The sequence below is a fragment of the Cyanistes caeruleus genome, chromosome 4 (genome assembly GCF_971803275.1).
Source record: "Cyanistes caeruleus chromosome 4, bCyaCae1.hap1.1, whole genome shotgun sequence".
NCBI lineage: Eukaryota > Metazoa > Chordata > Aves > Passeriformes > Paridae > Cyanistes > Cyanistes caeruleus.
In genome coordinates, this window is record NC_141704.1 from 73,691,979 (window position 1) to 73,763,740 (window position 71,762).

Below are 71,762 nucleotides of genomic sequence, written 5' to 3' on the forward strand. Positions count from 1 at the left end.
CGGACATGAAATGATTCATACAGACACAGCTTAAAGTGTGATGAAAAAAGAAGAAGGTTTATTCTATCCTTTCAATATTTATAGATTTTTGACAATGACCAGGGATTGGATAGTCAGGTTACCACCTTCCCAACCACACTGGTTGTAAGAAATGTCCATCAAAAGGCATAACTTTAATGCAAATGTATATACACCTATGTTTATAATTACTTTCCTGGGAAAGTGGCTAGAAATTATGAAAACAGTATCAAAATAATTCTCAGGGCAACATCTCACCTTTTTGTCTTTTAAAAAAGAAAAAAAGAAAAGAAAAATGAACAGTGAAAATGAACAATATCTTAAACAATCAAAAGGAAAATAACAGAGAAAACAAACAATGTTCCAAACAATATCAGAAGGCTTTTAGATTCAGGGTGATATCTCACCCCTTCTCCATTAAAAAAATAAAAATGAAAACGTGTTCAGCATCAGTGTTTGCTCGTGGATGGGCCATTGGGGTGATCACTTACGTCATCGGCATCTGAGTCATCATCTGATGGCCCATCCATTGGATGACTTTGAATTTGGTCACGGTCTCCAACCTGCTCATCAGCCGGATGTTGCCTTTATGGTCGCAGGTCAGGATGAATGCACTTTTCAGGTACACAGCATACCCCAGTATCTGTGGATACACATGCATACTCATGACCCAAAGAGACAAGGTCAAAAGGACCTTCCCACTGCTTGGTGACCAAATTCCTCACTCCAACTTGAGGCTGATGCGTCTCATCTGAAGCCCACAATGAAAGGTGATGGTTCAACATGACAGGGTTATTTGAGTTCTGCAGCACTGTGAGGTGATAAAGCTTTTCCCAACTGACTGTGCGGGGTTTCACCCGGCCTCACCCATTTCTGCTTTTGTAGAACTTTTTTTAGTGTACCATGAGCACGTTCTACAATAGCCTGACCTCTCGGAGAATGAGGGATACCAAACTTGTGTGACACACCCCACAACTGCAGGAACTGCCGCATGTTCTGCAAGGTGTTAGCAGGACCATTATCAGTCTTCACAGCAGAAGGTATGCCTAAAATGGCAAAGGCCTGCCTCCAGTGGGCAATGACATTGTGGGTCTTTTCTCCTGAAAAAAAGCATCCGAAACATCAATCCACTTCCAATCGAATACAGCCCGCCAAAACCCCACAACCAAGGCTTCTGTCGGGGAAAACATGAAGGTAGCCATGGTCCAGGACTGAACAATGACACTGCTACTGTCACCTGCAATACCCATTGAAGGTCACCTGATGTCACTGTTGGACATGTAATGATTCACACAGACACAGCTTGAAGTGTGATGAAAGAAGGTTTATTCTGTTCTTTCAGTATTTACAGATTCCCGACAATGACCAGGGATTGGATAGTCACCACCTTCCCAACCACACTGGCCGTGAGAGACATCCATCAAAAGGCACATCTTTAATGCAGTGTATAAACATCTATGTTTATAGTTACTTTCCTGGGAAAATGGCTAGAAATTATGAAAACAATATCAAAAGGCCTAATTTTCAAGGCAACATCCTGCCACCTTCAGAGGCTGCATGGATTGGGTGTTCCCAGTGCCCCTCCCCTGTGCTAGCACTGTCCCCCCGTTATATGGGGATGTCCCCAGGAGACTGTCCCAGTGTTCCCATGCCAAAGGGTGTTCCCAAGATGTTCCCAGAGTGGTGCTTCCCCCCTGCCTCCCATCTGGGGTCTGAACAGGGTGTCCCCATCAAGGTGTTCCCACATCCCCACTCCCCAGCGTATCCCCAGGTGTTCCTGTCCCCAGTGTTCCCATCCCTGGGGTGTCCCCAAAGTGTCTCCTGGGTGAGCACAAGGGTGTCCCCAGGTCCCTGGGATGTCCCCAGGGCAGTGTCTCCATGTCTCCAGGGTATTTCCAGGGTGGTGGCCCCAGCCTGGGGTGATGCCCCCATACTCCCTGACTGTTGTCTTGATGTTCCCCCCACTCCCTGTGACCCCAATGCCCCCATGTGTCCCTCTTTCCCTTCCGCAGGTACAGGACCTCTGCCTACTCTCCACCCGTGGGGTCGATGACTGCTGGCAGAGCATGGCCCTGCTGGCGCTGCAGGAGGTAGGGGTCTGGGGACCCAGGCATGATGAAGAGAGGTCACAGAGGGACTGGAGGGGCCCTATGAGTGCAGTGCGAGTGTCCAGGGGGCTTAGGGGGGTGGGGAGGGGGACTGAGAGGGATAGCATGGTGGCTGAGAAGGTTTCCATAGGGGTTGGGGGAGGGGGTTCTGCATGGGGGCCTGTGGATGCTGGGGGTGTCTCTGGGGGACTGGGGAGTTCCAGGAAGGTCTCTGGGTGCTTGGATGGGGCTAAGAGGTTTGTTGGGAGTTTCTGATGGGAGCGGTGGGGGAGCCTAGGAGGGTTACCATGGGCTGTGGGAGGTCTGTGGGTCCTGGGACAGGGTTCCATGGATGTTCAGAGGGTCTCTGGGAGACCTCTGGGTGCGGGGGGTCCTGTATTCCTGGGGTTTGTCAGGGAATAGGGATGGGTCATGGTGTTGGTCCTTCCTCACACATTTACAGGCACAGGGTGTTTCAGTCCCCCCAGTCGCCTGTGGGTGGGTTTGGAGGGACCCTGCCCCCTGGGGGTGTGTTTTGGGGGGTTGCTGCCCCCGGGGGGAGCAGTGGGGGTTGGGGCATGCTGGGGGGTTTTGGGGATCCCCCCCCCTCAGCTTTTGGGACACAGGCAGCAGAGGCCTTTGCTGTGCGGTTGCTGGAAGACACGTACCTGTGCTTACTGCATGTCCATCGAGTCACCCTGTTCCCCAAAGATCTGCAGCTGGCCCGGTGCCTGTGGGGAATCAAGGGGGGTGGCATCTGAATGGGGACCCCCCAGAGCCCCTGCACAGAGGCTCAACCCCCCAGACCCCTGTACCAGCACGCCCACCTTGGGACTCTCTCCTGACAATCTCACACTTCAAACTTTACTGGGATCTGCTTTGGGACCATTATTCTGGGGCCCACCCTCATGGGGTCCCTCAAACTGAGGCCCTGTCCTGACATGCCTAATCAGGTTTGGGATCCACTTTTCCAAGAACCACCACGTGGACCCACCCCACAGACTCCTTTCTATTGGACCCCCACCTCAGGATCCCAAACAACCCCTTCAGGGACCCATCCCAGGGTGGAGGCCCCCTTCCTTAGTCCAGCATCCCTCAGATTATTGATGATCCCTACCCATGTTCCCCTGGGACCTCTTCACCAGAATGCGAGTCCCAGGGGAACCTACCCAGGACCTCCACCATACTGGAGACCCAGTCCTACTGCATCCCAATAAAAGAATAAATGTTTGTGACCCCTAGATGCTGTTGCCAGGAAGGATAGAGGGGATTTGGGGGTGAGGCACTCCAGGGGGGAAGCTCTGGAGGGGAGGAGAATCCACAGGGAGGGGGGCTCTGGGAGTATTTTGGGTGAGGGCACCTGGGATGGGGGCCAGGAAGGTCTTGAGGCTTCAGGGGTTCCATTTATAGTGGTGGTGGCAGGGGGTCAACTATAGGGTGGTGCTTAGGTGGTTTGCTTTCTGAGCAGGGTCAGGGCTTTAGGGGCTGTGCTTAGAGGTGGGTAGGGCTGCCTGTGGAGGGCAGGTCTTAGAAGCCCTCCGTTCAATATGGAGTGACCTGTGAAGGTGGGGCTCTGGAGGTCCCCCACCCATGGGTGGAGTTCTGGGGGTGGGGCTTCAGCAGGGTCTCCTCCATGGGGTGAGGATTGGGGCCGTACTTAGGAGGCGGGGCTCACGACGGTTCTTGCCACTGCCGCTTGGGTCGCTGCTGAGCGGGGAGGGGTGGGGGTGCTGCCCCAGCAGGGGGTGCTCTGCTCAGCTGGTGCTATGCCTGCTCCTGAGGGCCTGGGAGCGACCCCAGAGCAGACCCCATCCAACCCCAACCCTGCACTGGGGACCCCAAATCCCCCGTTTCCTCATGCCTTGGAAATGCCTCCCGAACCTCAGAACCCAAAACCTACCCTGGGACCCCAAATCCCCTCAAACCTGGTCATCCCGGCCATCCCTGGGGTACCCTCTGAGCCCTGCAAACCTCAGGGACCCCAAATATCCCCCCTTAAAATCCTAGCTCAGCTCCCACCCACTGGTTTGGGATACCCCCAGTTTTGGGGTCCCCTCAGCCCTCTTTTTTCCCCAGACATGCTGGTGATGAGCTTGATGGGGAATATTTTTGTTACTGAACCCTCAAAGAAAGTTAAATTGTGGACAGGACAGAAAATTCCTTTGACAAAAGCCCAATGTCTAACGACCCTAAAAGCAGCAGTACATCTGATGAGGAGGAGATCACATTACAATCCCTGTTAAATTAAAGATGAAATAATTAAAGATTAAACCCTCAATGGCAGGGTCTAGAAACTGTTACTAAAACAGTGCATTACACAGCAGCCAAGATAGCAAAGTTCCAGGAAAAGTATGGCAGACCTACATGGGAATTGGAAACTGCATATGTTTGGATAGTACCTCTGGCAGGGGGTGATTGAATCATTTGTCTCAGGCAGAGGCCCAAGGCTTCTGGGGGTCAGAAGTATTTTTAATGGTGGGTGACCAGAGAAAACTGTGGTCTTTAACTCAGAGTGCTGCCTATAGGGCAGGAGGTTGGATCCGTTAGAGAGGAATGAATGATTTTCTTAGGATTGAGACCCCAACCGTAGTTCATGGGACAGAGAGTGTACAGAAGGAACCATGTTTGCAACTGAGGAATGACAGATGTTCCAGGACAGCCACCACCTACATCACTGGTTATCCAAGTATGCAGCTCACATGTTTTGCTGGACATGATAAAACAGTGTGACAGAATTACAGTATCACTTGAGGCAAGTGTTAACTCCATAGAGAGGAAGACAACCCTTAACATGGGCAAAGAGATCTTAGGGGCTAATTAGCTATGGCAGAAAGATGGGTTTCATTGAAACATTAGTAAGCAGCACTACAATCAGGAGATTGGAATTGCAGCAAGGAAGTGGACTGCCCAAAAGGGAGCAGCAGGGTCCCAGTGGCCAATGGAATGCAGTGTGAGTGAAAGGCTTGCAGAAAGGAATTTCTTGAGAAGCAATAAATTATCCACTGCTATTCTGGAGAGTATAGTGCCTGGAATGGAGTGCCTGGAGAAAAGGAAAGTTGCACTCTCTTGCCACAGGCAGAAAAAGGATGTGGATGTGGGAGTTGGAACTCCTGAGAGACATGACCTATTGTTATTATGGTCCCACAGGCTAATTAGTTGGAGTCTTAGAAACAGCTTTCACCATCTTCAAGTGAAAATGAAGCTGGGGGCTGGCAGCTGCAAACATTTAAGAAGGCTCACCAAAATTAAGACTGACACAGAAAATGAGGTATCAAAGTCACCACTGGCTTCTGAGATGGAGACAGCAGGAAAACTGAGAATCCAAGTTGATAAATTTATAACTGAGAAATATCATCTTAGGACCCTAAGTAAGTAAGGACTAAGCAGAGTATAAGAAAATACAATTATTTGATAATTTTAATAGGGAAAAGATCTGAGAGAGGAAATAGGAAGAAAGCAGCTGAATTATCTCTGTTGCTGAGAATTGAACAGTTGCAGAAATAGTTCCAGGAAGAATAAGAGAAAAGATGAAAACTGAAAGAAAAGGCAAAGGTGATGCTTAAAGCAAGCTCCCAATTCACCACATTGTACAGAGTCCATTCAGGTGGATGATTTGCAAAAGAATTCCATACAAGCCAAGTGAGACTTAAATCCAACAGGTGGAACCCTTTCAATACATACGCACTTAATGACCATACATCCAGATTCCAGTTGGTTGTTGTCAACAATTAATTACACTGCTAATAGATATAGGAGCACAACACTCAGTACTAATGAAGCAGGATTCCAAGAAGCTGAGTGTATGATCCAGACACCGAGAATTAAAATCACTGAAGTAAATGGAGCAAATGTTACCTGACAATCTGATAAGGTTAATTTATGTTTCCTGGATGAGAAGTGGATATCGGCTACTTGCTTTGCCATCAATGATGACAATGACAATATTTGGGGTTTTGATGTTCTGAATGATCAAATTTGTTGCTGGCCTGATGGCAGTGAGTCAGTGTCAATGTTTGAACATTAGCCTGAACCCTAAAAAGAATCCAGTGACTGTGCTGACACCACATGGCACTTGCACTCCCTGATCCAAGGACTGCTAGTGTATTCCAGTGCTGGATTTTTGCTGCAGGGAGAAGTGGAATTTCTGAAGTTATGGCCAGTCTGGCCCAGCTAACAGTTGAAGTACCCAATACTGCAAACCTAGCAGCCACGTTATAAGCACTGGTGTGCTTGGGCATTAATGAGGTGGTGACAGAATTAGAGAAAAAAGTACTATCACTCAGTCACATGCCTATTTCTCCTGTCTGAGATAGTGGCCAGTGATCATTTTAACACACTCCAGTCTCATAGAGGTTGCCAGTGTTTAGGCAATGTTTGCTGTTGGCATTGCCATTATGTCACAGATCACAGAATATTCTGATTTGAAAGGGACCCACAAGGATCATCAAGTCCAACTGCTAAGTGAATGGGCCATACAGAGATCAAACCAACAACTGTGGTGTTATGCTCACCATGCTCAGAGCAACTGAGCCAATCTCAGGATCTGGCTCACGAAAGAGCCGAACAGACAGTTGTGGCTTACTTATACTGTGTACACCTTAGGGTCAGTCCTCCGATTCATAAAGAAACCTTCCACCATATAGTACAATATAGAGAAGAATTCACAGCAAAAAGGTGGTGCTGTGTGCTAAGCTACATCAAAGTGCACTCCTCAGCTCATACACATCCCAAAAGCCTCTCCAAAGGACTGTTCCTCATTTGTGGGGATCGCGCATGGGCAGGAATTCCATCCCGTCTTCTCGGAGGGCTGTGTACCAGAGGGTGTCTATCACTGTTAGCACCCAATCAAACATTAATTGGCGAATGGACCCATAAAAACAATTTGACTAGAAAAATTCAAAAAATAAGTGTTACAAATTTAGATGAAAATTGTGATTCAGAGATTTTCTATTGGTCCAAATCAAAAAGAATTGCTGCATCCACTTTCCTTCCTTGGGTGGCTGCAGCCAAATCCCTAGGTGAGTTGGGACACCTAGAATGCTGGGTGGTAAAACAAACGAATTTAACATCTAACGCTATTGAGAGACCGCCAGTTTATTCACCAGCCTTCACAGAAGTAAACGTGAACACCATTTATTTTTATCTTTAGCATACCTTTTATAGGGTTTTACAGGGTCCGCGGGCAGAGCAAGCTACTATTGGCTAACACACACAGGTTTACATTTCTTCTCCTACACACAAGGATATTGTTTTGCTTTACTCTCTTCTGCAGGAAGGTTTCAAGGACTTTAGCCTTTAATATCACGACTTATTTCAAAGGCTGGTTTGTGCATACAGGCCTTTACTAATATATAAAATATATCAACATAACGCCAAAAGTGCCCTCCTAGAAGATGAGTAAGTTACCAGGCAGGCGACACTCCAAAATCATGCAGAAATAGACTTTCTCCTATTGCTCCATGGGCACGCATGCCAGGAGTTCAAGGGTCTCTGCTGCATGAATCTGACATCGAAAGCTCTTAACACCCATGCCCCACTCCGAGTGATGAAAAGCATGATTGGACAAGTCAAGCAAGAAGCAGATGACTGGTTCAATGGACTGTTTAAAAACTCAGGACTCTCGGGGTGGTGGGCTTCAGTAGTGAAAACTATTCTGTCGCTGCTAGTCATTATTTTGCTAACGATGTTAGTGTTTGGAGTATTAATCAGAATACTGTACAGAAGCATAATTAAGCTAATCTCAGCTACCTCAGATGTCAACCATATAGAGTTGGTAGACCGGAGTAACCCTCACCGGCCCGCAAATGGGAATTGGTGGGCCACTTCTGGTTGGTAAATCATATAAGCTCATTACCATTAATTTAATTATATATAAAAAATAGGTGGAGATGTGGTAGTGCACATTTCTGGGAGTTATTTGGTTTCTGTGTAAACCCTCCCTGCAGCTGTGACCTGTTTTTCCCCTCCCCTGTCTCTGAAATGTTATCCCCTTGGTTGGTGTTATATATCTCCCCACCCCACTCCCGAGGTTTGAAAGAGCCGGGGAAATGTATCCTCTCTCTCTTTTCCCTCCTGGATCCCAGCCAGAATAAATATCCTCCTTTATCCCAGAGGGAGAAGCAGCCCTTTGGTCTTTTATCTTTGCCGTGAAGAGCCTTCCTGACCCCCCCGCCTCGACAGAGCTAGCCAGGATTACTTTGGGGGACAAAGGGAAGTTACTTCAGCTTACAGTTTATTACAAGCAGTTGAATGCCAATACCACATCTACAATCACTGCTGTACTCAACTTTGCAGAACTGTAAGTCAAATTAGGAGAGCACCCTACTCACAGAGGACAACTCAAATTGCAGGAGACCCCCCTGAAAACACGGGAAGCAGCAATAGCAGCGTTGAAGTTGAGATTTCTCCTGAGGAATGTCAAGGCCATCATTAAAAACCAATGAAACATTCACTATTCAACTCAACCACATTTAAGGAGATGGAACAGAGAGATTCTAAGTAGGAAAAAGGACTTTCATCATTAGTCTGAGTGATTAAACAACTTGACCCACTAAGGCCTAATCTCAGTTTATGCTGCCGAGACTCATATTGTTTTTTCTTTCCACGAATGATATCAGTACTGCTTCCAGCACACCCCCAGTGAAGATCAAGTTAACCATTGAAGGACAGCTCATCCTTCTTGCAGGAGCAATCACTGCCAGCAAGAACCAAATTTGGTTGACAAGTTCAACTGACAGGGTGGAGTCACTTCTTTTATTTAAGCTATTAAGTATGGTAACTTAGTACATGCATTCTACATCACACATGCTTTTCAGTTTTTAGTGCAATTAATTGAATATATCCAGGGATTTTACTTATTACTTAAATTAGATTACACTTCCAATATTATGTCCAAGGATTGCTCCCACCACAAAGGTGCCATGATAGAGAGGTCTTGGCTGGCCTTTACTTCCCCTGTGCTGCCTCTCATCAGCATCACAAACACTGGGGCTACGTGCTTTCCTTCCTATGGAAAATAATTCTCATTCTTATCCAGGAGCCCATCATTCAAATGTGGATACCACCTCCAATATTATATATGCCCAAGGATTATTCTCATACAAAAACTGCCAGGTCAGAAAGCTTTCGCTGATATTTATCCCCCTAGGGCAGCCTGTAATCTGCATCTAAACCACTGGGGCTACATGGTTTCCTTTCCACAGTAAAGCACTCATTTTCTTTCTTTTTTTGTCAATTACAAAAGGTCGGACACTAGCAATCTTACCATCCGGACCTTCGATCTGGACAATATTTCTAGCAATTTTTGCCAGTTTCATCCCTCCAACACCCTGTATTTTTCCTGCCACTGGTTGTAGTTCCCAGTGTGAGGGCCACACCTTTTCCGGTATGATGGTCACATCTGCCCCAGTGTCAATTAACCCTTCTACATGGAGATGTTCTGATTTATGTGTTAAATTGCATCCTATAATTGGCTTGTTTTCACCCACTACTTCTGCCCAGTAAACTCCCGGTGCTTTGTCATCTACTGGGACTTCTGTTGGAACAGGGATTACCTGGGCTATTACCTGCCCTTTGTCTATATAGAAAGGTGGTTGGGGGCACCTAGCTAAGAGAGTGAGGTGTGTTAGGTCTCCCGTGATTGTCATGGGAGCCACCTCAATCTCTATTGGTGTGTGTGCTGTGTCTCCAATAACAAAATACCTACTATCCAGTCCAGCTAGGTCTTGTGAATTATCCTGCAAATCTACTCCAACAACAGTCTATCGATCAGATCTGAAACAAAAAGCTTTAGAAGTTACAAGTCTGAATCGCTTTTGTGGTTGCCAGACCTTATTAGGCTAACGTTTTTCACAATTATATTTTTGCAGTTTTTCACCCCCCTTCCCCCTTTTTATTAAAGGACAGAGATTCGTTTCCACTTCATTTATGTCTGCATGCTGAGTGGATAAGTGCTGTGATATAAGTTCTTTGGCAAGCTGGTATCCGTGTGTTTCTGTTGTTTTAAAGGACAGTTTTTAGCAAAGTGTCCGGGTTTTCTGCAATAAAAACAAATTCGCTGTTGCTGGTCAGGCGTCATCTGTTCATTCCTTGTCTCAGATGAAACTGCAGCAACAGGTCTTGGGGTGGTCCAGGGAGGTCTCTTTTCCTGCGAAAACATCTCTGCTTTCCTTGCACAGGCTGCTGACATCTGTGCAAGGGTTGGAGGGGGATCCACAGGCAAACCTAAAATAATTCTACGGCAAGATTCATTAGCATTTCTCTGAGCAAGTTCCTTGACTAACTCTGTCTGTACCACGGGGTCTTCTACCTGACGGGAAACTTGTTCTCTTAATCAGTCTAAGAATTGCAGGAATCCTTCTGAGGGCATTTGTTTTACATTAATATAACTGCCCTTAGTGTCAGCTGTAGGTAGCTGTGTGAAAGCCTTTTCTGCAGCTGTAGTGATTTTATCTATCACAGCTTTTGGCAATGCCCTAGTTTGGTCCTCAGGTTTTTCCCATACTCCTTCACCACATAAATGCTCTAAAGTAACAGGATTATTTAATAAATCTACATATTGGGGATTAGTTTGTTGCCGCCTGTTCATTTTGTTCTGGTTATTAATTTAAATGGTTTGTTCTTAATGTTGTTCCCCCCATGAGTTGTGATGGTTTTACCCACTTGTCAGTTTTGTAAACCCCTCCCCTTTTTCCTGAACCTTCCTTGTCCATCACCCTGTTCCTGCCTCTGAACCCCATCAATCTATGTAAACCCCACCTATTGTTCTAGCTCCTTCCCTGTCATTTATCCCTCACTCGAAGCCCCATTGGCATTGTGACTGCCGCCCCTCCCACGTGTTATTCCTATTGGTCCCCAACATTGTAAACCCTCCCCCCAACTCCTCCCCTGAGATGCCTTGATTGGTTCTTGTGTTTGTACCCTCCCCACCTTAAATTGGAGCGCACGGAGGTGCTCCTCGCTCAGACCGTCCTACCCTTGACCTTTCCAGTCCTTCCCCCATCCACTGCTCCCGACCCTGGAATAAAACCTGGTTTCTGGAGAGAACTTGGGACTCTGAGCCTCCTCCTTGCCTTCATCGGGCACCCACGACGCACCTGAGACCGCAGAGCTTGGCGGCTTACAAGCTCTGAAGGTTCGGTCTGGGACAACGAGCTCCCAGACCGTTCCCCACTCCCGGCGCTGCCAGCGGCTAGGGAGCAAGAGCTAGCCAGGGCGAGGAGAGCCGCGGCAGGGGCAGCGTCAGTTGGCGCCCAACGTGGGGCCTCTACAGCCCGTGGAGACCCCCGGAGGAGTCTGTGTGGACTTATAAAGACTCTTTGGGCGGCGGCTACCCTGGTTGCAGCAGGCCGGTTTCTGTCCGGCAGCGCTCCCAGGGGAAGAAGCGACAATCTCCCGGTGCGCAGGAGACCGCTTCTGGGGTGCTCGGACGTCTCCCACAGCCCAAGTCAAGACCCGGTAAGTATTCCCCGGTGGGGGAAAAGGGGGTGTGTGTGTGGCCCCTGTGAGTAGTGTGTGAGTACTGTGTGTGAGCTGGGTCTTGACCCTTATTCTTTTGTTTGTTAAGTTCGCATTTGCTGTTGGGAGGCGGTGGAACTGCGGAGCCGGGGGATAGAAGATGGGCGCACGTTTGTCGGCTCCGCAGAGGGGGATTTATTTCCAAGTTGTGGGTCTCCTTGAGGGTGGGAAGCATAAATATTCGCGTGGGTTGGTTAAGAGGCTGGTACGTTGGCTTTTTCTGCATTTTCCCCATATGTCCCCCGAAGATGTTCTTTCGGTGTCGTTTTGGAATTCGGTCGGGTCCAAATTAACGGCTTTGGTAGTTCAGGGGGACAAAACAGCCGCCAAATTAATCCCGCTTTTCGTTCTAATTCGGACTGCTTTAGTTGAAAAGAGGGAAATGCAGAAGCAGCCAACGCAGCCTTCCCCAGTTTCTACAGTTTCCCCAGTTTCCCCAAACCCCTGCTCCTCGTCCCTTGTCCCTAAGTTGGGGGAGACCTGCGGAGCAACCCGTAAAACGCAGGGCTCCGAAGTCGGCAGTAGTCTCCCTGGCTCCCCAAGCCTCCCTCAAAACCCTTGCCCCGGTAGCCCTGGCCAAGCTGCCGGAGCCCTTACCCATTCCCCTACTTCCCCAGTTAATAACCCCAAGTTTTCCCCTTTCCAAGTTCCAAATCCCCAAGTTGATAAAGTTATTGATCCCCAGTTACTCTCCCAGAACCCTGGTTCCCTTACACTCCCTCATTCCCGGTGTTCCCCTAAATCTTCCCCTAAGTCTCCTCATACCCTACTTGATTCCCAAAATGGCCCCCGAGGGACACAAGATGGCGGAGACCGCATGGTCGGACCCCTCTCTTGTGCTCCTTCTTCCCACAATCCCTTCCTCCCCTCAAAGTCCAACCCCTTCCTCCCTAGCTCCTCCCTCTCTTCCTACCCTGACCCCTCCCACTTATCCACAGATGGTTCCTCCTCCTCGGGGGTGTGTCCCCAAGGTGTTACCACCCAAAACTCCACCCCTTCCGGCCGTCGCTCCTCCCTTCAACCCTCCCCCTCAGTCGGTCCTCCAGCCCCGCCTCTTCCGGCTTCTGGTTCCCACGCCCCTCCTCCCGGTTCCCACGCCTCCCCTTCCGGTTCCCACGCCCCTCCTACCAGTTCCCACGCTTCGGGAACCGGAAGTGACAAGCCTGAGAACCAGAACCCGGAACAGGTTATAATTCCCTTTGCCGCACCGGTTAGTTTTAGAGGAAGGGGGGGGAGGTACCGAGAATGGGAACCCTTCTCCTTCCAGACGAAGAGGGAGCTGTGCAAGGCTCAGAAGGAGTTTGGCAGGAGAAGTGAATATTTTAAAGGCTTGTTAAAGGCCACCTTCTCCGCAAACGAAATGGTCCCCCACGATTTAAAGGAATTGTTTGCCTGCCTCCTTTCCCCAGCTGACTATAGGTTGTGGAAACAGAGGTGGAAGAAATCGTTGGAGGCCATCCTTCCTGAGCTGCTGCGCAGCGAGGAGACCGCGGTTGACGCGGATGAAAACCCCCTCTCAATAGATCACCTGTGCGGTGAAGGGAATTGGGGAAAACCAGAAGAACAGGCCAGGGTCTTACCCCGGCCTGTCCTAATTAGAATAACAGAGGCCGCTGAGAAGGCATTTAACATCCTGCCGGGGGGGGAACCCCTCACGAATTTCTCTAACATCAAACAATCCCCTAATGAGCCCTTCAACATTTTTATCAACCGCCTGCAAGAACAAATAGAGAGGCAGGTTGACAAACCAGAAATGCAAGAGCAGCTGATTTTAGAAATGGCTAAAGCTAACTGTAACGATATCTGTAAGCAAGTCATTTTTAGCCTGCCTATGTATCCGCCGCCCACCTTGGATGACCTCATTGACGCCTGCGAAAAGAAGGTTCCGTTAATGGGGGCGTCCAGGGTGCCACCACCACCGCAAGCGGCCAGGAGACTACCGACAGCTGCAGTGACCCAGCACCCACCAGGCCAACTACCACCACCAGCTGGAAGGCCTCTACAATGCTACCGCTGTGGGCAGCTGGGACACATGGCCCGGGATTGCACTGCTCTACTTCCCTGCCCTGGGCCTGCGAGGGGCAACATGGGGGGAAAAGGGGGAGAGGGAGTTTTTAATAAAAAAAACTAGGAGCGCGGCGCGAACCTGCCCCGCGCGAAGCTACAAATGGGGCAGGTATCGCAGAGGGGGGGGAGAGCAAGAACCGGACATGGCCTATTCACTGGACGAGACATTTGGTAACGACGCGAGACATCCTCTTCCGGTCCCAGCGCTGGACGGTAGTAGCTGTGGACCCACTGGAGGGGAAGACAATGGACACCGGACGTGACAGTAAGTGCATCGCCATCGGGGACACCAAGCACACACCCCCGGAGATTGAGATTTCTCCGATCACCTTCTCGGGTGGTCCGGAGAACCTCATTCTCCTGGCGCGCTGCACTCATCCACCCTTCTTTTTGCCCAAGGGGCAAATCATTGCCCAGTTCATACCAATACCAGAGCAGGTCCCAGTGGACGACCACGCACCAGGCGTCTACTGGGCAGAAGTGGTGGGTGAGGAAAAGCCCATTCTGGATTGCAGCGTCAAGCAGGGTGCAGAAACCTTTCAGATGAAAGGACTGCTTGACACGGGAGCGGATGTGACGATCATCCCCGAAAGGAGATGGCCGTCACATTGGGAGTTGCAACCCGTGGCAGGCAAGATACAGGGCATAGGGGGTACCCAATTGGCAAGAATTTCAAAGAGCGTGGTGCAAATTGCGGGGCCGGATGGGCAATTGGCAAATTTACGCCCATTTGTTGCTGACTATCAGGTTCCCCTGTGGGGAAGAGATCTCATGTCCCAGTGGGGGGTTAAAATCGAGATCCCGAAAACCCCTCGGGATTTTTAGAGGCGGCCACTGTAGAGCACCCTTTCCAGAAATTAGATTGGACAACTGATACAGCGGTCTGGATTGATCAGTGGCCGCTAAGAAAAGATAAATTAAAGGCGCTCAACGAACTCGTGGAGGAGCAACTTAATAAGGGAAATATAGTAGAAACCACAAGCCCTTGGAATTCCCCGGTCTTTGTTATCCGTAAGCCGGGGAAGGATAAGTGGCGGCTCCTTCACGATCTTCGTGAAATCAACAAGGTCATTGTGGACATGGGACCCCTTCAACCAGGGATGCCTACCCCTACCATGCTCCCCCGAAATTGGAAATTGGCAGTGATTGATATTAAGGACTGCTTTTTTCAAATTCCCCTACACCCTGACGATGCCCCACGGTTTGCCTTCTCGGTGCCCACTCTTAACCGAGAAGCCCCAGTGAAGAGATACCACTGGCGAGTGCTACCTCAAGGAATGAAGAATTCGCCGACCATCTGCCAGTGGTATGTCTCTTCATTGCTGTCTCCCGTTCGCGCCAAAATGGGGGAGGTCATCATCTATCACTATATGGATGATGTCCTAGTGTGCGCCCCCCATGACGATATGCTTACTCAATCACTTGACCTAGTGGTTAGAGTTCTAACATCTGCAGGTTTCCAGCTCCAGGAAGACAAGGTTCAAAGGATGCCACCCTGGAAGTATCTGGGACTGAGGATTACTGAGAGGACCATTGTTCCTCAACAATTGGCTATCAACAGTAATCCAAAAACTTTGGCAGACCTTCACTCCCTGTGCGGGACCTTGAACTGGGTCAGGCCTTGGCTGGGCCTCACCACCGAACACCTAGCCCCCCTCTTCATGCTTTTGAAGGGGGAGAAGGAGCTTAGTTCTCCTAGGACCCTGACTCCAGAGGCGAGGGAAGCACTGAGGAAGGCACAAATTGCTTTAATGGAAAGGCAGGCACATCGATATGAGCCGACCCTGCCGTTTGAATACATCATTCTGGGAAGGTTGCCGCACCTGTGTGGGCTCGTCTTTCAGTGGGATCAAGGCTCAAGGGACCCACTCTTGATCATAGAGTGGGTATTCCTGAGCCATCAACGATCCAAGAGTATCACCCGGCCACAAGAGCTGGTGGCTCAGCTTGTCAGGAAAGCTAGAGCCAGGCTCAGGGAGATGGCAGGGTGCGATTTTGCATGTGTACGGGTGCCTGTCAGCTTGTCTCGGGACAGGGCGTCCCCGGATAAGCTGACAAAAGAGATGTTTGAACAACTGCTGCAGGAGAACGAGGCTCTCCAAATTGCTTTTGATAGCTACAGTGGACAAGTTTCAGTCCACGCCCCGGCACACAAATTCTTCAATGCTAAATTTAACATTATCCCAAGTTCAATTCGGAGTCGAAAACCCCTCAAGGCCCTGACAGTTTTCACTGACGCATCTGGAGCATCCCACAAGTCAGTTGTGACTTGGGTGGATCCTCAAACTCAGCGGTGGGAAGCGGATGTTAAGTATGTGGAGGGATCTCCACAAGTCGCTGAGTTGGATGCTGTCGTCAGAGCTTTTGAGAGATTTCCTGAACCATTTAATTTGGTTACAGATTCGGCATATGTTGCTGGGGTTGTAGCTAGGGCAGAGAATGCCGCCCTAAAGGAGGTCTCCAATCCGCAGCTGTTCGAGCTGCTTTCCAAGTTAATCTTTACCGTTTCCCACCGAAAGCAGCCATTTTTCGTGATGCATGTGAGGTCGCACACTGAACTCCCTGGCCCGGTAGCCGAGGGAAATGAGAGAGCTGATTCCCTCGCTACTCCTGTCACTATGGCTCAGCTCCCTGATGTATTCCAGCAAGCCAAGCTGAGTCATCAGATGTTCCACCAGAACGCGCCTGGGCTGGTCCGCCAATTCCACCTGAGGCGAGATCAAGCCAGAGCCATCGTGGCCACATGCCCACACTGTCAGTCCACTGCAATGCCCTCTCTGGGAGCTGGGGTCAACCCCAGAGGCCTGGGGAGCTGTGAGGTGTGGCAAATGGATGTCACACACATCCCGGAATTCGGCAGGTTCCGCTATGTGCACCTTTCCATTGATACCTTCTCAGGTGCTATCTATGCCTCTGCCCACACAGGGGAGAAAGCCGAGCATGTATGTAAACACCTCATGCAGGCTTTCTCTGTGCTGGGGGTCCCCAAAGAAATCAAAACGGACAATGGCCCAGCTTATACCTCCAGGAAACTGGAGGATTTCCTGCAGGAGTGGGGAGTGACACACAAGAGAGGCATCCCACACTCCCCCACAGGCCAAGCGATTGTTGAGCGAGCCCATCAATCGCTCAAGCGCGTCCTTGTCCATCAGAAGGAGACAGTAAAGGGCTGCACCCCACAAGAACGGTTGTGCAAGGCCCTTTACACCCTAAACTTCTTAAACTGCTCAGACGGTGGTCATAACCCTCCAGTGGCCCGGCATTTTACATCTGCCAACAGCTACAAGTTGCAGCAGCGCCCTCCAGTGCTGGTCCGAGACCCCGAGACCCAACAAATTATGGGTCCCTTCGATCTGGTGGCCTGGGGACGAGGATACGCCTGCGTTTCCTCGCCCCAAGGACTGCGGTGGATCCCACAAAAGTGGGTGAAACCGTATGTCCCAAAACATCCAAGCAGGCCGCCAGATCAATATGAGGGTGCTGTCCCGTCCGAATAGGTCATCTCCGGGCCCCCCCAAGGAGGAGGAGGAGAGAAACCCCAAATCTTTATTTTTAAGATTCCTCGTTTTCAGTTGAGTTATGTTTTGTGTTTGCTTTGTTTTAGAGAGAGCCATCCTTGAAGACATGACAGCCCCAAGCGTCGCCAAGATCATCTTTAGTGTGATGTTGGTAGTGGCCCAGATGGAAGGGTGGATCGTGCCTCAGCCAAAGCAAAATGTGTGGGTCATGTTGGCGAAGTCCCTGCAGCGTGACGAGCTGTGCCTCTCCACCGGAGCAGCGGGAAACCCAATGTCAACATGCCTGGTGGGGATCCCTTTGAAGCCTGATGAGTTTCCCGACTCCCTTACCTCCTTGCTCCATGACGCCAACCGGGGAAGGCCGGCTCAACGTGTCGTCCGCTCAGCGCCGGTGTATAAGATCAGAAGACCAGCGAAGAACCCCCTCCTCCTCTGGAGAGACTGGCAAGCCACGCTGAAGAAGGCGACCGTTGAGCCCCAAGAGTTCGACCTTCTGGATTCCTCCCCAGCGTCATTTTGTGTTCATTTTCGTTATTACCCTTCTAACCCTGCCCCCTATCCCAAAGTGGTGCAAGTCAACAAGCAGTTCCAGGCAGCCAAGTGGTGCCAGAACATCGCACATGTGAAGATGCCCTCAACCCTTAACCCTACCCCTCTTCAGTTGCCCAAAGGTCTATTTTTGATCTGTGGGGATCGGGCATGGGCAGGCATCCCCTCTCGCCTTCTCGGAGGGCCGTGCACACTGGGCCGGCTGTCCTTGTTTTCACCCAACACGACCCAAATCGAAAATTGGAGCCAAAATAATAATTCGGCTATCAAGAAGCGCAGCCTGGACGACTTAGACCCAGACTGCGACTCAGAAATTTTCCATTGGAGTAAGCTAAAACGGGTAGCAGTGTCTGTTTTTCTGCCCTGGTTGGCCGCTGCTCAAGCCCTTGGAGAATTAGGCCAATTCGAGTGTTGGGTAGTAAAACAAGCAAATTTAACGTCAGCTGCGCTAAGCGACCTCCTCGAAGACGAGGAAATCACCAGGCAAGCCACCCTCCAAAATCGGGCGGCCATAGACTACCTGCTGCTCCTGCACAACCACGACTGCAGGGAATTTGAGGGGCTTTGCTGCATGAACTTGACATCCAAAAGTCCCTCCATTCGCCAGACCATCGAACAGATGAGAGGCATGGTCCACCAGATAAAACAAGAACATGAGGACTGGGCCACCAACATCTTTTCCAGCTGGGGACTGTCCGGATGGCTCTCATCCATCCTGAAAACTGTTTTATGGATTGTTTTCATCATTTTTATGATTTTGGTTGCGTTTGCCATTCTGAAAAGATGTTTAATTCAATCGGTTCTCCACCTTGTGTCTCCTCCTCCCCAAGTTAATTTTGTGGATGCTCCTTCTCCTTCCTCCTCGCCTCCACCCTCTCCCTCCCTTAAAGACTGGTTCCCTGAGCCCTCTGCACCTCCTGCAGATGCAACCTCCTCTTTCTAAAAAAGAAAGGGGGAGATGTTGCCGCCTGTTCATTTTGTTCTGGTTATTAATTTAAATGGTTTGTTCTTAATGTTGTTCCCCCCATGAGTTGTGATGGTTTTACCCACTTGTCAGTTTTTTAAACCCCTCCCCTTTTTCCTGAACCTTCCTTGTCCATCACCCTGTTCCTGCCTCTGAACCCCATCAATCTATGTAAACCCCACCTATTGTTCTAGCTCCTTCCCTGTCATTTATCCCTCACTCGAAGCCCCATTGGCATTGTGACTGCCGCCCCTCCCACGTGTTATTCCTATTGGTCCCCAACATTGTAAACCCTCCCCCCAACTCCTCCCCTGAGATGCCTTGATTGGTTCTTGTGTTTGTACCCTCCCCACCTTAAATTGGAGCGCACGGAGGTGCTCCTCGCTCAGACCGTCCTACCCTTGACCTTTCCAGTCCTTCCCCCATCCACTGCTCCCGACCCTGGAATAAAACCTGGTTTCTGGAGAGAACTTGGGACTCTGAGCCTCCTCCTTGCCTTCATCGGGCACCCACGACGCACCTGAGACCGCAGAGCTTGGCGGCTTACAAGCTCTGAAGGTTCGGTCTGGGACAACGAGCTCCCAGACCGTTCCCCACTCCCGGCGCTGCCAGCGGCTAGGGAGCAAGAGCTAGCCAGGGCGAGGAGAGCCGCGGCAGGGGCAGCGTCATTAGTTTTTAATAATTCCACCAGTATGTTTTTTAGAAATCGCTTCCATGTGTTTTCCCATAATTCAAATTCAGATGGTGTAAGCAAACACTTAAAAAGATCTTTAATATCTGTAGGAACTAAATCATTTGAAGTTAATGTTGTTTTAACAATGCTTTTAAATATTTCACTATTACGGCCAAATTCTCTTTGTACTTTGCAAATTTCTTTTTTGTCTTGGTATGAAAACGGTTTGTAAGTATGGTTTTGCGGTCTCGTTCCAGTAAAAGTGACTGGAGCAACAGTGGGGAAAAAAGCTGAATCAAAACTATTTTGTTTTCCATTCCCAGTTGTATTGAACTGGGAAGGGGGAAAGGCTTGTCCTGCTCGGACATCGAGGAAGCTCGCATTCCCCCATCCCCCAGGGGCACCATGTGGCTCCACACTGGGAGCAGGCTGTGAGGTTCCACCCCTCCATCCCCCGGGGCGTCCCCCAGGGCCATCAGGGCAATTTGCAGCAGCACAACCACACCCGCCTTTGGAATGTGGTGAGGCAACCTCACCTCCCTGCTCGGTCTCGGGCCCGCCCCCCGGACCGTGGGAACTGGGCGGGGCCCCGCCCTTCACCCCCCACTCGGCCCAGCCCCCAGCCCCGCCCTCAGCTTCCACCCCATCTCCGCCCCCAGCCCCACCCCCGCAGGAGCCGGGCGGGGGGGCGCTCCCCCCCACGCCGGGCCTCGGGGTTCCACCCCCCGCCATGTCGGGTCTCGGGGTTCCACCCCCCCCCATGTCGGGTCTCGGGGTCTCCCCCGACCCCATGCTAGGCCCGGGAGGCTGGCACCCCCCCATCGGGGGGCAGGGCCGGGACACCCCTCTCCCTGCCCCTCTGCAGGAGCAGGGGGTGTAACTCTCTCCCTCCCCGCTCCTCCTCCCCATGGGACAGGGGCTGGAGGAACAGGGAATAGGGTTACAGCCTCGGGGGGCAGGGTCATAGGGTGGGGCCAGGCAGGGCTGGGGGGGATTATGGGTTGGAGAAAGGGGATACACAGGGGGATTCACCACGTGGCCGGGTAACACGTGGCCGGCGCCATCTTGGCTCTCAGCCATGTGGGGATAGAAAGATACATTTTCTGTAACACTGACAGGGTATAGGGAGGGAGCCTTGATGGCTTGTGAGGCAGGACTAGGTGACTGAGAGAGACACACCGGATTAGAACTTGTATTGTTTGTCTCGGGTATCTTTTCCATTGGGGAAACAGAGGTTTTGGGTGAAAAGTTAGGAAAATTAGGTGGATACTGTGGTGCTTGTTTGTCTTCTGTTTTTATTTCTCTGTTAACTAATTCTTTTCGAATTAAAAGAAAAACTGGGAGGAATTTCAGGGCCGATTTGTCTCCTCCTTCTATTTTTAAGGTTAATAAATTTCCAATTTCATCCCAGGCAGTTACTGAATCTAATTTTAACAATTCGATCTGTTTACTTTGCTGAGTCAAATATGATACAAACTGTTTTATCTTATGTTTTGAAATTTTTACATTTGTGGTTTTTAAAAAATTCTGTATTTGTTGTGTATGACTCCTTTCTTGTGTGCATAGCCGGGATCCCATTTTGGAGGTCACAGCAGCTCTGCACACAATCTGTCTATTTTCCCTACCACAGAAAACAAGGTTGCACCAAAAGGATTACAATTAAACTCACACTGTACCGGCAGCAGGGAGAATTCCCTCTCCCACCCCCTCTCCGTCTCTGCCCACGGCTGGGGGAACCCCACACGCTCGGGTCTGCTGCCGCTGGGAAGGAGTTACACAGAACACAGTCCCCCGGGGTCTGTTTCACTCTCCAGCCCTCCCAGCCCAGTGTCGGAGTTCAATCTTACCTTATTCTGTCGTTTTCTGGCGGTGGAAAGATACTTGTTGCCCTGGAATCGGTCCTCTGGTGCTGGAGGATTTTCGACTCCTTTTCGGAAACTTTTTTGCTGTATTTTTTTTAACTGCATCCAAAGTCTCCAAAGAACGGCTCACCCTGGCTCCAATAAGCCTTTAACGTGGGCTTGTTCAGCCCCAACGGTCGGGCGCCACTCTGTCGCTATCCAGCTCCCCGATGGGACCCCTCTGTCCCACCCCCCGTGGAGCCTGCTCGTCTCTGGGCACAAGCGGCGGAGGGGGTCCTGGAGTGGATACAACACGGACTCAAAGTATCTAGACACAGGAGGCTCAAACTTGCTGGAATAATCCCGGGTTTATTGTCTGTCGTCCATCCGGGGCAAGAGAGAGAGCGAAATGCTCTGGGTCTTATCTCTTATACCAGGGGGCAGGGGTGATTAGGGGATGCAGGGACGTCACAGCCAATGAGAAGCGGGGGGAGGGAAAGAAGGTTTTCAGGTAGGAACTAACATTACACAAACCAGAGGTGAGTTTTACCCTTGGGAGGTACCAAGATTTCTAGATGCACTACAACAGCTGTCAAGTGGAAGGGAACCATATGTTGCTAAGAAAGACCATGTGCTAAAAGTGGTTGGAAGCTGGGCAGGTTTTATGAGGACAATTTCCATATAACTTCTGCAGCATTCTGTCTATGGTTCCTGCTCGACAGGGGACACTGATGAAAAAAAAAACCCACAAAAACTGTTCACTGCAATTTGGCACCTAGATGGCTACCACAGATGGAGTCCCTGGGGAGATCGCACTGGAAATGAAGCACTGGGCATTCAACATCCTGAAGAGCAAACAGGAACATGAGGAGGCATAAAGGCTACTTGTTATCCAGTCATTAATGAAAGGAAGCAAAGTACATGGGCCAAAACATTTAACACCTGATTTTTTCCTGCTAACCTGGTCTCCCTCAGGGAGTTAGGAAGAACTGGATGAATGCCATGGATGAATTTTGTTGGCCCGAGTCTCAGCTCCCATTAGAAAAGAATTCTCTTGTGACCACAATGCAAATAAAGATGTAAAAAGTGAACTGGGAGTTAGTGACACAGCATTACCACCTCAGAATGCTGAGGAACTACAGCTACAGTCCTACAGAAATCAGCTGCTCCACTGATTTCCAAGCCTTGGACTGTCAGTGCCTACAACATTTGTCGCTCTATTAGGAACGGCGAGAAGAACGACACAGACTCTCCTGGGAGTCGATCAGGAGAATTTCTCTCAGTTTATTACATCAGGTCTTTTTTATAGACCGATACGTGAAAAGTACAGAAAAGAAACTCTTATTCGTTAGTAAACTAACACATCACCATCATTGGTCAGTGGGGCTCACCATCCCTTGACCTTCTCTTGCCAGAAAACAAGGAACAGCCAAACAGCACCTACAAGGCTGTTTTCTGTCTCTGAGGATTGTTTTAATTCCTCCCCATGACTTCCCAGGCCACTTTCTCAGGCAAGACTGAGAAAGCTATGCGGCCTGCAATTTCCTCTGCAATGCTCTGTTTCACAGTTAGCATCCACAAACATTTTGCTGCCCTAAGGGAGGCCCAGAAGGACGTCCACCCAAAAGCCTTTTGCTCCAGCAAGTCTCTCTGTGGAATATGCCCTCTGAAGAGTAAAACTGTTGCAGATTTCTCTCTAGCCTACAAGGAAAAATTCACAGGCCATTGGCCAAGATGCAGAGAAATCCTGAAACTTCCCATTCCCTGCAATGGGACTGTGGAAGCAAGTCCTTCAGGAGGCACACTGGGTTTGAGAGAGAAAAACTGAAGCCTTCACTCCATCCATCTCCCTCTCTTCCAACACTCAGAATTCCACTCCTGTGTTACATCAACATAAGCACTTGTGTAGCAACAGTAACTAACTGTTAAAAAAAATTACCTCCTGCTAAAAAAACTTCAACAAACAAAAATATCTCCAAAAATTATTTTTCAGGCGTATCAGTCTCCCTGCCCGTTTTATTTTGTGACTGCGAAACAACTACTAGCATGGAAAAGTCGAGGCCAGGAGGGCTTAGTTCAATAAGAGGAACAGCAGAGCCCAGCGCCTGAGAAAGAACAGCCCCTTTCACCACTACATTCTGGGGGCCACCCAAGGAGAGAGAAGGTTGCTAGGAAAGGATCCAAAGGCCTTGGTGTCCTGCTCTCAGGGAGCTGCTCCTTCCCTTCCTCTCAGCACTGGGGAGGGCAAACCAGGAGTGTTGTGCTCAGGCCTGGACTCCCCACAACACAGACACATGGAGGGAGTCCAGCAAAGGCTCACAAAAATGGTGAAGGGACTGGAACATCTCTCCTGTGAGGAATAGCTGGGAGAGCTGGGACTGTTCAGACTGAACAGAAGGCTTAGGGGCACCTTAGCAATGTGTATGAACACCTGAAGTGAGAGGGTAAAGATGATGGGGCCAGGCTCATCCCAGGAGCACCCTGTGCCAGGAGCAGAGACTCTGGGCACAGAGTGAGAAACAGGAACACCCTGAGCCTCAGGAAACACTTTTTGACTATGAGGGTGATTGAGCACCTGCACAGATTGCCCAAAGAGATCCTCGGAGATGTTCAAAAGCTGTGTGAACAACGTAGACCTGGGTAACCAGCTTTAGACAGAGCTGTCAGGCAAAATGATTTACAGAGACCCCTTCCAAACTCAACCATTCTGTGATCCTGGGACAGCAAAGTCAAACAGATTAACCTTCTAGTAGCAGTGGCAGCCTATATGTTAAATTGTGTTCTCAGGCAATTCTAACAGCCTGAAGAGCTGAAGAGAAGGTGAGTAGTAAATACACAAGTGAGATTTGGATTCTGCTGAAGTTAAGGGTGGGATGAGGCTTTCACAACACCCACTCCCAAAGAGAGAGATAAGAAGCTGTAACTCCACCTGCTTTACCTGCCACGCTGCTCAGCAACTTCTGTCTCAGTTATCACCTTCACAGTGGAGACATCACCTTCCTTCTTCTCTGCTGGGCTGTCGTTGTGCTCTCTCTCTTGCTTCAGAAGGGACTGCCATACAGACACTGTATTATTTGTATCTGGTAAAACCCTAAAAGCAAAATGGGTGAATTGCAACAGCTCTCCTTTTCAAGACAAAGCTCCCGTGATAAATACATCCCCCAAAACCCAGCAGAGATTTGCTGCTCTTCACAAAGGTTGGAATTGACTTTGTGTACAATCAGGGAATGACCTGAAATCAAGTGCTGTACTTCCACTTCTGCAGAACCTAAGTACTGGAAAGAACATTTTATTGAAAAGGTTTCCTGTTACAAATTTGTTTGCTTCTTCTTCCTCATGGTTTATTTTCAACTCAAATCCTCTCTTGTCTAGTAACTTCTGAGTAACCTCTGCTAGCTACATTGACTTGAACCAGGAAGAGAACTTGTTTCCTGCTCTTGGAAGTCATTTGCAGCACAACAGCCATTAATGTTACAAATCTGTCTCACCTCGGAATTTTATTTGCATTCCCACCAGACAGACACGTCAGGAAAAGTAGGTTCCTACCTCACCATTTAATCCACAGCCTCCCCAGGGACACCATCTCCTGGCTCCTAGGCTGCAACCACTTGAGGAGAAAGTCCAGAGAGCAGTTGTATGCTGCCTGCAAAATGCCTCCTGTCAGTGATCAATTGTCTCTTTCTACCTTGCTGACAGTTTGTATCAAGGGTGTATCATACCCTAGTTCTCAGTGTGGAAAGTAAAATACTCACAATAGAAACTCGGTCTTCCTTGATTTCAGAATGAAGAATATCTGGAACGAAATCTAAGAGAACATTTCAAATGTTAAGTCAAAATGGGAAAGCTCTTTCCACACTAAAATGCTTCAGAGAATTCATCCCTATTCCTCTTCCATGTCACGTTATTTACCTTGCTGTTATATTCCAGGATGAAGCAAAAGGCAGCAATCAGAGCTCAGAAAGATGATACATCTGTGACTATTGTGAGCAAGCGATGCTGCCAAACTACTCTCACCTTGACTGGCTAATTTGCCACCTTGCTGATTAACCCTGTAACAGCATCCGTCATCTGAGTGGGGCACGCGTGGGGCAGGGGGAGGTGGGCAGCCATGTTCCGATCCCGCTCACCTGCCCTCTGCCCGCCAAAACTGGTGGCCGCCACTGTCATTCGTCTCAGTCACTGCCCTGCACAGCATCTGCTCCCTCCCCGTCACTCACCACTGAGGGGTGGGGCACCGGCTTGGGGGACAGCAGCAGTACCGCTCTGTGGCCATAAGGCTGCAGCACTACCGTCAAGCTCAGCCCAGAGCTCCAGTGCGCTTCAGGGAACAGGAAGAGAAAGGAGGCAAAAAATAACGTGTGCAATCCCCTTCCAAAAAATCCTCTAGAAGGAATGCCTTAAAAAATCCCTGACTGAAAATTAAAAAGCCCTGCCTCTAACCAAATAAAAACCAAAACACCCCTTTATCTTCAATGGTATTTAAATAATTTTTATTATCTATTTTTATCATATTTCTATTTCTAGTCCATATTGACACACACATATAATGTTGCAATCTGCTCCCGGGGGACCCCTCTGTCCTATCCCCGGTGGTGAGAGACCTGCTCTTCACTGAACATGGGTGGAGGAGGGATCCCGGAGTGGATACAACACGGACTCAAAGTATCTAGACACAGGAGGCCCAAACTTGCTTGGAAATAATCACGGGTTTATTTCATGTCGTCCATCCAGGGCAAGAAAGAGACTGAAAATGCCCTGGGTCTTCTCTCTTATACTAGGGGTTGGGGGTGATCAGGGGACACAGGGAAGTCACAGCCAATGGGACTGTGGGAAGGGAAAAGGTTCTCAGGTAGGAACTAACTTTACACAGACTGAGGGTGAGTTTTACCCTTGGGACATAACATGTTTTTTAGATTCACTACAACACCTCACCCTTTTCTGTTATACAAAAATGAGAAAGAAATAAAAAAAACTTTAGCTTATTTTGTCTTTTACCGTGAGCTTGCCCACCACTCACAATTGGTGGGCTGATTAGATTTGTTTCTGTCAGCTAGTTCCATGTGGTTAACTTCTGAGGTAGTAAAAATTGCACTACTAAAGACCTTTAAAATTAAACAACGAACAATTCCAAATGCTAACACAATCAAAAACAAAACAACAAAAAACAAGATTGTTTTGATTATTGAAGTCCACCATGCTGTGAGTCCCCAGCCTTTGCACAGCTCACTAAACCAGTCCTCTGATTCTTGTTTCACTTGTCTAATCAAGTTTTTCATCTCTCGGAGGGCTCCATAGACGTTGGGAGCTTTCAAGGTCAAGTTTAAACAGCAAAGTCCTTCAAACTCCTGGCACTGTTTGTGCCAGAGTTACCCAGATGTTCTGTTGTGGCTGAGGGACGATCCAGGCCGCTGTCAGGCTGCTCAGTGCGAGCAGGATGACAGCAGGGTTAAGGCTCATCATGGATTTGAGTGAGAGGTAGGTTACTTCTAAAAAAAAAGGGGAACAGACATTTTTTAAAACATATTTACAGCCAAAATATGCAGGTCAGAGGCTAGAAAGGTTTCTTCTTGCTCTGTCCGGTGGCATTTTCTTTTGGAAGCAACTACCACTTGCTTCTCTTCTCTTCTTGCTGGGGCTAGATTCTTTGGAACAAAAGGTTTTACCCATTTCTGAGGAATCCATCAGGGGCCTGCAGGGGTGGATACACATGCGTAACCACCCCCCCAGGTGACAAGTTCATAGGGGCCCTTGGTTTGCCAAGTTTCATGATCCCTGATTAAAACCTGTGGACGCTGTGACAATTTAAACTGGTCACCACCAGTTAAAATGCCGAGTCACAGGAGGATTCATGTTTTCAAATGAGCAGTTTAGGAAATTAATGATAAACAGAGCTTTACAGAGTTTCTGTTGTGGAGACATCCACACTGCTTCGCTACCTTGCCTGGCTAGGACTTGTTTGAGCATCTGGTGTGTACACTCAATCACCACTTGACCTGTGGGGGAGTGGGGGATGCCAGTTTTATGTTCCACTCCCCACTGCTGGACAAATTCTAGGAACTCTTTGGATTGATACACTGGGTTATTATCAGTTTTAATTTCTTTAGGGATTCCCAATACAGAAAAGGCCTGTACTAAGTGTTGTTTGGCATGCACAGATTTTTCTCCTGCATGAGCAGAGGCATACACTGCTCCTGAGTATGTATCAATGCTCACGTGCACATACTTAAGGCGACCAAAACTGGGGATATGTGTAATGTCTGTTTGCCACACTTCACAGCTTTCAATTCCTCGGGGATTAACCCTGATGCCTAATGATGGCACTGCCTGGAGCTGGCAATTGGGACAGGTGGCCACAATGGCTTTAGCCTGATCCCATATCAGCTGGAACTGACGAATCAGTCCTGGCACATTTTGATGGTATTGCTAGTGACTTATCTTTGCCTGCTGAAACACATCTGGGAGACATACCTTTTCAGCTGGGGCAGCAAGGGAATCAGTTTTCCTGTTCCCCTCAGTGACTTCACCTGGCAATGGGGTATGCTGTGGGCAGCTAGGCCCGGCGGTTGGAAGATATCGGGATGTAACGGAAAGATGGTCACCACCCTCCTCCATAGTTTATGGTAATGACTATTAATTAGCCAATAGCACCTAGCTGTGATGAAAGCAGATGGGAGTGACACTGTGAACCTAGGTTATAAAGTGTCAAATTCTTCAGCAATAAATGTCATTTCTGCCATCCATCACATTGGCATTGTGTGCGAATTGGATCAAGTGGCCTGGGCTTGGCCACCATGCTGCTCCTGAACCAGGGTGTTTGCCTTGCCTAAGGCAGCAAGTGGTGCTGAAACCCAGGATTAAATTCGAAAAGTGGGATCCAAGTCTGGAGAGCGGGGATCACCTGGGAAATGGGAGCAGCGGTCAGGATGGCTGGACCAGTCCTGGCGGGAGACGTTCCTGGGCCCACAAGGAGATGGAAATGCTTGTAAAGGTCATATTTCAATTACATAAACAATGGGGAATCGACTGTAAACCTAAGAATTTTATTCTTGCAATTGCGAGGCTTTTGCATATTAGGGTCATAGAACAGTCAGTAGATATTTTCCACCCTAAGGTGTAGGACAGATGTACAAAGGCCCTTGCCGAAGAAACTTGGAGGGCGGCAAAAAACTGTCTGTTGGCCACCCCGAAATTTGGGGTCAGACGAGAGTGGCTCGGCTGAGCCAAAGGGGCCACAAGAGGGTGATACGTCCCCTCAATTCCCAAATCCCGATCTGCTCACAGAGAAACAGCTGTAGGCAGAAACTTTCTGGAGACAGTTAACAGAGGAAGCCAGGGGTGTTGTGGGGAGAGCCCGGGGGGGACCACCGCCCTATGTATCCCAAGATGGCGCTGAGCAAAAAGACAAAGAGTGAGGGGAAAATGTCCTTGGTGGGAACAGGGAACAAACACTGGCATTGACAGCGTACATGGTCCGGAGGACAAGAAAGATAAAGTATGTGAGAAAGAAAGAGAATGTGAAGTGAAAAAGATAAGGTGTGGGGGTGGTGCACAGAGAAAGTGGGAAAGGAATGTGAAAGAAGGGGGAGTGGGTGCAAGCTGAGAGGGGGAAAGGAGCAGAGGGTGGAACAGAAGGCGGAATAGAGGGTGGAGTGGAGGGCGGAATGAAGGGCGGGGAGAACCAGGAGGGAGGGAATGGCCCGCCCACAAGGGATGTAGACGGGGCCAGAGCCCAACAAAAAGGCACAGGAAACCAGAAGTAGCTAGCCAGTCGAGTTCCGACTCCGACCGAGACACTAGTGAGGACGAGTGGTCCAAGACCGACTCCTTAGAGGAGGAAACAACAAAGATAAACAAGAATATCCCCTTCCCCATTAAAAAAGAACTGAGAGAGAATACTCCTCTCACAGACTGGGGAGAGATAAAAGCTGCATGTGCCAGCTGGGTCCCTTCAGCTGTGCTAGTGTTCCTGGTCTGGGTGACAGAGGGGGGACAGAGAGTTCACTCACCAATAAATCCTAAACTGCAAGGCTCCAGCCTGTAGCGGCTGATAGGCACAGACGGGACAATGATTACCCTATGCCTATCAGTTTATAACTTCAGTGTTTCTAACGATTTTTGTGTGCAAGTTGTGATTGTTCCCAGGGTCCTGTACCACCCGGATGAGGAGTTAAACTTGCAGGTGGAGAGACGCACCCGACTTCAGAAAAAAGAACTGGTGACAGGTGTGACCATAGCAATGCTGCTTAGCCTGGGAGCAACTGGTGCTGCCACAGGTGTCTGTGCCATTGTGACCCAACAACAGAGACTGTCTTAGCTAAAAATGACAATTGATAAAGACTTGCAGATAATTGAAAAATCTATCTCCTTTCTAGAACAGTCACTGTCCTCACTCTCTGAAGTTGTCCTGCAGAATAGACTTGGGCTAGATCTTCTGCTAACGCAGCAAAGAAGCCTCTGTGCCGCCTTAAAAGAAGAGTGTTGCTTTTATGCGGATCACACCAGAGTGGTCAGAGATTCTATGGCTGAATTGAGAGAAGATTAGCCCAGAGAAAGAGGGATAGAGAGGCTCAACAAAGGTGGTTCGAATAGCTGTTTAACCAGTCTCCGTGGCTGACCACCCTAGTGTCCACCCTGATCGGGCCAATCATAATGATCTTATTGGTGTTAATCTTTGGACCGTGTGTTTTAAATAGGCTTGTGTCTTTTGTCAAGAGCCGACTAGAAAGAGTCAACATCCTGTTTGTAGAAAGACAGCAGATGCTCTGAGAACGCACGTAGTCATCCTGTGTGCCTTATGTTTGCTAATGAAAAACTGTGGTGTCTATTTTATAAGTTTTTAGCCTTTTATTAAGTATAGTGCCCCTTATATTTTCCTCAAGTCTATGATATCTACTTTTAAAGCTTTTCATAATATAGATAAGTTAGATAAAATGTTAAAAAACAGATATACATAAAATAATGTTAGAACTTTCAAGACTAATACACCTTATATTCTAGAAAATTTAATTAGGCATAAGGGGGAGGGGGAAATGTGGGCAGCTAAGGCCCGGCGGTCGGAAGATATCGGGATGTAATGGAAAGATAGTCACCACCCTCCTCCATAGTTTATGGTAATGACCCCTGTAATTAGCCAATAGCACCTAGCTGTGATGAAAGCAGATGGGAGTGAAACTGTGAACCTAGGTTATAAAGTGTCAAATTCTTCAGCAATAAATGTCATTTCTGCCATCCATCATATTGGTGTTGTGTGCGAATTGGATCAAGTGGCCTGGGCTTGGCCACCATGCTGCTCCTGAACCAGGGTGTCTGCCTCGCCTAAGGCAGTATGCGACCTTATATGCATCACATAGAAAAGATGTTCTCGATTTGAAACTAAATAAATCAGTTTTGAAAGCAATCTGAAGAGATGTTGGTTCTCAATGCCCTTGAGAACTGCCTGCTCTGCTCTGGACACCACTCCTGCTATGTAGGCTGAATCAGTAACCAAATTAATCGGTTCTGGAAACTTCTCAAAGGCTCTCAAGGCCGCAGCTAGTTCAGCTATCTGGGGTGACCCTTCTACAAACTCATCCAGATGCATCAGTGAACACTGTGAGAGCCTTGAATGGCCTTTGGCTCCTTTTCTCATGAGGAATGAGGTGGAATTCCTCATGAAACAATCTGTGTGATGGTGCATGGACCAAAATTTGCCCACTATAGCTGTCCAGAGCAAACTGGAGGTTAGCATTGCTCTGCAGCAGGTGCTCAAACATCTCTTTGGTCAGTTTCTCAGGGGAGTTTTTGACTTCTCCAGAGAGCCTGAGCGGGAAGTGAATACAAACAAAGTCACAACCTGCCAGTTCCCGCAGCCTTACCCTGGCCTTTTGAATCAGCTGAGCCATCACCTCTTGTGGCTTGGTGATAGTCTTGGGTCTTTGATGGGAGAGGAAGACCCATTCTATTATTAAGAGTGGATCTCTCTGCCCCTCAGCCCACTGGAATATTTAACCCATGTAGATGTGTTAATTTTCCCAGGACAATAAATTTGAAAGGCAGCTCCGGTTTGAAGCGATGTGCCTTTCTTTCTGTCAAGGCCTTTTGTGCCTTTTCAGTTACAGATTTTGCTTCTGGAGTCAGCTCCCTGAGAGACAGCAACTCTCTCTCCCCTTTCAATAAATTGAGTAGGGTCTTCATTAGTGAGACCTAGTCAGGGTCTGACCCAGTTTAGTGACCCACATAGGGGATGGAGATCTGCTAGAGTTTTATTGGATTGCTAATAAAATCCAATTTTTGTGGAACAACGGTCCGTGCAGTAATTTACAGGCCCAGGTATTTCCAAGGTGGCATCATTTGAACCTTGTCTTCCTGCAATTGGAATCCAGCAGAGGTTAAAACTTTAACCACTAGGCCAAGGGTGTCTTGCAGCATGTTGTTACTGGAACAGCACACTAAGACATCGTCCATATAATGCAAAATGATGGCATCTCCTTTTTCATTACGCACTGAGGACAGCAAAGACCCCACATACCACTGGCAGATGAAGGGGCTCGCTTTCATCCCCTAAGGTAGTACTGTCCAGTGGTACCGTTTCATTGGAGCTTCCCTGTTAATTGTGGGAATGGAAAAAGCAAATTGTGGTACATCCTCTGGGTGCAGGGGAATTTGAAAAAAACAGTCTTTAATATCTAGCACTGCTAGTAGCCAATTTTGTGGTAACATAGTCAGGGATGGAATACCTGGTTGAAGAGACCCCATGTCTTCTATGCTTTTGTTTATTTATCTCAAATCCTGAAGGAGGCACCACTTATACTTCCTTGGCTTTTTTATCTCAAACATCAGGGAATTCCAAGGGCTGGCTGTTTCTACTATGTGTCCCTTGGCCAATTCTTCTTCTATCAATTTTTCTAGCGCCCGGAGTTTTTGTCTGCTGAGAGGCCACTGGTTCACCCAAATTGTATTATTATCTAGCCAAGATAACTTTTGGACTGGACGCTCTACAGTGGCCTCCATCAAAAATCATGGGGGGGTCTCTGGAATTGTTAATTTCACTCCCCACTGGGACATGGTGTCTCTTCCCCACAGGGGGCACTTGTAGTCAATTACAAAAGGTCGGACACTAGCCAGTCTTCCATCCGGGCCTTCAATCAGAACGATAGAGATTTTTGCCAGTTTCACCCCTCCGACACCCTGTATTTTTCCTGCCACAGGTTGCAGTTCCCAATGTGAGGGCCACACCTTTTCAGGTATGATAGTCACATCTGCCCCAGTGTCAATTAATTCTTCTACATGGAGATGTTCTGATTTATGTGTCACGTTACACCCCATAGTGGGTTTGTCTTCACCCACCACTTCTGTCCAGTATACCTCTGGTGCTTTATCATCTACTGGGACTTCTGTTGGAACAGGGATCACTTGGGCTATTATCTGCCCTTTGGCTACATAGAAGGGTGATTGAGGACATCTTGCTAAGAGAGTGAGATGTGTCAGTTCTCCCTTAATTGTCATGGGAGCCACTTCAATCTGTATTGGTGTGTGTGCTGTGTCTCAAATAACAAAATACCTACTATCCAGTCCAGCCAGGTCTTGTGAATTATCCTGCAAGTCCACTCCAATGACAGTCCAACAATTAGATCTGAAACAAAACGCTTTAGCAGTTACAAGTCTGAATCGCTTTTGTGGTTGCCAGACCTTATTAGGCAAACGTTCCCCACAATTATTTTTCTGCAGTCTCCCACCCTGCTCCCTTTCCTCCCCTTTTCCCATTAAAATAAAGTCTTTTTCCTGTTTCAGGTCTGTCATATTTATGTTCTCACATCTGGCAGGAAGGCGCTTTAATTTTGGTTTTTTTGTTGAATGGCTACAGTTTCTTTCTGGTGTTTTCCTTGTTGCTGGGTTTGAGGACAGTTCCTTGCAAAATGTCCTGGCCTCTTGCACTGGAAACATGATGTGCTGCAGCTGTTCTGGTGACATCTGTGGCTTGTTCATTCCTGGTGTCATTGCTGCCACTGTCCTTGGGTTGCCTGGTTTCTTGTCATGTACACTGTACAAATCTGCTTTCTAGGCACACGCTTCAATCATATCTGCTATGGTGGGTGGAGGATTAATAGGTAGACTCAGAATTACTCTATGATAAGCCTCATTGGCATTCCTTTGGGCCATTTCTTTAAGAAGTTCCATCTGGGCCACTGGTTCTTTAACTTGTCTCTGTATCTGTAGTCTAAGACAATCTACAAACTGCAGGAAACTCTCAGATGGAAGCTGATTAATATTAACATATCTGACTTGAATATCAACTGTTGGTAATTGGTTAAAAATGTTTTCAGCTACATCACAAACTTTATCTGCAATAAACTTTGTTAATACTCTCACTTGATCAGCAGGATTAATCCAATTTCCCTCTCCACATAAATGTTCCAACGTGATTTCATTGTTCTCTGTATCATGTGCAAAGATCATATTCAGAGGGAGTTAGCAGACACCAAAATAAATCTTTAATATATACAGGAATTAAATCTTGTGATTTCAATGTAGTTCTTATTATTCCCCTCAAGGCCTCGCTGTCACGACCAAAATCATTCTTAATTTTACAAATATCTTTAATTACTTGGTAATTGAAAAGTTGATGTTGTAATCACATTGCTCCTCTGCTGCTCTTGTATATTACAGGAGCCACTGTTAGCATAATTTCATCTTCCCCAGGGCTGGTATTCCCTGGGTTTCCCTGCCCACACCCCCCCACACCAGGCTCTAGGGGCCCCATTCCTTCCCCGGACCTGGGGAGAGACCCAGCCTCTCCCCCGCAGGAGCTGGGAGAGGGTCCGCACCCCCCCACGCCAGGCTCTGGCGCTCTGCACCCCCCATGCCAAGCCCCAGGGGCTCTGTTCCCTCACTGGGCCTGTGGAGAGACCCAGTCCCATCCCCGCAGGAGCTGGGAGAGGGTCTACACAACACCCCTCCCCGGGGGACATGGCCAGGACATCCCTCCCTCTGCCCCTCTGCCGGAGCAAGGGGTGTAACTCCCTCTCTCCCCACCCCTCCTCCCTGGGGGACAGGGAGTGGAGGGATAGGGGATAGGGTTACAGACTCGGGGGGCAGGGTCATAGGGCGGGGCCAAGCAGGGCTGGGGGGTGGTGCAGGATGGAGGAATATCAGGGGGAACAAAGGGATTTTGATAAGGTTAGGGGCGGGAACCAGTGGGTGGAAGGGATTATGGGTAGGAGAAAGGGGATGCACCATGTGGCCAGGTAACATGTGGCCGGTGCCATCTTGGCTCTTAACCACATGGGGATAGGAAGGTACATTTTCTTTAACGCAGGGAAAAGAAGGCTATGGAGAGGCAGTCCTGATGGCTTGTGAACCAGAACGGGGTGGCTGAGAGAGACACACAGGACTAGAACTTGTATTGTTTGTCCTGGGTATCTCTTCCAGTGGAAGACCAGAGGGTTTGGGAGAAAAGTTAGGGGAATTAGGTGGAGACTGCAGTTCCCATTTGTCTTTCGTTTTTATTTCTCTGTTAACCAATTCTTTTCAAATTAAAAGAAAAACCGGGAGGTGTTATAAGTATTTATAGTATTATGATTGTAATTGTTAGTCTGTTAGTATGTTCTTGTTTTCCCCTATTAACTGTATTGGTTTTGACCCCAGTTGTCAATTATGTAAACCCCTCCCCTTATTCCCGAACCTTCCCTGCCCGTCATCCTGGCCTGCCCTAATCCCCCTACCCATCATTATAAACCCGACCCTTTCTCCCAGAACCTTCCATGCTCCTCACCCCTACTTCGGTTCACGATTGGTTCCCTAGTTGCCCTCCCGCCCATGACATGTCCCTATTGGTCACCAGTAATGTAACCGCCTCCCCTCACTCCTCCTCCCCTGATCCCTCATTGGACCCTGAGTTGTACCCTCCCCTGGGGATCAAGCGGTATATAACCTTGTGCACAGCTGTGTTGGGGGCTCTCCTTCCTCGTCGGGTTGTGAGTTGCAGGGAGTCAGGCTAGCCTGTCTCCCTACTCCTGTTGGTATTTTTGCCATCACGCCCAGAGGTGGTCCCGGAGTAGTACAGATTTGGGTGGCGCGCATTTTCTTTTTATATGTACCCCTGGACTACGTCGAGACCACGGAAGGGTTGCTGGATAGAACCTGAAGACCAGCAGGAGTGACAGCCCGGTGAGAAGGACCCCCCTCTCCAGGGAGCAACCCTGACAGGTAAGGTGTTGGGGTGAAGGGGGGAGGGACCCCCTTAGGCTAGGAGGGAGACGGGCAAACCCCAGGGACCCAGAGAAGGGAGACGGGTGACCCCTAGGGACCCCAAAGTGCCTGGGACAACACCTGAGAGAGGGATTCCCCAGAAATCTAACTGAAGGTCCCGAGCTTCAGAAGTTTGGGAGGGGACTCTGAAGCCCTTGAGGCCGGGAAGGTGCCAGAGTCCATACACCACAGTGTGGAAGACCAGGTGGGAAGGTTTTTGTGAGTTAGACCATCTGGGGAATTAGGACCCGGAAGTGGGGAGGTAACTTTTCTCTTGACAGGGGAGAAAGGGGGTACTCACTCCGGGGTTTGTGCTCCTCGGGGGGGGTTGAGGGACAACCTGGGGAGATAGGACCCCGAACTAGGAACCTCGCCCGGAGATTTTGGGGTTCATAGGGGGGAACCTCACAAGACGGAGACCCTAGAGAAAGAATAAGGGCCACTGGTTGTGGGAAGGGCCTCCTACTCATTAGGATTAGGAGGGAATGGTTTTAGAGCCTGTCATTATAGGGTTCTTGTATAAGGTTCTTTGAGTTCTGGTTATTTATAAGTTCCTTGGTTGTTAGTTGAATTTCCTTTTTTTAAGAGATACTTTTTTTTCCAAAGAATTCATTGCAATTCAGATTTGTGTTGCCCGTCATTAAATTTCAGTTTGGGTAGGGGCACATTATCCATTTAATTGGAGGCTTTGTTGTGGATTGTGTGGCTGGTCGAGCAGCCTGTGGACTCTGTGGTGAGCAGGGATTGTGTGGCTGGCAGGGCAGCCATTTTGTTGTGGATCTTGTGGCTGGTCGAGCAGCCATTTCGTATTGATTGTGTAGCCGGCAGAACAGCCATCTTGGTATGGGAGGCTAAGTGGCTGAAAGGATGGCCAGTTTGTTGCTGTGGCAGCCATTTTAAGCGGTGAAGGTCGATTGCTGATTAGTCTTAATTCTATCATTTAACTATTTCTTATTGTCTGCCATTTGGGGTTTTTCTTTATTGTCCGCCATTTTGTTTTCACCCAATTATTTCCAATTGTCTGCCATTTTGCTTCTACTTGATTACATTTAATTAATTGTCCGCCATTTTGGTCTTACCTGATTACATTTATATTTAATTATTATTTTCTATTGTCCGCCATTTTGTTTTCACCCGATTATTTTCAATTGTCCGCCATTTTGTTTTCACTTGATTAATTACTATTTTCTATTGTCCGCCATTTTGTTTTTACCCGATTTTTTTTAAAATTGTCCGCCATTTTGTTTTTACTTGATTACATTTATATTTAATTATTGTTTTCAATTGTCCGCCATTTTGTTTTGACTTAGTTACATTTATATTAAATTACTATTTCCTATTGACCACCATTTTGTTTTTACCCGATTATTTCCAATTGTCCGCCATTTTGTTTTTACCTGATTACATTTATACTTAATTATTGTTTTTCAATTGTCCACCATTTTGTTCTTACCTGATTACATTTATATTTAATTATTATTATTTCCTATTGTCTGCCATTTTGTTTTTACCCGATTACTTATTTGACCTGATTACTTTTGTGTTTAGATATTGTTTTCAATTGTCAGCTATTTTGCTTTCAACCCGATTATTTTAATTGTTTGCCATTTCGGTTTTTTTTTATTTCATTACATTTATATTTAATTATTGTTTCCAATTCTCCGTCATTCTGTTTCTACCCGACAGTTTACATTTAAGTATTATTATTCTCAATAGTCTGTCGTTTTGTTTCTATTCTAATACATTGATAACACTTCCTAGGTGTTTTTGATTCTGGTTATTAAAGTGTGAGGCCATAGGTGTGTATTTCGTTTTGGTTTGATATATATATATATATATTTATTTACATTACTTAGAGCACATAGAAAGGCAATATGGGGCAATGTGTGGGGAAGAGTGGCAATAAGAAAAATAGGAAAGAAAAGATGCCAAGAGAAATACCTCTGAATAGCCCACTGGGAAAAATGCTGAGTAAGTGGGAGAAGGAGGAAAGGCTAAATGAATTAGATAAGGTAAAAATGATAGAATATTGCATGGAAATATGGCCAAAAGAGAGCATTTCTGAGGGCCCGGTGTTTTGGCCCTGGTATGGGTCGGGAGAGAGATGGTTGTGTTTGGCCCTGATTAAACACGTAAGTTTAAGGGAGACATCAAATGAAGAGGAAGTAAAATATGCCAGTTGTTGGCTTGATGATGGTAAGAGGGGAGAAGAAATTAAAGTATATAAAGTAACTAAGGAGTCTGAAAAAGGAGAGGAAGAGAAACCAGAGAGGAAATGGGACCCTTTAGAAAACCTCCCACCACCTCCTCCCCCAACTCCACCTATGGTGCATCATCCTCCTCCTCTGCCATTAACATCTTACCCTACGTTACCTCAAGCTTCCCTGGTCCCCTCGTCTGTATCTACATACCCAGTATTAGAGCCCACTACCTCTTCTTACAGAGCCTCTAATTTCCCGGTCGCCTTCCCCATGACACTGACACCCTCTTTGGGATTACCAGTGGAGATTTCAACCTCAACTCTTCCACCAAGGCCTCCTCTTAACATCCTTGCAGTTCCCGCAGCATCCCAGAGCGCCCAATTGAGTGATTCTCCCTCAACTAACCCGAACGTCCCTGTATCCCTTCCGGTCCCCGATAAACAGAGTTGGGATGAAGGGGGACATAGATATAATACCAGATTCCAAACAAAAAGAAATGAAGACAGAAGTGGAATGGCAGAAAAGTTGTTCCCGTTGCGGGAAGTACCCATGGGAGGTGCCAGAGGAGGTATAGGGTTTGTGAATGCCCCTCTAACCGCCTCGGAGGTGCGGAACTTTAAAAAAGAGATAAAAACCCTACTGGAAGATCCAATTGGGATCTCTAATCAGCTAGAACAATTCTTAGGCCCGAGTGTATACACCTGGGAAGAATTGAATTCAATATTGAATATCCTGTTTTCCCCAGAGGAAAATCAGTTGATTAGAGCTGCTGCAATGAGGATATGGGAGAGGGAAAATCGGATTGGCCCCAGAGGGGAGGAGAAGGTTCCAAATCGAGATCCTGGGTGGAATCCCAATGAGGAAGAGGGAAGAGGGAGTATGAGAGATTACAGAACATTAATGATTAGAGGTATAAGGGAGGCAGTACCGAGAGCGAATAACGCAAAGCTAGCCTTCGATAGTCATCAGGAGAAGGAAGAGACACCTAGTGCGTGGTTGGAGAGGTTGAGAAGAAACTTCCAGCTATACTCAAGTGTCGATCCAGAAAGCCCGGAAGGACAGGTGCTAGTAAAAATACAATTTGTGACCAAGGCGTGGGTGGATATAAGAAGAAAATTAGAAAAATTGGGTGATTGGCAGGAGAAGGGGTTGAATGAACTGCTGAGGGAAGCACAGAAAGTTTATCTGAGGAGGGAAGAGGAGAAAACAAAAGCAAAAGCAAAAATAATGATAGCAGTGGCCAAAGAGAGCATGGGGGGAGAAAAAGGAGGAGCCAAAAAGGATGACAAGAAGGAATTCAAGAGGTGGGAGGAGGAAAAGGAAGGGAGAGATGGAGGAGAGAGAAGGATACAAAGGTCAGAATTAATATGCTATTATTGTAATGGGAGAGGACATATTAAGAAGTTTTGTAAGAAGAGGCAACAAGATGAATACATAGCCAAGGAACAGGACACCCTAGAAAAAATATTGAAAGGGGATGATTAGGGGTGTCAGGGGTTCTATGCTCTGAGGGACGGCATGAAACATCGAAAAGAACCCTTGGTAAAATTGGAAGTAGGCCCTCAGAACGAAGAATATGAATTTTTGGTTGATACAGGGGCAGATAGATCAAGTGTCTCCAAAATTCCAGAAGGATATAGTTTAAGTGAAAGGACTTGCAAAGTAAATGGTGCTGAAAATAATCCATTTGAAGTTTTTATTATAGAAGGGGTAATAGTTAAGGGGGGTTTCCGAGAAGGGTGTGTGGATCTGCTATACATCCCGGACATAAAGTGCAATCTATTGGGCCGGGACCTACAAGTGCAATTACAAATAGGAGTAATACCAACAGAGGGGCAGATGGTGGCTAAGATGTTGTTGTTAAGAGAAGAGGATGAGAGCGAGATAGATCAAAGAGTATGGGCAGAAAAAGGGCAGCATGGGTTGTTGGACATTCTTCCAATAGAGGTAAAAATGAAGCCTGGAATACCACCTATCCGAATACGACAGTATCCCATATTGGTAGAAGGGAGACGAGGACTGAATGGTATCATTAATGAGTTGATTGAAGGAGGGATACTAGAACCATGCATGTCCCCCCATAATACTCCCATCTTGCCGGTCAAGAAATCAGATGGTACCTACCGGCTAGTGCAAGATTTGAGGGAGGTTAACAGACAGACCATCACTCGGTATCCGGTGGTAGCCAATCCTTATAACCTACTGGATAGGATACCGTCAGACCACAAATGGTTTAGCGTAATCGATTTAAAGGACGCTTTCTGGTCTTGCCCGTTAGAGAAAGAGAGTAGGAAATGGTTTGCTTTTGAGTGGACAGACACCGAGACTGGTAGGAAACAGCAATTACAATGGACTAGGTTACCGCAAGGCTTCACGGAATCCCCGAATTTATTTGGGCAGGCTCTACAAGAACTGATGAGTGAATTCAGGCCCATGGGAAGTGTTAATATTTTGCAATATGTTGATGATTTATTAGTTTCGGGTGAATTAAAAGATGAAGTACGAGAAACTACAATTAGTCTATTAAATTATTTGGGAAAGAAAGGACTAAGGGTGTCCAGGAAAAAGTTGCAGTTCGTAGAATCTGAAGTGAGATATTTAGGGCATTTGATTGGGCAAGGATACAAAAAGTTAGACCCAATCCGAGTACAAGGAATATTGTCTTTATCAGCGCCAAAAACTAAAACGGACATAAGAAAATTGCTAGGATTGACTGGATTTTGCAAGTTCTGGATAGAAGAATATACGAAATTGGTGAAGTTTTTATATGAAAAATTAGCAGAGGAGGAACCTATTACTTGGAGAGAAGAAGATGAGAAGAAGTTAAAGGAGTTAAAAGAAAAATTGGCTAGTGCCCCGGTTTTAAGTTTACCTGATTTAAACCGATTATTTGAGTTATTTGTTAATGTTAAAGAGGGAATAGCGTATGGAGTTTTAGTTCAAGAATGGTGTGGGATTAGGAAACCTATTGCATATGTGTCAAAATTATTAGACCCTGTGGTCAGAGGGTGGCCAAATTGTCTTCAGGCTTTGGCAGCAACAGCAGTCCTCATAGAGGAAGGTTACAAATTAACTTTTGGAAGTAAAATCAAAGTGTACACACCGCATGATTTAAAATCTATTTTGAGCAAAAGAGCCAGTGATTGGATATCGGACAGCAGACTCTTAAAATATGAACTGATGATAAATAACAGAGAGAACTTGGAACTGGCAGTGACGAAGATCCAAAATCCATCCCAATTTTTGTATGGAGAACCAACAGAAGAAGGACTAGAACATTGGTGTTTAAAAATCATTGATCTACAAACAAAAGTAAGGGAAGACCTACAGGCATGTCCATTGACGGAAGGGGAAGTTTTGTTTGTAGATGGATCTTCTAGGATGATGAATGGAAAAAGGGTGAGTGGTTATGCAGTCATTAATGGAAAGAATATGACAGTTATAGAGAAAGGAAGGTTACCTGATGGCTGGTCAGCACAATGCTGCGAAATCTACGCATTGTTAAAGGGTTTAGAATGGCTAAACCGGAAAAAAGGGACCATTTATACAGACTCTAAATATGCTTATGGAGTGGTACATACCTTTGGCAGAGTATGGGTTGAAAGAGGGTTCATAAGTTCAAAAGGGAAGACATTGATACATGAGGGCATCATAAAAGCTGTGTTAAAAGCCTTGAAGGGACCAGAGGAAATAGCGGTGGTCCATGTAAAAGGGCATCAGAGAGGGGATTCAATGGAAATAAGGGGGAATCGTATGGCGGACCAGTCAGCAAAAGCAGCAGCGTTGGAACAGATTGAGATGGTTTTCCAGTTAAGAGAAGTGAGAATTGAAGATGGAGGTGATCCAGACAAAAGTGAGAAAGAAGTCCCTGTATTTAATGAGAAAGAACAGAAGGAGCTACAAAGAATAGGTGCGAGTAAGAATGAGAAGGGGGAGTGGAGATTACAAGATGGGAGACAAGTTCTGAACAAAGCATTAGCAAGGAAAATATTGGAAGCTTTACATGCCTCTACGCATTGGGGAACACAGGCAATATGTGATCATTTCATGAGGACCTATGTCTGCATTGGGGTATTTGAAATCATTAAAGCAATTACACGAGAATGTATGATATGTCAGAAAGTAAATAAAAAGGTAATGCGAAAGACATCATATGGGGGAAGAGAGCTAGCTAAAAGGCCATTCCAAAACATACAAATAGACTTCACGGAACTGCCCCAGGTTCAAAGATTTAAATACTTGCTGGTAGTAATAGACCACTTGACCCATTGGGTAGAAGCATATCCAACGGCAAAGGCAACGGCAGAGGTGGTCAGCAAAATTCTACTAGAACAAATTATTCCCAGATACGGGATAATAAATATCATAGATTCAGACAGAGGTCCTCATTTTACTGCCAGTGTTTTACATAAGATCACAGCAGCTTTGGGCATTGCTTGGAAACTACATACTCCCTGGCGACCACAAAGTTCGGGAAGAGTAGAAAGGATAAATCAGACACTGAAGATCGCTCTCACAAAATTGTCTGAAGAAACCGGAATGAATTGGATTAAATGCCTTCCATTAGCCCTATTGAGGGTACGGACACAACCAAGGGCAGACTTGGGGGTGTCGCCATACGAGATGATGTTTGGGTTGCCCTTTTTAACTACTCTAGATGGCATTGGAACTTATGAAGAGGGGGAGCAAAATCTGAGGAAGTATATACAAACAATAGCTAATAACTTACAAGAGTTAAGAAAAAGGGGATACCTTCCCCAGACCACCCCATTAGACATCAAGATTCATAGAGTCAACCCAGGGGATTGGGTCCTCATTAAGGCTTGGAAAGAACAACCACTGACACCAAAGTGGGAAGGTCCCTTCCAGGTTCTATTAGTTACTGAGACTGCTGTACATACACGAGAGAAAGGATGGACACATGCCACCAGAGTAAAAGGACCAGTTCCGGCACCAGAGGAACCAGCTCCAGCACCCAGTGAATGGACCACAGAGAAGATAACAGACACCAAGTTAATTTTCAGGAAGAAGCCTTAAACTGGGTTCAACTGTATAACTTATTAAAAATAATTAATATTTATTTATGTATTTATTACTGTCTACTTATCATAACTTAAAATGCCGAGATGATTAATATTTATTTATTTATTTATTTATTGCTATCTATTTATCATAACCTACTGACTAATTTATTGGGAAAGAAGATTCCAAAATGATTAATATTTATTCATTTATTTATCACTACCTATTTAGCATAACTTAACAACTGCATATCTATTTGTTTATTTACTTGATATTTTAAAATACAGACTGAGAGATGTAATGATACTGGTTATATGAGAAAAAAAAAAAAAGACTTAAGTGAGACAAATTGTAATATAAGGCAAGATGTTGAGTTAAACTGTTAAAAAGTGTGAATAAGTTGTAATATTTGTGAATAAGTGGTAACATTTGTGCTTCTCCTTACAGATCGGCAGATCCTGAGAGACAAATAGAACATTCCCTCACATCTCTAGAGATCAGGCCCTAAAAAGAATTAACAAGTTGATACGGAAGGGAATCTAAACTCCTGCCGCAAAGAAGCGAGGAGGTAGCCGGAAAGGAGAGTAGAAAAGGGGAGGCAAGACCGAGCAGAGACACTTTTGCCACGAATATGGGTGGGAGAGTTATCTGCATCGGACTCCCATGGGTATTCCTCCTGTTGACTCTCCAAGAAGGGGAAGGGCTCCCTTGCGACAAATGTTACTACCCCATATATGCGGGAGAATCTCGGACAGCCATCCTCAGAATCCATACGAATCCAAGTCCCCGATGTATCAACTTTTTGGAGTTAACCACTTGTGAAGAGGATGGCAAGGTTTATTGGCTGTCGGAAAATGTAGGTGATTTTAAGCGGAAACTGTTGGGGGAATGTCCTATGAAAGAAAAATGGATCTGTTCAGAAATAAAGCCAGAAGAGAGGGATGATGAAGGGGGCAGAGATTACAGATCAGACTGGGTTAAGGAAAAGGAAATAAAAGGGATAGTCAAGCAGGGTCCTGGGATACAGGCATTAGGAGGTAAGAATCTCTTCCTAGACTTGGCTGAGAGGATAAGTCGGGAATTTAACATCACTAACTGCTGGATTTGTGGAGACACCCAAATGGCGGAGATCTGGCCATGGGAAGGGATACCTCTAACCCCACAAAACTTACTAAGGGCATTGGAACAAGGGAAGACAATCCAAGATAAGAGGTCCTTGGAGGAAGTATGGAGTTTGCGGTCTGAAGTCATTGGAGAAGAATGCATTTGGAGAAAAGGACCCCAGTTTAAGTTCTGTGTGGGTGAGTTGCCGTGTAAAAGATATTTTGTAACAAATGACACACATAAATGGTGGATTCCTCGAGCACCTCATTGGTATTGGGCTAAGGAGAAGGAACCGAGATGCTCTTATGTGGAGAGGGAAAACTTATATGAGTGTGCAACTACAGATCCAAACCCGAATCCACTACGGGGGGATAAAAGGTTAGCCAAATTTTGGCACCATATTGGAGTGGACACCATAGAACCCCCGAGCTTCTGGAAGGCTCCAATTAATTTCTATTGGATTTGTGGGAGGTCAGCCTATGTTATGCTGCCTAAAGACTGGGCGGGAAGCTGCACACTTGGAACTATTAAACCTTCCTTTTTCCTTCTTCCCCGATTAGAGGGTCGGCATTTGGGGGTTCCATTGTATGATGATCTGAAGAGAAAAAGGAGAGAGGTGTTGATTGGGGGAACCCAGAAATGGGGAGACGATGAGTGGCCACCAGAACGAATTATAGCAACCTATGGCCCGGCCACCTGGGCGCAAGATGGATCATGGGGATACAGAACCCCAATATATATGCTAAACAGACTGATACGGTTACAAGCAGTAGTAGAGATTATCTCTAATCAGTCCAGCCTAGCCCTTGATTTGCTGTCTGCACAAGCCCGACAAATGAGGACCATGATCTATCAAAACCGGTTAGCTCTAGACTACCTACTGGCAGAGGAGGGAGGCGTGTGTGGGAAGTTCAACTCCTCCGAGTGTTGCGTTGAGATAGACGACCACAGTGAGGTAATCAAGAACATAACTACTAACATCAGAAGACTAGCACATGTCCCAGTTCAAAAGTGGTCCTCATTAGCCAAGACCGGTTGGTGGAATAATCTTTTTAATGGAGAGTGGTGGAAAAAGCTGCTTATTGTTATAGGCTGTATATTAACCGGTGTCTCTTTCCTCCCTTGTTTAATCCCATGGATAATCCGGACCATCACGAAAACTGTACAAAAATCCCTGGAACTGAGTTTGCAACAAGAATTAAGTGAGAACATTTATCGGATAAAGACTGAAAACTCAGACAAAGATCATAGACCTGAATCAGCAGTAACCCTCTACAGGAACTTCCAGAAGCTTCGAAAAATCTATAAAGAGTATGAAGAAGAAGTCTGAAGTTAGGACAAGAAGCACATTGACTATAAGTGCTTTTGATGCGGGCTTAAGTTAGTGAAGACTGCTTTGAGGACTGTTTATAAGATTTGGACTTAAGCCCGATCAAAGTTTAAGAGGGGGGAATTGTTATAAGTATTTATAGTATTATGATTGTAATTGTTAGTCTGTTAGTATGTTCTTGTTTTCCCCTATTAACTGTATTGGTTTTGACCCCAGTTGTCAATTATGTAAACCCCTCCCCTTATTCCCGAACCTTCCCTGCCCGTCACCCTGGCCTGCCCTAATCCCCCTACCCATCATTATAAACCCGACCCTTTCTCCCAGAACCTTCCATGCTCCTCACCCCTACTTCGGTTCACGATTGGTTCCCTAGTTGCCCTCCCGCCCATGACATGTCCCTATTGGTCACCAGTAATGTAACCGCCTCCCCTCACTCCTCCTCCCCTGATCCCTCATTGGACCCTGAGTTGTACCCTCCCCTGGGGATCAAGCGGTATATAACCTTGTGCACAGCTGTGTTGGGGGCTCTCCTTCCTCGTCGGGTTGTGAGTTGCAGGGAGTCAGGCTAGCCTGTCTCCCTACTCCTGTTGGTATTTTTGCCATCAAATAAAGGTTTGGCTACTTCTTTTAACATCCAGAAGTGTCCAGACCCTTGTTTGTTTTTGACAGGAGGAATTTCAGAGCCGATTTGTCTCCTCCTTCTATTTTTAAGGTTAATAAATTTCCAATTTCATCCCAGGCAGTTACTGAGTCTAATTGCAACAATTTGATCTGTTCACTTTGCTGAGTCAAATATGATACAAACTGTTTTAACTTATTTTTTTTAATTTTTACATTTGTGGTTTTTAAAAAATTCTGTATTTTTTGTGTATGACTCCTTTCTTGTATGGTGAGCTGTGAACCCATTCTGAAAGTTAAGGCAGCTCTGCACACAATCTGTCTATTTTCCTTACTGCAGAAAACAAACTCACACTTGGCAAGGGTAACCGGGAAAATTCACTCTCCTCCTCTCTGCCCACAGCTGGGGGAACCCCACCGCTTCCGGGACGGCTGCCGCTCGGAAGGGGTTTTCCAGGACCACAGTCCCCCAGGGTCTGTTTCACTCCCACCCGCCACCCCGACCCGGCATTGGAGTTAATTCTTACCTTGTTCTGTTGTTTCTGGCGGTAGAAGGATACCCGTTGCCTGGAGTCGGTCCCCTGGTGCTGGAGGATTTTTGACTCCCTTTTGGAAACTTTTTATTTGCTGTATTTTAAACGGCATCCAAAATTCTCCAAAGAACAGCTGGCCCGGGCTATGATAAGCCTTTGAACGTGGGCTTGTTCAGCCCCTCGGCCAGGAGCCACTCTGTTGCAATCCTCACCCGGGGGACCCCTCTGTCCTATCCCCGGTGGTGAGAGCCCTGCTCTTCAAGGAACACAGGTCGGGGAGGGATCCCGGAGTGTATACAACACGGACTCAAAGTATCCAGACACAGGAGGCCCAAACTTGCTTGGAAATAATCCCAGGTTTATTTCATGTCATCCATCCAGGGCAAGAAAGAGACAGAAAATGCCCTGGGTCTTCTCTCTTATACTAGGGGGCGGGGGTGATCAGGGGACACAGGGAAGTCACAGCCAATGGGACTGTGGGAAGGGAAAAGGTTCTCAGGTAGGAACTAACATTACACAGACTGAAGGTGAGTTTTACCCTTGGGATATACCAAGATTTTTAGATGCACTACAACAATCTTAAACCTACATCCTGTATCCTATTTTTAACATGTAACATCTGTAAAGGGGTCCATCTGCTTTGTAACACTAATTCCCTTGATTGCTTTGTAAAAATAACTTTCCAAATAGTTACAATTCAGTTAGAAGGCATCACCTCCATTTATCACACCCTTTTCCCATGAGGTTTCTTCAGCTGAAGTTGCTAACAAGGACCGGTCTTGAAAATGGAATGGGCTATTTTTTGTTCTATTTCTTGGGTCCTCAGTCCTGCGTGGGACTCGGTGGCTGGGTACTGCAGAGGCTCCAGCAAGACATCAAAGACGTCTGCCCCGCACCCAAGGGCAGCACAAGATCTCCTCCAGCACTGGCCTGTCAGCGGGATGCTTGGACAAACAGCAGCGGATCAGATGTTGGCACTCTGGGGCGAGAAGCCAGAATGCGCCGGTCACTTGAAGAAGGCTCCTGCCCCGCTATTCCCGGTGCCCACCGGGGGCCTTGGCTCAGTGTGGGCTCGGTGCTGGCGAGAGAGTGGCATGGACAGCGGTGAGCAGTGCAGGCGAGGAGCAGCGGAGCTCCAGACCTTTGGCCCCGCCACGCTGGAGGCCTCAGGGCTGCCTCCGCCTCCCAGCGCCGGGCTGGGGGTGTGCGGGGCTGCTTGGGAGGGAGCTGGGAGAGGCGCTGCTGGAGCCATAAGCTGCCCCTTCGTTCTGCCGCCGCTACTGAGCACCTGCGCCGGCCCCCCCCACATTGGAGGGGGATGAAGCCAGAGCTGCCGCCCCACCTCCAAATTCGGAGGAGGACGGAGCCCTTGCCAGACCCCCCAAAGCGGAAGGGGGACAGTGACTATCTCCTGTCCTGTTACATCACAGGGGACACAGACACAACACCGGCTCCCCCCATACCTGAGGGCGATGGATGCAGAGGGTCCCCTGAAAGCGGAGAGGGACCGAGATCACCCCTGGTGCGGCAAAGGTAAGGAGGATGGAGAAACTCCCGATCATCCTGCGGGGTGAGAGAGAAAGGGACACTCCTGTCACTCCCCTTCCTCCCCCACCCCAGTTACTCCCAAGCATGCCCCAGGCCGCGAAGGACAGAGACCCCTCGAGCATTCCCCCGGGGACCAGACAAAATAGAATTGGCAGAAATGCAACTTAACAACTGTCTTGGTTTTAGAATACAGGTGTCTGCTAGGGAGGGCAGGAGCCTCCCTTGGAATGAAAGAATGTAGACCCCATCCCTCCGAATTATTATAATTTTGAAATCAAGGGGCTTTCAGGCAGAGATCTGGGGATAGGAATAACAGTTCTTTACTAGTATAACCAGGCCAAACAACAATAACTACAGCATTAGCAAGAAAACAGAACCAGGGGCGCTGTGACAGCTTTCTCGGCTGAGACGGGATGGAGGAGAGGCTTTGTTTCACAAACCCCCTTGGGCGGGCAGTCCTGGTGTTCCTGCAGGGCTCTGAGGAACAGTCAGCTGGAACAGCAGGGATGAGCTGAGATCCTGGGCCGGTGGCTGAGGTGGATCAGCAGCTCCGTGGTATAGAGTTTTTTAGCAGATGGTGGGCATGATATATTAGTAAAAGCCTGTCTGCACAAACCAGCCTCTGGAGTAAGTTGTAATATTAAGGGCTAAAATCCTTGAAACTTGTCTGCAGAAGAGAGAGTAAAGCAAAACAATATTCTTGTGTACAAGGGAAAAATGTAAACTTGTGTGTGCTAGCCAATAGTAGCTTGCTCTGCCCACGGACCCTGCAGCATCCTATAAAAGGTGTGTTAATAATAGAAATAAACGGTGTTCACATTTACTTCTGTGAAGACTGGTGAATAAACTGGCAATCTCTCAAAACCACGGCAGTGGCTGGCACTGCCACATGTCCCGGCAGGACAGCGGGTGCGAGGCCACCAACAAAGAGGGAAGAAGGAGAAGCAGCAGCAGCTCCGTCTGGGTGATGGCGAAATTCCTTTCTCTCCACCGCAACAGCTCCGCGCCCAAAGTGTCTTTCTCTGAGGCTGAAGAAAGCCCGCCAAACTGTTCCCACCCTCCTTTTTCCTGCCCCACTTCCCCCCTGGGCCCGCCCAAACTCTTTGTCTTTTGTCAAGCACCCACCAAGTACCCACAGTTAGGTTGTCCCCGCAACTAATGGGTAAAAACTCCATAGGCAAGCCAGAAGTTAAAAAAAAGGACACCTAACCCCCAACAACAACACATCAAATGCTTTGACTGATATTTTCTCCCCTAACGAGTTACTTGTGATGAAAATGCAAACAAATCGCATGTAAGAGAGTATGTTTGTTCATTATAAAATATGTTTGTTCATTATAGGATATGTTCGTTTGGTAACTAAGTTTGTGGTAATGCTTGTTCGTTGCTTAAGATGTGTGGTTATGCTTGTTTGTTATTTAGGATGTGGTTAGTTTTTTCGTAAGGGTTAGCACATGTGTATGAGTGGTATTTTCCAGGAAGCAAGAAGATGCCCCAGCAACAGTCTTAGAACATGCGCAGAGTGCTCCAGAAGTATCACAATGATAGGCTCATGAGCGACTTAAAAGGACAGACCAGAACCCCAGTGGGCGCGGCAGTTGGCAGGACGAAGGTCCCCCTGTCGCCCAGCGCTGCATTGCCTCTCTGTTTTGCTTGCTGTAATCAATAAAATTCTTTGATTGGACTTTTTGACTTTTGTTGATTAATAAAATCAGTAACATCGCAAATCCCCGGCACTCCCCATGGGAGAGGAGGAAGTAGACAACCCTGGTCACTTCACCAGGGGAGTGGAGGATAGAGGTGCCCTGTTCCCCCATAGGGAATGCTAAGCCCTCCCCCTAGTCAAGAGTGAAACCCAAACCTTAAAGAGTTTTAGATTTTGGAAAAGTTGGGAAAAGTTGGGGTTTTAATTGGGAATTGGCATTACTGAAACTGATTGGAATGGAGTAAGCTCTGCTGAGACTAATTAAAGCAAACAGATGGGCCATGCTAAAATTAAGGGCAAATGGAGAGGCATTGTAAAAGTTAGAAGGTAATTGCTAGCTATCCTAGATGTAGAAGCTGATTCAGCTGGGCTTGGGAAGGAAAACAGGGGACCTGATAAGGAACTTCTAAAACCTAAGACAATTGTAAATCAAAAAACTCATTAAAGCAGGAAACTAGGAGCCCAGCCAAAGGCCCATTTGTCCCATTTGTCATTTTGCCCTGAAAGGCAGGAAGGTCAAAATTCCTCCCTTCCAGGACCCCTACTCATAAAAAGACCATCGACCCATTTCAAAGAACAGCCTGGGCATGCTTAATTGCCTTTTTCTTCATTAGCATAAGAAGCAGAGAGGGGTGGTGACGGGGTTATAAAATTGTATTTGTATTCAATACTTCTGTAAATAAAAAGCCTGTAATCACCTGTATTCGGGGCCATGTGAGTATTAGGGGTGACCCAGCACCAGTCCAGTGCTGATTAAACATATTCTTTCTAACTAAAACAGTTAGAGAGTCTTTGTCCGTCATTGTTGGATATTGATACTAGATCATATCCATATTTTGCTAAATCAAGAAGAAAACCGCAAAGGTGAGCTGAAGATGGGGAAGTCCCCAGCCACCCTAAATGAAAGGAGGATGAAGAACCTCTCCCCTGGCCAAAGTTAAGGATAAACGCAGACCCCCTCCATCCCTCCCCCAAAAGGGGAGGAGGATGGAGACTCCCCAAGCCACCTCAAAGGGGAGAGTGGATGAAAGTTCCCTGGTCCCCCATAGGGCAAAGGAAGATGGAGACCACCTGGACCCCCATAGGGAAGAAGAGGAAGGAGACCACATGGACCCCCTTCAGAAGGGAGAAGCATGGAGACCCCCCAGCCACCCCAAAGAGAAGTGTGGACAACCCCTGGTGGCCCCAACAGGGAGGAGCACAGAAACTCCCCGGCCACCCCAAAGGGGAGAGGAGGACAGAGAAGCTCCTGTGTCCCCCTCCCTTCCCCCATGCACCACTTCAGGCTGTGGGCTGCTCACAGGAACAGCATCTTTGCAGAAAACCATTGGGAGTCATACTTGAAAAGGTCAACATCAGACAGCAATGGGCACTTGCAGCTACGCAGGGCAAAGATTCCCTGGGCTGTACTAGGGGAAGTTTTGCCAGCAAGGCAAGGCAGCTGAGAACCAGGCTCTTCTCAGGACTCTCTGATCATGGGGAGGACAGAATCAGCATAAATTGAAAGAAGAGGAAAAAAGCAAAATGCATTTCAAGAGAAGATAAAAGTACTTTTACTCCAAGAGTGATTGAGCACAGACACAGATTTCCCAGAGAGATCATGGAGTCTTCTTCCTTGGGGATATTTGAAATAGGATTCAAAGACTTCCTGGCAACCCAGCCTGGCTGACCCTGCTTTGAGCAGGGCTTTGGACTAGGCAGTCTCCAGAGGTACTTCACAATGTTAGTAGTTCTCTGATTATGTTATTTAGGTTTACTTGCTGGTAAGCAAAGTTTCTGCAAGAGATGGACAAGTGTGGAGTTCATTTATAGCCATTCTGATGTGGTACCATCAAAAGCTTATTGTGGCAATTCTCACTAAACAGCTTTTAAATTCCACTCAACAATTTACTAAATAAGCTGAAACTCAGTGGCTCATCTGTCTTCACTTTGAAACAAATAATTTAAAAAAAAATCCTTGGAAGCAAAGGAGATAAAACCAGAACTAGCTGATAGAGATAGTAAATAAATGTACCTCTCTGAGCTGGGCATGCCCTAATAAAGTCCCTCCCTGAATTCTTGGGTGCAAAACCATGCAGGCAGCTGGCTGCCAAGCCCATTCTGTGATAGCATGAATCTTAGAAGCAGGGAACCATAGAATGGTTTGGTTTCAAAAGGTCCTTTAAAGGTTGTCAAACACTAAATCTTCCTCAAAGACCATTGACATAAATTTCTGAGGCTCAGTTATTTACCACAAGATGCCCATAAAGGAAAGACATTTGCCAACTGTGATCCCATCTGGACTGCAACCCCCCTTCAAACTGCAATTTTTTCCAGAAAGAGGAGTTATCTTTCCTTCTACTTTACAAAGTATTTTTAGTGAGTTTCCTCTCCTGAGTGTAGAACCATGACACACTAGACCACTTACAGTTCCTCTTACTCATGGGAAGGTTAAACAATTTTCATGTTTTCTTCAGCCTCTTGCTGCTTCTTTTACAACAGATGAGGAAGCCTATTCAAAAATGATACATTTAGTCCTGGCTTGGTTTACCCCAAGTCTTGCCATTCTGTGATTCCCTTAGCCTTCCAGACCCATTAGTGTTGGAAAAACTTCTGATAGATCATAAAACCAAGATCTGTGGCCATTTCATGAGCAGTATTGGTTCGAGGAATTTTTTTGATTCCGTGTGAAAGAAAAAGCTTAAGTCATCTCACAATCATGTCAGTGCAGAGCCGCTTAAGGGGAAAATACAGAACAGTAGCTTGGAATGATGAGGGATGAGCTCTGTGATTGAAAATTTTCATCACTGGTATGTTGGCTAGTGAGGTGTTGCTAAAACTTTGTCACTTCAGTTGATTTCCCTGATACATTCAGTGGTGGGCCAGGGAATCAGCTGCATCCCCATCAATTCCATCCAAGAGCTCAGACTCACTATACTAAAGGATCCATCCATCCTTTGGCTTTGGGCCCATCATTATAACTTGTGAAAGCTGGTGGTTGTTGTGTTAAGAAGAGGCAGAAATTATCTTCACTATAGTATTTTCCTTGGTCTCAGAAATAGCCTTTGGCTTGTTTCAGTCTCATTTCATCCTTTCCCAGATTTAATTTATTCTTGTTCGCTTGTAAAATCCCTGGAGTTTTTTGACTGCAAAGCAAGAAGAACTAAATGTTAACATCTGATACTTGCTTCTTATATCTCTAAAGGCCTTTCAGAACATGAAGCAGTGGTTTGTGCACTGTGTGGAAGATTGCTTGGTAAAGGGTTGCTGTCCTAAAGAATGACATAAACCAGAGATGACCAGAGTGTGCTCTCCCTCAGAAATGCAAACTCTGTCAACAACAGCCAGCAGGCTCAAGGAATCCCATTAGTGTGCAGTGTGGAGAAACTTGTCTGACTGGGGACAAGATTTGGATGGATCACTCCTGATTTCATTTACTGCCTCAGACTGGAGCCAGCTGATCCCTCCCTAGGGGAGATCAGTCATTCCTCTGGTCCCTTCCCCTTTATTCCATTCTGGAGGCACTAAGAGGCATTCAAGGCATTTGTGCCCTAGAAATTAAGAGACATATCACAGCTGGTTTTGATGAGGGTGGTCCCAGTTCTGTGTGTGCATGACCTGCCTGACAAGTGGGACGTGCCAGATGGCTGTTAGTTTGCCTACAACAATTTTGACTGACATCCAGGATATGTGGAAATGTCACAACTGACCAAATTCCTGTTGGCCATGATAAAACTTCAAGGGAATGAAACTGTTTCCAAGACACTTGCTTGAAGCCATCTTTGATCTGCATTTCCAAACACCAATAAGTGAGTGAAAATAGTGAGCAGAGCCACCAGTGTATTTTATCTTCACTTTTGTTTAGCAGAGTCTTGCATGGTAGGACCACTGCTGTTTTAAAGGCACAAGAAGGTTGTGGGAAAGGGAAGAAAAATCTGGCTGCAGAGAAATATAGAAGAACATTGCCCAAGTAATTTTATGTTTGGACTCTTCCTTAAAAAAACCCAAACAGAATAACTGCTTGGTTATAAATAGAAAATAATAAAAGAAAAAGGAAAGAGAAATTGAGAATAAATTGATTTTTTCTTTTCATTCTCTTAGTATTCAATTGTATATAAAAAAAAGATACAATGGTTAAGGAAATGCAGATAATAAGCAATAGAGTCCAGATATGGGTCTATGGTACTTAGATGCCTCATTATTCTATTTTGAAACCAATGTGAATTAATTGTCTATATTTGGTTTGAGGACTTGAACTCCAGCTCTGGTTTTCTTACCTATGTTTCACTCTAGCAAACTCTTTAGCACCAGGGGAGAACTTAGCACTATCTGGTGGGTACTCCTTTCAGTATCCAGTAGCTCCTGTTGAATCTTTTTTCATGTTATCACTGCCTCTGTCTGAATCTTTATTCCTTCCCCCCACCTTGGGACCCCATCTGTGCACCACAAGCTGCTCCTTAAAAAAAAAAAAAAAAAAAAATCACCAGAAATGCGGCCATTCCATAGGAATTTTGGATGGATCACATTCATAAGGCCTCTATGGGGAAAAATATAGTCTGGAATTAGGCAAGTGCCACTGGAGCAGCACTGCTTTGTAGCCTAGCTGGATTTTTCATATGAGCCATCTTTCAGAGCTGTATAAATAAAGAACAGTGGATTCTAGTATTTAAGTGGCCTACATAATTACTTGAGTGATGTCCACCCACCCGCTATTATTATACATACCTCTTCTCTGTGGACACAGATACTAAGGTTTATGTTAGCTGGTCTAAATTTTTTACTGCCATTTATCAGGAAGTGAGCACTAAGTTGGATTTGGGAGCAGTTCCAAATTCAGCCAAGGAAGTTTATTTTCCGAAGAAAATACTGTTGACAAAAGAGTTGGAGTTTACAGACTGGATCTTCTGATTGCACAGAGACTTTCAAAAGCAGGAGTAAATACATGGACTGGTTTCTACATACCATCTTAACACAGTCCCTGTGTATTTGTGTACATTAGACTGTACTTTTTCTGGTGCTTTTGAAAAAAGGCTCAAGGTGAGGGATTTCAGCAGCTCACAAGGTTTAATGTTGCATGGCACAGTCTGATTTTTTTTGCAGGTTTATGTTGGCCAATATTTATTGAATTTTATTGAAAAGCTGTATTTTGTTTACATTCTGGCTGGGATTTTGAGATCCCTTTGCCAGACAGCCACAAATACCTAACTACTACTAAAAGTACAGGTTGTGCAAAAAGAAGCAAGAGACAGCCTGTCAAAGCCACGTTAAAGGGAACAGAGCATTACTAAAACTTTGAAAGATCCATGGAGCCCCATGATCCTGCAATTTTGGTGGCACTGAGGGGCTTTGCAGCATCTGCCCAGCTTTGGTAATTTGGCACAGGTTGTGGGAGAAAGACCTGGCAAGACCTAGAGAGGTTTCTGGAGTCTCCAGGAGCAAGGAAAGAGAATGAAGTCCAAGGCTAAAACTAGGCTGAGACTCCTTGCTGCACAAACCCAACTGACTCAGAACAGCAAAGAGCCCATCCAACCTAAAAATCTCTCAAGGAGGAAAATCACTGCAGAACAATAGGAAAAGAGCCTTGAAAACTTTTCCTTGCTTCTTAAAATAGCTTTTCCCTGTGTGCCTGCGCTTCCGCTCTCCCCACCATTTATTGGCAGCTGTAGCAAGTAATTAAAAAGGGACTTTCATGCTGGGACAAACATGCAGAAAGCAAAACATTTTACATTTTTCTTTTCCAGTATGTGCATTTCTGAGCAAATATTATTGAAGATACTTGCATGAGTGACACAACTTCTTCTCCTGGAAGCCAGATGACTTTTTCTGGTTTAATTCTGCAGTTGACAAGATGATGTCTGGTTACAGTAGAGTAATAAAGTAATTATTCCCTGATAAAATTATAAGGCAAGGCTTCATTTTACAATTATTCATGAACAGAGAGAAGGAGATGATGTTGTATAAATCAGAAAGAACATTTGTCAAATGCAATCCTACAACATATTGTGTGAAAGGGAAAACTGTCTTAGACTTTTTTAAAGACTTGTGTTGGTCATTTTAAAATTTGATTTCATTTTCATTTTGAAACCAAAAAACTTGACTAAAAAAAACTCCAACAAAACCAAAAAGCAAAATCCTCCAAACTCAAGATCAGTAAGAAAACTTTTAGAAACAGTATGTACAGCAAAAATCCTTTTCAGAAAACAAAAATTGTCTAGACCAGGGAATCAGGACCACTCCTGGTAAGACTTATGCCAAATCCATTCAGAATCAGTGATCTCCTCAGAGGATTTCCTTTATTTTCAGAATGTTACAGCACATCTCAATCTTCCATTTCAGTTTACTGCTTGTTTTGTAATGAAAAACTGTCCTTCCACAAGGGCAGCATCAGCTTTAGTTTTATAAATATCCACCTCTAGGATCAAGATTTATATTTATAAAATATTTATACTTCCTCTTCTGTTAGCAGAGGAAAAAAATATTTTATTATTAGGCAGGAGCAACAAACAAGATGTCCAATTGCATTATTAGCATGTGTGAATACAGAATAGGAAACCCTGTGAAACTTTGCTTGGGAAAAAAATGTCCTGGGCTTGCACAGGGGGTGACTCTTGACTTGCCAGCACTTGCCAGCACTTGCCAGTCTCAAAATACCAAGAATTGCCATATTAGCTCACTATGGGTCAGAGTCCTTCCCCAGCAGTGGGCACTCAAGTGTTAGTTAGGTCTCATTGAGTCTCTGACAGTGAAACATAAGTGATCCCTGGGCCTTTCCCATGTGTTCTTCTCTTCCAGACAGGTTAGCATATGAACAAAGAGACATGTAAAGAAATAAAATTAAAATATAATTAAAAGGAAACTGCATTAAAGAGATTTTTATTTATATATCTGTATAAATATATCTGTGCATCTGCTTATTCCAACAACAGGCTTGCCTTCTTAGCTTCATTGACTTTCACGATTGCCAAATATGCAAAATCATTAACCCAGAAAGGTTAAAATATATTCTAAAAACCCATTTCTTTATGGTTGAATTAAAATGTATAGACTTTAAAATATCCCCTAAGATTGGAGAAACTGTTCAACCTATTTACCTTCTAGTGCTGCACACCAGAGTTACATTCTAGCACATAAGATAAAAGCAGGTGCTTTGCATTAAAATTCCTGGACACCACCTCTTACACAATAATTACACTGAGGTTTAGTCTTTGGATGCTGCTACTTAGAATAAGCAAACTGAAGTTTGTTTAAGTGCTAGTTTAAGTGAGGTTCAGAACATGGTCTGGAACCTGCATAAGAGTAGGCGTCTGTTAGCCAAGGGGTACAGTTTGCAGTGTGTGGCAACGTGTTACTTCTGTTAAAGAGACTGTTTGTTTGTCCATTAAGGCTCAATAGTTTTGTACTTTTGAACAAAATAATGCAAAGTTATTGTCTTTTCTGATGTTGGGGAAATACTTGTGAAGTCTTCCTCTTAGTGAATTGTCAATAATTAATAAATGTCTTTTTCCACTTGAGCATTTCTGTTAACAGCGTACAGACACTCTAGCAATTAGTGCATACCAAAGCTGGTGTGAAATCACCACCCTTTAAGAGAGAATTTATGGCCAGCTGATGTGGTTTTAAGTGTGTGATGCTCCCAAAAAAGTTAGTCCTGCCCTCCCTCTACTTATAAACACCTAGAAAAGAGTCCTTATTGTGGCATTTCTTTCCTCACGCGTTGTGGACAAACATGATCTGCTGGTAGTGGCCTGTAAGTCCCCAAGGCTGCTAGGAACACCAGGGGCTGTGACAGAAACAGCCACTGTGGTGTCATCAGAGAATGAAACTCCCATGAGCACCTGCCAGAGCCCTCATGGTACTTATTCCAGCTGTAAATCCGGTGGGTGCTGAGTGAACTGGGTGGGTGCCTGATGATTACTGAACCCCAGAGGAACTTTTGCTTTGGCTGCGCCCACTGTCCTTTGTCACGTGTGACTGCATGAGCCCTCTTGCATGGACACCCTGTGGCAGGGACCTGTTGGACAGATGACCACTGCTGGTAGATCTTTCCCTGAGTGCTCATCTACAAGCTCACGACCAGCAGTGTGGGATGACTTCAGGCCCAGGCGGTCTGGATCTCTTTAAATAAGGCTTTCAATAAGTCCTGTAAGTCACCCAGTTCAGGCCGCACTGCTCTGTGAAGAGAATTTCCTGTATAGCATTCAACCTTCTTCTGCAGGCTGGCTCCCCTTGGCACTCTGGGTGCACAGAGGATACACCTTACCTTCAGACCTTCCAAATAAACAGGAGCAGAGGCTTTGTGCTTGCAGGCAGCCTGTAAGGCTCTCAGAGGTGCAAACAGCTTCAATGTTCAAGGCTGGGTTTAATTTGCTGAGTTGTCATTGGGCTGGTCGGGTTAAGTTTTGTGATCTGCCCAACACAAGCAGCATGCAGTTGGCTTGCCCACTAACATCTAGTAGCTGTGTGTATCTGTAGTGACACACACCATGCATAGATATGAGTTTCTTTTATAGCTGTGTTTCTCTCTGTACTTCAGTGCTGTACTTCAGCACTTTCCTGGTGACAGTTTCGTTTTGATGAAAACGACGCTTCTGAAGAACTGCCACAGGAGGGCTCCCGTGTTTAAGGGTTCCAGATATGAGCACATTGGCAGAGCATGCAAAGGGCTTTATTTCCCTTCACTCCTCCCTTCAGCAGTAGGGAAGTCTGGCTCACACACATCAGGGAACAAACTGTTGTACTTTGAGCCGCTCACAGTGGCTGCTATGACCAGGCTATGTTACACAGCTCACCCTCCATGTCTGTTCCATTATATCACTGTTCTTCTGGCCTTCATAATTTCTTAATATTTCCAAACTTAAACTCCTGGTGTGGTAAGTTGAATGATATTCTTAAAAAACTGCACGATGGAGGCCTATAAAATAAATTTGCCTAATTCACTTTCACTGGCCAAAGAAATTTCTCTGCTACAGCTTAGCCAAATGCAATTGCTTTATCTTCCTGGTCTTCTTATCAGATAGTACTAACCCTGCTGGATCACTCTGAAGTAGCTGAATGAGTCAGGAAGGAGTTCCAGGAATGTGACAGCCCACTGGTCTGTTCAGTTTGCCCATGGGGTAAGAGAGCTCAGCTATGACAAAGACTCTCGCCCAGGATCCTCACAGAAATATTTAGCTCCTCAGACTGGTTTCATGAAACACTTTCCTGTCCAAAGATTCAAACACTAAATGCCTCCTTTGGAAGAAGCTGGAAGATAAAAAGCAGGAAAAAAGATGTGGAAATGTGAATGTCTAGCTTTTTTTTTTTTTTTTCTTCTTTTTCTGTATGAAAATTTCTAGCATGTCTTAAAACTTCTAACACAAGATCTTTTCCATCTCTTTCTAACTAGGTCAGGTTTTTTTTGAGACTCAGCAAAACAAACTCCATTTATTAGTGTGAACTTGTCCCAGGATCTGGTTTTGCCAAGACTTGAGTATTAGAAATCCCCTAAAAATCCTTTCCTTCTCATCCATCCTCCTAGGCTTCCTCTCGCACAGCATACACAAGGCATTAAGATTTGCTCTGAGATCAGAGTTTCCTCAGCAGGTTCAGCCTCAAAGCTTAAGAAACACTGCAACACACAGTTCCTAAACACCATCAAGCCAGACTTCCAGCTGATGCAATTCATCAGCATTACCCTGTCAAGTTTCACTGAGGACCTTATCCATGGCCACTCACTGGCCTTGTTTTGAGGGTAACTGGAGAGGCACTGTGTGCAAAACAAAAGTGGGATAAACTCATCCTGTATGCTTAGGGTCATCTGAAGATTAAAGTTTTTCTTGGAGTCAGATACAGATAAAAAGAAGGGGATATGTGTATGCCTGTTATTGAGATTGTAGAAATATGTTGATAATAGTATTATCCTGTAGGAATATCTCTTTGCCTTTTGTGTCCCTTTTGTGTCTACTAGAGATAATAAAAGCACATACCAGAAACATCAAGAGAGGGAGTACATATGAATGATATTTACTTAATCATGTGTGAGAACTCTGCAGTGGATATAATTCACTCAAGGTGAATTAATTTCTTTTCTTTCCCCTTGTGTCTCTGGATTTCCAAGTTTTCAATGCCATTTGCAAGAGGACAGTTTGTACAGTGGAGCTGTGGTGTCTGTCCTGATGTCCTCATGGCAAAGGCCACAGGGTAGGGACTGTACATGTTGCTTATGCAGTGGTGACCCTCACATTCCTCTGAGTAACAACGTACTCACATTCACAGCACATTCCAAATAATAACTCTAGTGCTGTGATAAAATGTTATCTGACTCCTGAGTCACTTTACTCAGTACAAGCAAAGGGTGAAATCAGGGGAGATGCATCAGAGTAAATCTGCAGGGAATCACATCATTAAAGAATTCTAATCAGCTTCCTCATCAAAGCCCAGCTGTGTTTTTCTCACTGGATGTGCAAGTTAATGTATTCCTAAATAATTTTCCAGAGAAGTTTTGTTTTCCAATTTCACTGAATGGTTGAATGGATTTTCCTCAGACTTTCTCCCAGAAGCCATTGGCTGAGCATAGTGATGGAAAATTTCAGTCTAGAAAGTAGAACTTTTCAGAAACTCAGGAGCAAGGGAAGACAGTGGACTTGGAACAAAAACTATTTTGAAGCCTTAACTACAATACTACGTCAACAGCCATGCAGGTGCTATGGTACAGACATAGCATTGATTTACTCATGCAAGTTTTGAAGCTGAGTAAATCAATGTGAGTTATTTTATGGACCAGTAACACAAGAAAAACAGAAGATGCACACAGCTGGGTTGTGCTGCTGGCTTGATTTGATTCACCAGACTCTCAGGAAATGCTTGAGTGTGTTTCATTCAGTAGGTACAGCCAGCAAGACAGAGCACCCCTCTCCTGTTTGATGTGGTTCCTAGGGTTTGCACGTCCTTTGTATCACACAGGCTTGTGGGTGCTCAGGGCAAAATGAAGTTGCCTGATTATTAAATGGCAAGCAAATACAGTGACATCCTCCAAAAGTCCTCTGATACTATTAGAACATACAAATCAGAGCCTTCATGACAAACGCATTTCTCAGTTCACTCTATGAAACCATATGATGGTGCAGAGGATGAGAAGGAGCAAATCTAAGGAAAAAAACTTGGTAAGCACTCATGGAATTTAATCCTCTGCAGGGACACCATCATTCATCTTCTGTGTGAGAATCAGAAAATAACTTGCTTGTGGGGGCAGGCAGCAAAATCATTTGGAATCATTCTGTATGTGTGATGTAGCCTTCTCATTTTTCTTTTCACCCTCTGTGAAAAATTTCTGCTGATGGGTAGAAGAGGGTTTGCTAACATAGCCTTAACCATTGGATTGCAGCTCACTCTGCTTCATATGGAAGAACTCTACAGCGTATTGTGCAAGAACAGGGGCTCACAGAATAGCAATTACTGTGTCCTTCCATGCTGTGGAACACTATTGCTCTCTTATAAACCAGCAGCAGCTCAGGAGAAACCCATTTGCTTCTGATGCAGTTTGAAGCAGGAAAAATAGTTAACTTAAACAGAAGCAATCTAAACAAAGTGGTCTTTGGCCTCCTTGGCCAGAGCTCCTGTGTTAAGCTACAGTTTGGACCACCAGTTGCCAAGATGCTTTTTATTCTGCAGGTTGCTGAAGTAGTTTTGGGTTCTGTGCAGAGGGTAGTTATTTTTTGGTAAGCTTTGATCTGAAATGAAAAAAAAATACTTATTAATTTTAAATTTAAAAGGCAGGATATTTAGCCATTCCTTTGAGAGTAGGAGAGCAATTGATTCTTGCATAAACTTTGCATAAATACCCAGAGAAGAGAAATGTATGTTCCCTGCCCTAAATGCTTGTGGGTGATTTTTCATTCTTGTTCCCATTAGAGGGAACAAGAGGATGCCCTTGTTTCATGCATTAGAGGGTGCCCTTGTTTCAAAAATTCTCTAGTCTGCGGTTTCTTCTGTCAATGTGTTGCCTTTAAAGCAGGTCTTCAAGTTAGGTGGTCCAGTCCAGTTAGTATATGCTAAGCAAGGTAGAAGACGGCATGATTAAACAAGACAGTATTACTTATATTCCCTGCAATACAAGTCAAGAGACTGCAGACATTAAAGATCATGAGGCAGCAGCTGTTCTCCTTGGAGTCTCTCATTACACAAACCCTGCACAGAGCTTCACCAACAGGCAAAAACCATTTTTCACAGTTTCATTCTTTCTTTCTTTTGAAAAGGAAGATGCCAAAGGACTGTTTACATTTGCATTTTAAAGTCCATTTATAGAAAAACATTCCACTTTGTACTGAATATTGGAAAGAAGATGCATCTGATATTTATAAGACTTTACAACTAGGTGCATTTTAAACAAACTAAATAAAATACAGTCAAGAACTGGATAGGATTTTCTACTGTCACTTTGGCAGCAATGACTCAGTGCTGGAAGAGGAGATGCTTGATCTCTGCAGCTGTCCAGCCCAATAACCTGCATATGATATCCTCCTTCCTGCAGAGCCTTCCATCTAAAAGGCAGCAGGATATTACTTGAGGGAGATACTGGCACAAAAGGCACAACACAGCCACTTTCTTTTCCTCTCTTCCACACTTCCCTTCACTGTTTCTGTAGATGATGAAAATGGCCATCAACTGTCCTCAAGAGGCGTCCTCTTTCTTCTTCACCAACACCTGGTGTCATGGAGCCTGTATCCCAGCTCTATCCTGATAATCCATACGGATGCATTGTTTTAAGTGCTCAAACTTGAATGATTTTAAAAGGAGATAACAACAATGACTGAAAGCATAGTGTTGTCTAATCACTGTCAGTATTTGAGAATCTTACAGCTAAACATGTCTGCATCTGCATTAGAGAAGAGGCAGTTGACCCTTCAACTGTTATGGAAGCCCACCCTACCCCCAAGATTCAGCTGCAGACTGAGGGGAAACCAAAGTCTCCCAACACTTCAGTTCCAGGTTGTTGTATTTGCAAGTGACACCTCTGGCTATGATTTCTACCAGTGTTCAGCAGCAGCTGTGCCCCCAGCTGAGAGTTTTCACTTTCTATTTTTAAAATCAGTGAAATCAGGAGCATATGTGGCCTATAATTTACCATGTATTTTTAATAATAAAATCCACTCACCAGCGTATCAGTCTGTAATTCTGTGCAGGAGATGCTTTGGTCCCCAGGAGATATTTTATCAGGGTTTAACATACCTGCTTGTATTGGGGGACTAATGTCCTCTGCAATTTGTCATCATCAAAGTATACAGTACATCACACAAAAGCCTAAACCATACTGAGTTTGTTTCCCACGAGCAGGCTCGCAAGCAAATAAGTGAAAATAGCTTTTCACTTTGGTGCAAAATTGGAAACAGTGCATGAGAGCCAGTTACATTACAGATATTCTTTTATTCCTGGATTATGACAATGGCTAGTGAATACAATATATTTTGAGTCACATTTGTGAATTTAAGTGGTTTGTTAATTTAAATGCACATGTATTTTAGGCATTGTTATATTTTCAGGTGGCAACCATTTCTAGCTAGAAGACAAAATGCAACAGGAGAAGGAGGAAGAAAAAAATTGTAAATGATATCTGGCTAAGGGTGAAAAGAAAACTGAGCTGAATGGCAAAGAAACACTGTGGTGATATAACTTTTGCTTGCCATAAACAAGAAGACAAGTCTTTGGGACTTGCAGAGTCAATTCATAATGTTTTGGGTTTTTTTCCCTTTCCCCTTAGAATTAAGACTACTTTTTTCATTTCAGAGAGGTGCAAACCGCATGTGCTACAGCCTAATCTGGGTGTCCATCAGAACTAGGCCTGCTTCTGACTTGGTCTGCTTTAATTTTTACATCAAAAGGTTTTGGAATAATTTTTTATTGAAGTCAGTAGAATTACATGTGTAGCCTGTAAGAAAAGCTGGAATGGCAAATGACGCAGGTCTTGAAAGAAGTGCAGCATGTTTCAAGCATCTCTACACAGCCAGGTAAGCAATTAATTATATAGCAGCCCTTCTGGCACTCCCATGTGTGTAAAGGTTCGATTTTTTGTTAAGGGACCTTTTTATGTCAATTGTCTTTCCTATGTGAGTTTAAAAGGTCACCCAGAGCTTTCTACACCTTATCCCAGGGGTGCTTAGAAGACCTGAATAAGTTTATGAGGTTCTGTTTATGAATGATCTCTGACATTCAAAGACTGCTTATTTCTCATTTGCTTTGCCTTATTATGATCTGCTATAATCAGTAAGCCTTTAAGGTTTCCCTTGGAGACCATACATCCTCCTCTGCAGTGCCAGTGCAGAGGAAACATGTCCCTGAGGTGCCTCTGAATTGCAAAGACACCAAGTCTTTCGAAGGCTTCTCACACATTCTCTGTATATATGCTGTCAGACTTTGCCCAACAGGCTTTCCTATTCCTGGAGGTGTTATGTGAACTAAAACCTGGCTGGGTCTCCATCCCTAATGTACCTGATGATGCTGTTATTGTTGCTCATGGAATGAAAACGAGCTACAGTTGGTGGTGATCTCCTTTAATGACCAACCAAGTTTATATTCAGTTTCTCAGTAGTGTTTATATTATATCACTGCACTATATTATAATTGTTGTTGTTGCTGCCTGGAATGGAGAGTGGAGGAAGTGATACAAAAATCCTGCCTACATACCTGTGTAGAAGTTGTCATATCCCATTTATAATTTCAGTACAATACTGCATGGAAAGTATAATACTTATTAAGTATACTTAATAAGTGTTCAGATGACTGTTTCAGGGCCTTACATCTAGGATCTGTGAAATTATATCTTTGAGGCTTGAGTATGAATGAGATGGACAATGAATTTTATTGTCAGGACTAGGATGTTCTGGCAGGACAGCCAGGAAAATCCTTCAAAGCTGCTGCCTAGCTCATAAGTATATAGAGAAGCCAGCATCTAAGACAGAAAGGCCTGAGCCTTTCAACAGGTCTAAATTAATGTGAAATAAAATAATGTCAAGCCAAAAAGACTGGATCCTGTTGGCAAACACCAGGAGTGGAACAAAACTGATAAGAATGATGTGGACAAAGCTGCGAAGTTTGGTATCTCTAGACCTTGGAGGCAGATTTTTTGTTTTTCCAGTGTGATCTTCCCTGCTTTGAAGCTTCTGGGAATGGTATTACTGACAGGTTTAACCCAAAGGTTAGCTGATGAAAAATAAACACTTATGATGCCTCATAGCATTATATTTGGCTTCTGCCCAGTCATAAAATTGTATTTATATCTTACTTGCTTCTCCTCTCAAAATATTTCCAGCTTTCATACTCAGTTAGTTGTAAAACTCTCCTAGCAACTGGGACCCATACTGTTTGATATCTTCCTTAATGGCATGGACAAAGGGATCAAGTGCACCCTCAACAGGTTTGCAGATGACACCAAGCTGAGGGGGCAGTGGCATACCTGAAGGACATGCAGAGGGACCTGGACAAGCTCAAGAAGTGGCCCATGAGAATCTCATGAGGTTTAACAGGAACAAGGGCGGGTGCTGCACCCGACTCAGGACAACCACTGGGATCAATTCAGGCTGGGGATGAGCAGTTGAAGCAGCCCTGGCAGAAGGACCTGGGTGTGCTGCTAGCTGAGAGCTGGCCCTGCCATAGTGGCGTTCACTGGGACTCAGAACCCCCTGCGCTGGGCTGAACCCCCAGCATGGGCAGCAGGGGAGGGGGGGATTCTGCCCCTCTGCCCTGCTCAGGTGAGACCCACCCCACCCTGCAGAGCTGCCTCCAGCCCTGGGATCCCAGCACAGGAAGGATGTGGAGCTGCTGGGTCCAGTCCAGAGGAGGGGCACCAAGATGATCAGAGGAATGGAGCAGCTCTCCTGTGAGGAAAGGCTGGGGGAACTGGGACTGTTGTGCCTGGAAAAATAAAGGCTCCAGGGCATCTTTCAGTACTTAAAAGGGGCCTATAACAAAGATGGAGGCAAGCTTTTTATCAAGGCCTTTTGCAACAGGACAAGGGAGGATGTTTTTAAGCAGAAGGAAAGTCAAGTTAGATTAGATTTGAGGAAGAAGTATTTTACAATGAGGGTGGTAACACAGGAATTAGTTGACCAGAGAGGTGGTGGAAGCCTCATCCCTGGAAAAATTCAAGATCAAGTTGGATGGAGATCTAAGCAACCTGATGTGGTTGAAGATGTCCCTGATCATTGATGGGGAGGGTGGATGGGGACCTTCAGATGTTCCATCTGGTCCAAAGTATTCTATGATTCTATGATCACTGTCCAGGGCACCACTTATTTACAAGAGCAGTGCCTATCATTCACAACCATTTGCTCAGTTCTGCTCAGAACTTAGTGAAAAAGGGTCTGGAGAACCAAGAAAATGCTTTAGCTTTTACAACATTAGACTGTTCTGCTCTAGCACCATCTGATGTAGATAAGGTCCACTCAGAAGTGGAAAGGAAATTGAAAATAACTTGGCTAATAATGTCCCATGCTTGAACCTGCTTTGGCAGTAGGATAGATAAGATAATGTAATAGAGCTATTTCATTGTTGAGATGAAATACAAGGGATGGGACCACTTTGCTTTGAGATGATTTATTGCTCAAGTAGCTCAGTAAGATATCAGTCTTGAGGTGTGAGGTTTGGAAGCAATACATTAACCATAGCCTTAAGAAGTTATGAATTTCTTCTCCGCACTGCAATATATAACTTTTTAGTCCAACAGACAGTTGACATGAAGTTTGTTTTCACTTATTAACCTACCACCTTTACTTAATTTTGCTGCACTGTGTCTGCCTTTTAACCAATAAGCTGACAGGTCACATATTCACACACACTTCTGTTATAGTTTCTAGGTTTCTAACTTACTCTATAAATCACACTATTACAGTTTAAACCTCAAACTATTTTACCTACTATAACTTCTTACTTACTCTAGGCATATCCTTACTTGAACTTATAAGAGCATAAGTTTATAATTTCTCTACTTAATGTCTGTGTACTTTCATTACTGCATCAATCCAAGTTATTTCCAGGGTTGCAAATTGAACTCTTCAGTATATGTAGAAGTTTCTATTCCTCAGTTTCTAACATTCCATCTCTGGTTTCTACAGTTGCCATAGGATTCAGGAAATGGTGAGTCAATAGGTTAGCAGATACTACTGTTTGTCTGTTTTGCTAGCTCCTTTACTTGCTCTGTTTCTCCTGGTTACCCTGGGAATAAAAGAAAACCCCAAAACTTATGATTAAAGTAGGGAGACACAGAGGTCTGAGACAAATGGTTAAATAAATATTTCTTTTAACACACTTCAGAAGGTAATTAACTCTGAGCTGTGTTTCAGGTTGTCTGGGGGACCTGGTTCAAAAATCTTCCTGAACCAGGCACATAAAATAAGAAACAGAGTTTTCATCCATGTAAAATGCTTTCCATATCAACAGCAAATTGACTGTCTTTCAGACCACAAAGGCAGCATCCTTCCCAGAAGTGGACATGTGTGAGGATTGCCTGATTTTTATTTTTTATGTCAGGAAAGTGAAGGATTAGTGGTTGGAATAACAGTTAGTCAAAGTCCTGGGATAGTTTTTGTGCAGAGATGCACTCAACATTGCCAATGTATGAGAAAACTCCTGGTTTTTGAAGACTGTTTTTTTCCTACACAGAGGTTACCAACTGGTTTAATTTGTTTGACAAACATAAACCTACAAGAAGCTAAGAAGAAATTAACTTGATTATATTCACTTTTTGATGTGAGGTAGAAGTTCAGCTTGTTTTCCTGGCAAAGGAGCCATTTTCTGTGTCCCATTTACAATGATATTCCAAGAACAAAAAAAGATAAAAGAACCCACCGATCTCAAAATGTGACTTTGAGGTGCTTAAACCCTCTGGTAAAAGAGGAAAGAGGAATTGAGGTTGAACTTTGGGACAGAGATTTCCAAAAGTCAGAACAACTGGTAGAAAAGAAAGAATCCAGACCAAGGCACCCCTTTTTTATATCCTGTTATTCCAGGGGAGCCTAGTGCTCCAATGAAATGGTGGAAGAGCAGAGGTATAGAAGAGACTCTCAGTAAAACTGAATGTGAAAGCTGATGTCTGCAGCAGATAAAACAATACAAGACAGAAGGTTCCAAATTACTCCAGTCAAATTGGCACATCCACATGGCACAAAGTCTTTCTGTGATACTAGACCAAGTCCAGAAGTACAGCTCAGCAACCTCAGCTCTCCCGCTCATTCCATGGCATGGTGAAAATAAACCCATTGTATCACCTGGGCTGAAATGCTGAGCCATTATTTTTCTTTCATAATATCCATTTCCAAGCTGGCTGTGCCTCTGTGCCAGGTGTAATGTAGGTAACATTCACTGTGAAACACTGGTAGTGAGTGGGTCATTTTCTAGGAGGCTTTTGGGTAACTGGCAAAGAGAAAATACATCCTTCACACCCCCCCACATGCACTCCCAGAGGAACAAAGAACAAAGCACTGTCTTCTCCAGACATGCACTTGCCAGGTTTGTTCTTTAAGGGACCTGTAAGTCCCTGGGAGCACCAGGAGCACTGCCTAGAATGCCATATATATCCTACAAGATGCATTAATTCATGGGTGTGTAGTCCTCCCACTTAGACTGTGCCTGCAGCCTCTTCTGAGCTTGTCCCAGGGAGAAAGTGATCCTGCATGTCCAATAGGAGTGTGACGTAACCCAGGAGCATTGACAATGTCACCGACTGGCTGGAAACTGTGACTCTGGAAAGCACTGTTCCTCTTTTTCCACATCACCACTTCCACCCTTGGCTCTGCCTATGGTCTCATCTGCTCAGCAGTGGGTCTGGGGAACTCTGCAAAACAGAGCTCTACCTCTCACAGCAGGTGTTGAGCTCTGCATTAAGCCTGTTTTGGAAGATAAAAGAATAAACAATATTAGGATCTTTTGTATCCTACCTTTGTGCAAGTAAATGTCTCCTGAGAGGAGACGAGACAGAAGACCTCACCTTAAGCACTTTCCAGAAAGTAAGTAAGCAAGCCCTCTTACCCAAGTCTGCCTGTTAATGTAAATTGTTAGGAATTATCCTTTTAAGATATAAAGGGGAGAGAAGGAACAGAAAAGATGATTGTGCCTTGCAGCCAATTTTAGAGGGAAGCTGATCTGGGTTTGGCATATACTGGCTCAAATTTCACCTGTAAAAGCCCTGTAGACACTAAAAAAGCATTCATTATCCACCCAGACAAAAAAAACCAACTCATTATGCACTTTTTTCCCGATCTTGCTAACTATGTTTCTGTTGAAGGACAGTATTAGCTGCTCCTTCAGGTTGCTTGCAGCTCATAGGGGTTTGTTTTTAATGACACAGAAGGTTCTTGGTTGGGCTTCTCCCAGATGGCCATGGACCTATATGTTGGATTTCTGGTTCCTCCTTTAAAGTGTTGAGGTAGAGGATGATCCCGAGGCCTACCCATCTTTGCCTTTTCTTGGGATATTCACACATAACAATCAAGTGACTTGTTGCCCATAGCCAAAATAATTCAGCTAGAATCTGATAGCCCAAGTGAGACATTTTCCACATTTCTGAGTATAACAATTCTGTGCTGTTTAACAAAGGACACTAAATGTCTTCCATGATCTATTTAATCATTTTTCTACAATTCCCTCCTTCATGGTAGAGAAAGGTCCAATGATGAATGTAGACATTCCTATTAAAGGCTTAGCTGGACCCTATAATTAAGTTTTAATTTCACTTGTGCTTAACCTTTATTAGCACTTTGGCTTCAGGAGGAAATGTGTTGTAGCTGGCTTTATCCATGACATCACAGCTGTTAGCACAGCAATAACCTCCAAGAAGCACAGACTGTTTTTTCTTGACTAAAGGCAGCAATTGGACCTCATGGTCAGATGTGGAGAGAAGTTTTGGTACTTAATTACACTTCAGGGCACAGATACCACCTTGGGTGTGCTGCCTGCCAGTCATCTCCAGGATGAAACCAGGGTCCTGCCATCTGAAGGCTTCAAGAATGTCTGCCTACCCTGGTCACAACAACCCCCTGCAGCTCCAGGCTGGGGGCAGAGTGGCTGGTTGGAAACTGCCTGGTGGGAAAGGCCTGGAGTGCTGGTTAGCAGCAGCTGAAGATGAGCCAGGTGTGGTCAGATGGCCAAGAAGGTCAATGGTACCTGGTTTGGATCAGCAATGGTGCAGCCAACAGGATCAGAATAGTGATTGTCCCCCTGTGTTGGGCACTGCTGAGGCCAAACCTCAAATCCTGTGTCTAGTTCTGGGTCTATCACTGCAAGATGGACATCGAGGGGCTGAAGCATGTCCAGAGAAAGAAATGGAGATGGGGAATGATTGGAGCATAAGCCTGATGAGGAGTAGCTGAGGGAGCTGGGGGAGGGGCTCAGCCTGGATAAAAGGACGTTCAGGAGGAACCTTCTCACTCTCCTGACAGCAGGGTGCAGCTAGTCCAGGTTGGTCTCTTCTTCCACACCACCAGCAACACAACTAAGGGGAAATGGGATTCAGCTGCAAGGCGAGGTTCAGGTTGGACATCAGTGGTATTTTTTCCTGGAAAGGGTTGTCGATTTTTAACAGGCTGCCCAGGGAGGTGGTATAGATCTATCTGTGGAGGTGCTCAAGAAACAACTAGACTCAGTGTGCTTCAGTCTAGTTGATGTGGTGGTGTTTGGTCAAAGTTTGGGCTCAGCCTCTGAGGTCTTTTCAAACCTAAATGATTGTGTGATTCTATGGCTGTGTAGACAGGACCTTATTGAGGTAATACCTGGCTTTTCTTTGTTTTCTCATACATTCTTTGTTGCATGACTAGTCAAAAATTTCTACCAAGTTATACTGCCACAGAACATCTCTGGCTTCTCTGGGGCTGCTCTGCAAAGACCTTACATCAGAGCCATGCTGGTAGGAAGGAGGAAGTGTGTGGCACATGGCAGTGAGCTTGCTCTGGAGCTGAGCTGCCCAAAAACGTGGCATGTTCTTACCCTGTGAGCAGCTAAAGGCGTCCTCTATTCATGCATATGTGCATCAGCTGCTGCCTGTTCTATCAGAGCCGGGTGCTTTTGGGAGCCCTCACTCTAAAAATGTTGCAACTTTTTCCTCAAGACCCAAAGGTAACTTAGAACTATGTTTTTTTCTAAGGAACATAACTCTAGCTTGAATATGTTCTTCTGTGGAGATCTAATTTAACAAAAGTAGGCACTGGCAGTAAGCAATGCTTAATAAAACAGTTAAACACTACCTAGGTTCACACAGTGTGAAAGCACAATAGAAAGAGAGGTGTAGGGGAGGATTTTCTTGCCATAGTTAAAGGCATCCTGCACTGAAAGAGTTTTTCCCTATGCAGATTCCTCAGAAGAAAATAGGATGTTAGACTCAGGTGGACCTGGTAGATGAATCACCTGTTATCTGGAAACCCTGGGCCCCGAGTGGATGGGTGGCAGACAATCTGGTGCCATGCAGTATGAGATGGTTCTAGAGCCAGAGAGAAGATGTAATGTGATGCCAAATGAAGTGCCAGCCCTGCACTGATTGCCTGTGAAACAGGAGACAGCTGAAGGAATCTTCAACCAGAGATTGTGAGACTTGGCAGGTCTGGGGGCACAGCAAAGCTGTTGCAAAACTAGCTTGAGGCAGTGTTGTGGCTGAAGAATCTTGTATTTTCTGTACTTAAAAAGACAACAACAACAAAAAAACCACCAGTGTCAGGCTTTCTTCAGCTATATGGTAACTTGTAAAGTCTAGCAAAGCTGTGTTTCAAGGTAAGGGCAAAAACTTAAGGAAGTGAATGAAGGATATTTGATTGTTTTCCTGCAGCTTTTGGTCTGTGCCTCTCGCACTAAGTAACTGAATTCCTGTTAAAGAGGTAGCATGGCAAACTTCTGCACATACATGCATCACCTGTGAGGACTAAAACAAATGTTCTTCAGTCATGTTTATTTCTCTGAAGGGCATGGAGGGAAGCAGCAAGAGAAGCCTTAAATGGTGAGAAGTATTTAGAGGTGGATCCCCTACACACTCACTCTACCAAAGGTTCTTTCTCTCTGTAGCGTTCTTCTTCTCCCACATTTGGTCTTTATCTGCTTTTCTTCTTGAACCCTTAAAGTTTTCTCTTCCCACAAGTTCCCATGCTGTACACTTACAATGCTACATTTTAAGAGTAGGAGAAGAGAATTCCTATTTGTAGTTCCAGCATATAAAATTTTATCTGGGGACAGGCAATTTTGTCCTAAGTGATCAACCAGAAAAAGGATATGGCAGCAAATCAAACCTTAGAAAGGATATTCATGTGGTTAAGG

The 71,762-nt window shown here is 45.8% G+C and overlaps 2 protein-coding genes and 1 long non-coding RNA gene across 3 annotated transcripts; all 3 read left to right on the forward strand.

Annotated features, from left to right (window-relative positions):
- The first annotated feature begins 17,184 nt into the window (after positions 1 to 17,184).
- LOC147653766 (uncharacterized) lies at positions 17,185 to 25,683 on the forward strand. Its single transcript, XM_086885332.1, has one exon. The coding sequence runs from the start codon at positions 17,268 to 17,270 to the stop codon at positions 18,696 to 18,698; it is 1,431 nt and encodes a 476-aa protein (XP_086741458.1). The 5' UTR covers positions 17,185 to 17,267; the 3' UTR covers positions 18,699 to 25,683.
- A 9,081-nt stretch (positions 25,684 to 34,764) lies between these two features.
- LOC147653767 (endogenous retrovirus group 3 member 1 Env polyprotein-like) lies at positions 34,765 to 45,749 on the forward strand. The gene is made up of 2 exons (XM_086885333.1): positions 34,765 to 35,417; positions 43,130 to 45,749. Exon 2 carries the CDS (start codon positions 43,314 to 43,316, stop codon positions 45,114 to 45,116), a length of 1,803 nt encoding a protein of 600 aa, XP_086741459.1. The 5' UTR covers positions 34,765 to 35,417; positions 43,130 to 43,313; the 3' UTR covers positions 45,117 to 45,749.
- Positions 45,750 to 47,714: 1,965 nt separating this feature from the next.
- On the forward strand, positions 47,715 to 49,499 carry LOC147653768 (uncharacterized). Its single transcript, XR_015285762.1, has 2 exons — positions 47,715 to 47,800; positions 49,294 to 49,499. It is a non-coding gene; the product is annotated as an uncharacterized LOC147653768 (long non-coding RNA).
- The last annotated feature ends 22,263 nt before the right edge of the window (positions 49,500 to 71,762 follow it).

Bases quoted from the DNA above. Each gene is read 5' to 3' on its own strand.
- LOC147653766 (XM_086885332.1), top strand. From the start codon at position 17,268: ATGTTTTGTGTTTGCTTTGTTTTAGAGAGAGCCATCCTTGAAGACATG.
- LOC147653767 (XM_086885333.1), top strand. From the start codon at position 43,314: ATGGGTGGGAGAGTTATCTGCATCGGACTCCCATGGGTATTCCTCCTG.